We start from the raw sequence: 72089 nt of genomic DNA, 5'->3' as shown, positions 1-72089 counted from the left end.
CGACCCAGTAGATAAGGCACCAAGCTAGCAGGGGGACCCCTATCTTTGGCCATTTCCTCCCCTACCTTATTAGGAAAGTGCCAACTCTCTGCTCCAAAATTGAAGTGGCATATTTAAAGGCAAGATGCTTTGCATCCCTTACCCCAAACTACCTTTGAAATAAATTCACGGTTTTTTTTGTTTTTTGTACCAGATCTTGCTCTTGTTAATTGGACTCTGCCTGCAGTGAGCAACTAACGTCCTTTTTTTTTTTTTCGTTTGAGACGGAGTCTCGTTCTGTCACCAGGCTGGAGTGCAGTGACTGATCTCAGCTCACGGCAACTTCCACCTCCTGGCTTCACACCATTCTCCCGCCTCAGCCTCCCAAGTAGCTGGGACTACAGGTGCCCATCACCATGCCTGGCTAATTTTTTGTACTTTTAGTAGAGACAGGGTTTCACCTTGTTAGCCAGGATTGGTTAGCCAATCTCCTAACCTCATGATCCGTCTGCCTTGGCCTCCCAAAGTGCTAGGAATACAGACATGAACCACCACATCCGGCCTAATGTGCTTTCTAGTTACAATGATACTTAACAAATCAATGTGCTTTTTAGTTACAATGATATTTAACAATCACCAGTTGACAGGTATTGTAATAGAAGACTCTTCCCTGACTACCACGCAGTCTTGTGGATCATATTTAAAACAGCCCTTTGAGGTAAACACATTTTTTTCTTACAACCTTTTTCACAGGTAAGGCAGTTAAAATTCAGAGCGTTTAAGTGACATGTATGAGATTTCCCTGCCTTTACATCATGGAGTGGCTTTTTGAAACAACCTCTGACATCAGAACATGAATTCTGAACTCTTCCTCTACTATGTATCACAAAATTTAAGCAAGCTTCATAAAATTAAATAAGAAAGAATAAATGTATACTAATAGTTGGTATGTATTATTTATGGATATCTGCTAAAAATAATCTCATCTTACCTAAATTGATTTTTTAACACAATCAAAAAGTTACATTAAGTGGGAAAGTCAGTTGACTCATAGTCTAAATGCCAATAGATTAAAACCCAAGTTTTAGCAATGCCGTAATGTGTACATGCTAGTTCAAATGCATTCTGTTATAATTACAGGATCTTATAAAAGCATAGTGAGATTGTGAGTAATTAAGTCATTGGAGAGAGATATTGAATTAAAATTGGAGAATATTGTAACCATTGATTTTCTTAGAAGACATAACAGACATATGATATTAAATATTGTATAAAGGAAATAAATGGAAAACGTATCTGCTACACAGTGATGTAGGTGATTTCTTTCTCTCTCTCTCTTTCCTTCTTTCTTTCTTTCTTTCTTTTTTTTTTTTTTCTTTTAATTTTTCCGGGATCTTTCTCTGTTGCCCAGGCTGGCATACAGTGGCATGATCACAGCTCACTGTAGCCTCAACCTCCCTGGCTCTAGTGATCCTCCCACCTCAGCCTTCTGAGTAGCTGGGACTACAGGCTTGCACCACCATGCTTGGCTAAGTTTTTTGTTTGTTTGTTTGTTTGTTTGTTTGTTTGAGATATGGTCTCACTATGTTGCCCAGGCTGGTCTTAAACTTCTGGACTCAAACTATCCTACTCCCTCAGCCTTCCAATGTGCTGGGATTACAGGTGTGAGCCACTGCACCAGGCCAAATTTATATTTCTGATGTTTCATTCATATAAAACTAAAATGCTGTCAACAACAAAGCAATAAGGCAAAATGCAACATACTGTAAGCTTTGAGGTAAATACTGTTTTATTTTATTCTCACTTTCCTGATTGACAATATGTGATTAATCTATCAGAAGTCCAGGCTGAATTTAAAACATCTCATGGTCTGTTTCATTCTGCCATTCAATCATATTAGGTAAGAAAGTTATAAATGTAATCAGATTACATATCAGTTCTGTGCACTTTACTCTTTTACCTGTCTAAATAGGATGTAATGATGCCTTGAGACGGTTTGTATCCAACAAGCTAATTTTATTTTTTTATTTTTATTTATTTTTATTTTTATTTTGAGACGGAGCCTCATTCTGTCACCCAGGCTGGAGTGCAGTGGTGCAATCTCGGCTCACTGCAAGCTCCACCTCCTCTTGCTTCCTGGGTTCAGGTCCTTCTCCTGCCTCAGCCTCCCTAGTAGCTGGGACTACAGTTGCCCGCCACCACGCCTGGCTCATTTTTTGTATTTCTCTAGTAGAGACGGAGTTTCACCATGTTAGCCTGGATGGTCTCCATCTCCTGACCTCGTGATCCGCCCGCCTCTGCCTCCCGAAGTGCTGGGATTACAGGCATGAGCCACCGCGCCCGGCCCCAACAAGTTAATTTTAAACTCAAACCATGATGTTGCTTTCCCCATCTGCCAAGATGACGAATACTGAATGGCTTATAAATGATTAAAGAAGATCTAGTAATGTTTTGAAAGACAATAGCAAAAAATCTATGTTTCCTTTCAATCTTATTCATAAGCAGCACGAGGCATTAATTTGAAAAACTCAGACCTTGAACTCCAGAACATGGTAGGTGGTGAAAAAGTACATAATTGAGCTTACACAGAAACAATTTTGCCTTAAAATAATTTTATATCCTTTCCAGGATTTTTCCATTTTGACTTATCTATAGTGATTTTTATGAAAGTCTTATACTGCACACCATGGTTTTGAAATTCCTCAGATATTAAAACTTGACAGCTGTGACCCTTACTATCAACTCAATTAGCAAGAACCATGGAGAGATGGCATCAGAACCACTTCACCACACTATATTATGTACAGCGTGTTCTCCAACATATCATGTTTAAATGATCCCTTTTTATCTACTGTAGACTGTAAATGTATTCTTTGTTAACAGTCTATTAATTGCAAAGTCACTGAAGCCAAAAAGAACCATAGGAGAACTGCTTTGGGAGTGACAGCGCAGGTTGCTGGAATCAGAAATTTAAATATCTAGGGCACTGAGTAGATAGGTTTCTTCTTATGTTAATAGTATCCATCTCCCAGTCTTCCCTTGGGAACAAGAGCTTTGCACATGACTCCACAGCATCAATCGCACCTTCTCCAGGTAAGTTTTTGGTAGGTAAGAGGAATTCCTATTCCCACTCAAATTGTGTCCCTTATGATGAATAGGTTATATGTTTTCTTATATACATTTGTATTGCCCAGTTTCTGTAAACAAGATCAAAATATATATCGTGCATAAAAATAAACATACGAATTCAGTGGTGAGGTAGAAAATCTTTAGAAGGAAATGGAAAAATGGAAGGATCATTTAACGCTAGACCAGAGAAGCAAGGGGATGTGAAAAAAGGGAATGGTGAGAGCAAGAAGTAAGGAAAAAAGGAAGAGTAAATTAAATCAGAAAAGAGTCTATCAGACTTATGTTATCTGGCCATTGGGTCAAAGAAAAGGAGAATAATCAGTTTATCATATCTAAAAATTGGCAAGTGAGCCTTTCCGACATCAATGTAGGAGCTATTCCCACATAAACCAGTTGAAAACATTTGGTGTTTTAGAAGAAAAGGGGTTTATGGGCAGTTCTATTTTAGCTAAGAAAAATGTCTCGCTTAATTTTTAAATGAAAATGTTCTGTTAATTTGGACAGAGAAGACCTGAGTTTGCAATGCTGCTATGTGTAATGTGCTAACCTCTGGGCAGTCTGCATCCCCAGATTTTCAGCACTTCGAAAAGAAAAATAAACGTAATTAGTTTCAATAGCTGTTAGGGTAAATACCGTACTGAAATTGTGATTCTAAAAGGTATTATCTATTGGGGAAACCAGTCCCACACCACCTGGCGGGTACCCCGAGTCCAGCGGAGACAAAGGAGTTAGAAAGAGACAGCATAAGCATTTAAAAGGCAGGTCTGGAGCATCAGAGGCTTGCTCGCAGGAGCTCTCAGCCTGACCTCAGCCCAATTTATTGGTTTACAAGCTCTTTGTTCTTAGGGCAGATGGGAGGGGGTGGAAGGGATGAGGAAAAGGATTAATTAGTGAAGAACTTGTGAGCCATTCAATAAGATGTATAGCAGTGGCAGTTTCTGTGAATTTCCTCCAGCAAAGGCGTGTGTCTAAACTACTTAAGATCTTTAACTTACTGGGACTGAAATGGATGGGAGTGGGTTTCAGGAGGAGCCAAGATGTTTGATTATACTCCACTGCTTCAAGGGAGTGTTATTCCCCTGAGCCACCTGTGGAATGCCTCTGAGCGGTTATGCTCTCGGGGCATAAAGACATGAAGGCAACAAGGAGACTTTCTTCCTCAGAGACCACCCATGGCTCCCCATGGGTGTCTCACATAGGGGAGACCAACTCAAGTGGCACCCAGAAGCTCTCTTTCCCACATTATCCATACAAATCGCTTGGGGAGCTTGATAATACTTCAGATTCCCAACCTTTATCTTCCGAGTTCTGATCAGTGGGTCTAGAGTTTTGTCTCAGGTAACTTTTATGAACCAGTTAACATATCTTCTTAATTCCATGTTAAGGAAATATGAAGGGTTTAACATTTTACGTTACTTGCAAGCTAACAAATTAGCTTGCCACAGCTTCATAGATACTGGCAAAAGATACAGGATTCCTGGGTGTAATTACACTGCCCTCTGAAAGGCCACTTAAGTGATCATTCTATTTGTAGCAGTTCTCTTTGCCCCCAAGTCCCATAGGTCCATCCAAATAGACCCAGATAAATGCCTGCATACACACTGGGCTGTGTCATAAAAGAGACGCTGGGCTTAGAGGATCCAGATTTTTGTTTTTATTTGTTTGTTTGCTTGTTTGTTTTAGATGGAGTCTCCCTCTGTCGCCAGACTGGAGTGCAGTGGTATAATCTTAGATCAATGCAACCTCTGCCTCCCCGGTTCAAGTGATTCTCCTGCCTCAGCCTCCCAAGTAGCTGGGACTACAGGCGCCCCCCCACCCCCACCACACCCAGCTAATTTTTGTATTTTCAGTAGAGACCGAGTTTCACCATGTTGGCCAGGATGTTATCGATCCCCTGATCCAACCTGCATTGGCCTCCCAAAATGCTAGCATTACAGACATGAGCCACCACGCCTGGCCCAGATAATTTTATAATCCAAACTCTGGGTACAGTTTTTCTAAAAATTTCTATAATATCTGTCACATATTTACACCATAATCTTTAGAAAGTGTAGAATACATGCATACATTTCTTTAAAATTTTAAGTTGTATTTTACTGTTATGAATGCATATAGTTTTACATATTTATGGGATACATATAATGTTTTGATACAGCCATAGGGTCTGTAATGTCAGATCAGGGTAATTGGGGTATACATCACCTCAAGCATTCATCATTTCCATGTGTTGGGGACATTCCAATTCCATCCTTTTAGTTGTTCTAAAATATACAATGAATTATTGTTAACTATAGTCACCTAATTGTGCTACTGAACACTAGATCTTATTCATTCTATATAACTGTATGTTTGTACATTATGTACCTTTGTACAAACTGTATGCTTGTATATTAATCATTTCCACTTTACCCCTACTCTCTGCTACCCTTCCCAGCCTCTGTTAACCATCATTTAATTCTTGATTTTTATAAGATCATATTTAAAAACAATTAGCTTCCACATATAAGCGAAAATATGTGAAATTTGTCCTTCTGTGACTGGCTTGTTACATTTAATATAATGCCCTACAGTCCATCTATGTTATTACAAATGACAGGATTTCATTCTTTTTTACAGTTGAATAATATTCCATTTATTTTAAATTAGAGGTGAGTAAAAATGATTTTGAGCATTATTCACTTAACCCTAATATTTGCTATCAGAGAAATTACAGGTACTTGTCTTTTACTGACAGTTATGTTATTTCTGTAACAGTCTTATGACAAAAATATCCCCTTAATTATACTTCTGTTTTCTTCAATTGTGATATATTTTTCCAGCATAGCCACCCTTTCTGGGTAGTGGAAACAGCAGCAAGGAAAAGTGCATGACTAGAGAATATATTTTTGTAAATATACAGACTACATGAAACACTTCATTTTTGTTTCTGTCACATTTTATTTTGACCAAAGAAGTTCCATCAAATTAGAATTGACTCTAGTTTAATATTGGCCATTTCCAAAATATAAAATCAATATTCAATAGTACAGACTTGCTATTATTAATGAAATCCTACATTTTATTTTCTTTTATTCATATTTATATTCACATGGCATTTCAGGATTTTGGTAAAATCCACTTACTGAGTTCATCCACTTATTTTCCAGTATACTACACTAATGTCATGTTCTCCACAGAACTTCTCAATTTTCAAGATGAAAATCATTTCACCCTGTGTCTCCTTCTGAGGCCTTTTTTTTTTTTTTTTTTTTTTAACTTTTAATAGCACTTATTGTATCTATCTTGTATGACTGGACATGTGTCTGTCTTTTCTCAGACACAGTGAAAACTTCAGGGCAATGGAACATGTATTAGTAATTGTTTCATTCTTCCTAGTGCTGAGTATGGTTTACCCTCATGTCATTCAGTTCTTTTCTGAAAGGCCACTTAAGCAGTCAATCTCCACTCAATTAACATAATTAATTTCTTTAGATAATCCCTAATTACCTGTGTATATATTCTGCATCTGTATTTTCTGCCTCATCTATTTGTGTCCATGAGAGCAAGTGCATTTTTTATTTTGCTTACTCTCATATTTCCAACACTCATGCCTGGGAACAGCGTAAGTGCTCAAAAAAAAAAAGAACAAATATATGCACACACACACACATATATATATTTCAAAAATACTCACCTAATGTGGAAAATATCTCTGTGTACAATGAATGTGTTCATTGTAAATTATTTATATCACTATACTATGTAATTCTTAGAAGGAATGTTACTTGTAGAATCAATTGCAGAAATTATCTGTCCTATTCTTCTGAGTTCAGTTAGATAATATGTCATTCTTTGCCCTTTATAGATAACTAAGAATCACATACCCAGTAATTAAAAATAGGTAGGCTTATATGGGAGGGTAAATACTATTTAGTGAGTAAAAATAGGTAGGCTTATATGGAAGGGTAACTAGTACCTGAGTTGCTTAACTCTAGTGGACAGTGCATAATCCCATTATTTTTATTTCAACATAATAAACTACATATACTAGAAAAGTTAAAAATCATTTCTAGCATATGTCTCTCTTCAGTAGCTCACACTCTTTTATTTAAGAAATACTTTTAGTAGATTACTTGAAAATTGTCTGTGTACCATCAGAAAGTTATTCACCAATGTTGAACTTCCCATAATAAGTGCTACATTAGGGGAACATAAATCAGATTTAGTAATAACCTTCTTGCGTTTGGCTTGTCTGGTAAACATTACAGAATTTTTCTGTGTTCTATTAACATTTTTTCTACAGTAAATATACACCAAAAGTACTTTTTGTGTTTTTTATATTTTCTTAGTTTTGTATCTGTGTTTGCATTTTGTATTCTTACAGTGGCAGAAAATTACAGACCAAAATAAGATATTTTTAATTCATTTTTTTTCAAAAAGCAATCATTTTCTTGGAAATAATTCATGGAACTAGAATGTTAATGCTTGTCTCTTCAATTCTGTGTATAAACAAAGTCAAACATTTCCACAGCTGAAGATCTGGGGAAAGTTTTATTCTGAAAGGTAAAATTTGAAGTCTAACATTTTATCAGGATTAGAACCCTCATTGGTAAAAAGCAGTGGTGCAGAAATAAATATAAAGCAAAAACAAGAAATAAGAATGTGATTATTTCCCAACTCGAACAATCTTTTTTTCTCAAGGAAGAGCCCTGGGTGATTTCTGCCTGTCTTGGAAAGTAAACATTTATGTGACAGAGGAACTGGCAAATACTGTTAATTTACATAGTCAAAAATTAAAATTATAGCATGTCAATGATTCCTGCTATGGATAGATGTTGATTTCAATATATGGAAAAAGTTAAAACTACAACTACATGTGGCAGAAAACAGGAAGATACAACTTTACATTTGGAGATTTGTCCTGTAGACCTCTATTTCTAGAGTTTGTTGTTTATCAAGGGTCCAGAGAACAAAATCAAACACAGTTCAGTGTGTAATAATATGATCTATACATTTTATATTCTAAAGAGAGACATCAGGAAATGTATGTAATGAATTATCAGTTACCAATGTCTTTTGAGTTTGATGTTAGCTGCCTGCTTCCCTAAGTGTGAATGAAATTCAATTTCTCTAAAATAACTCAATGTGCATCAGATAGTATCGATTAAAATAAGCGTTCAGAAGAATTAAATTTCTTAATGCTCATGGACAGAGTAAGAAAAATATACTATGGAAGCTGAAGCTGATGGCTATGAATTTACATATTTTTTTCTATAACAATTGTAGACAATTGTAAGTTAAATGCCTCCTATAGGCAGTGGTTTAGAGAATATACAGAAATGACTATTTAAAAATAATATACACTTTAGGTAATTAATGGGTGAATTCAGTTTCATTTTTGAAAAACATCTTCGGTTTTTGAAATCACTGTAAATACAATCAAAATATGCTTTCATACATAGTAACTTCCTCTTTTATCACTTTTCGAGTCATAGATCTCATGCCTTCTATCTACAAAAGGAACAGATTCATATATTAAAATCTACACCTTTACTACAACTTTTCTCTATATGCGTCTTTGACCTTCCATGTATTGCAAGCGTAATTTCACTTTAAAGCATCCTAACACTTTCCTACTCACATAACTAATGCCTTTTCCTTCTCTCATTATTTTCCATTGGTATTTAATTTTACTGCTGTATTATTTTTATATTCCTCTGAAATGAAATTTAGAATGAAACACTTCTCAGGATTACAGTACTGTGATAACTAAGCAGATACTCTCTGTCATGTGTATTATTATTGTAGTATTTATGCATGATATAGTTGGTAAAAAGCTGTTAGTGAATTTTATGCTCATTTTCCCTGTAATATGATGTTGATTTCTAATCATTTTTTGAAGCTTCTTTGCGGTTTTTAAAAATTCCATTGCTGTTGAATAATACAAACTTGGAAATGTTAAAAAATCATAATTTCATAAAACTAGATATGGTGCATATTTTTCAGATGTAAAACTAAATAATACTGATGCTTTACAGTATGTGCCACTTGAATTGTAAATATCTTACATAAATATATAACTGCCCATTTAGGTGAAAATCTAGCTTTGACTGAGGAACCCAGAGAAGTTTCTCTTCCTTCTTCCATACCAAATCCATCAAGGTGACCCATTCGAAATAATTGCTGACACTAGGAATGACCCTCCCTATTCTCAGATTTTGCTTTTCCTTTTCTTTTCCTGATACAACGGTGGCCACTGCTGCTTGCTGAAGCCAGTAGTTAGTCAGGAAGTCTGCTGCTCCTCATTCTTCCACCTTTGCCACCCAAAAATAAGTTCTGGACACTTTAATTACTATGCCATTAAAGCATTGGATAATGCTGATGTTTCTGAATAAAGACATGGAGTTGATACCACCCCTTTTTAAAACATCAAATTTAAATTGTGGTCCCAATAGACAGGTATGTGTCATATAAAAGGATCATGAAGTTTAACAGTAATATTTAAATAACAAAAGTTTATAGTGTTTTCATTTTGAAATATGTACAAATGTGAGGGACTCAAGATCATTTCTAATTTAGTACCTCACTCATTTGTTTTCCAATATGCTTTTTGAGTGGGTGGAGTTACAGTGAGTATGCTATGAATAGAATATAACTCTTCAGTAATCTAATTTTTGTGCAATGAGCATGAATATTTCTAATGGTAATAACTGTGCTGTTTTGTCTTGAAGCATTCTTTCTTTCGGAAAGCACCTACCTCCTCTCACCACTCTTATCACATGATAATCTCGGATCTTGTGGTTTTGTTGAAGCTGATTCCATATACCTATCATTGAAATAACACACCCCTGGTGCTGTGACTAACCACATAGCAGATGACCTAAGCCTTATTTGTCAGGATGCCCCACTCCTTGCCACAGTGATAATTTCAAGGGCAAGTAGGGAAACCTAGTTGAATTTATAAGTCTTTCAGAAACCTTTTACACAGCCAAAAAAGTCCTTTTTAAGAGGTCAGCCGGAAAATGTGCTTTACAGAAAAGAAGGTGTAACTCAGAAATAGAAAGGTCGAGTGACCTTAAGTCCTAAGTTCTTTTTTAGCTCGTGTTTTCTTTTTGTTCCTCTTGCCTGGGCATGGAAGTAGCGGCTTACTGCAGTTGCTATTTTTGGGTTGTTTCCCTGAAAACTGTTTGTTTTCTCAGGCTCTTCCATCATCTGAGTAACCTGTTCTCTGTTTTAAATACCCAAATGTTTGTCTTTTTTTTCTCCTGTTTTTCTATTTTTATATTGATGGATAAATTTTCAGGTACTACTTTGTTTGTTTTGTTTTAGCAAAAGTGCTTTATTTTCTTCAAAGGCTTACAAAGAAGCTTAATAAAACAGATAGAAGTAGAACTACCAGCAGAGCTCTTTGGTGACGAAATGGTATACAACCTAACTGACTTAAGTTGGCTAGCTAGCTAGTTTCTCAAACCCCGAGAGCACTACTTAATAACATTTAAAATTTACTCCTATATTCTTTTCAGTTGAGAATATCTACATATACTATTAATAGATAGGTGTCCTAGAATTAAAAATAGGGAAAAAATGAGAAATATAATGTGATTTTAAACATTTTTAAATTTTTTATTATTATGGGTACAAACCAGGTGTATATATTCATGGGGTACCTATGATCTTTTGATACATACATATAATGTATAATGATAACAGGGTAATTCGGGTACCCATCACCTCAAGTGTGTATGATTTCTTTTTGTTAAGTACATTCCAATCCCACTCTTACAATTATTTTTAAATATAAAATAGATTATTCTCAACAATAGTCACCCTATTGTGCTATCAAATATTATATCTCATTTGTGAAATATAATATTCTCAATGTATTTCATCATACAGGGAATGATGAGGTCCCCGTTTCATTCTGATATATATAGTTGAAAATACTTCTACCTTCTTTTATAACTGCTAATAACTTAGTTTTGTTTAACCTTAACTTTATAATTGGATTACAGATCTTTTCTAGATACTATCATTTACTGGGCACTTTACCTTTTCTGTGTCCTACTGCAATGATAAGACTTCTCAATATTTAAGATGATGGAAAATTCTATTACTTCATTCTTACAACCATATGTGTTACGATTACCTTCCAAAATCTGATCTTGCTTTACTTCTGCTGTATACTTCTCTCTCTCTCTCTCTTTTTCTCTCTCACACACACAAACATACTCACACAAAGTTCAGCACTGTGTTTGAATAAGCCATAAAATTTTTAGACAAGACGTGGTGGCTCACGTCTGTAATCCCACCACTCTGGGAGGCTGAGGTGGGCAGATCACAAGGTCAGGAGTTCAAGACCAGCCTGGCCAATATGGTGAAACCCCATCTCTACTAAAAATACAAAAATTAGTCGAGCATGGTGGTGGGCGCCTGTGGTCCCAGTTACCCAGGAGGCCGAGACAGGAGAATCACTTGAACCTGGAAGGCAGATGTTACAGTGAGCTGAGATCATGCCACTGCACTCGAGCCTGGGCAACAGAGCAAGATTCCGTCTCAAAAAAATAAATAAATAAAATAAAATAAAATAAATAAAATCTTTAGACAATTCAATTTCATCCTTCTTCTCCTGAACTCTGATCAACTAATTTTGACCATCATAGACATTGATCTCCAAGGATCAAATCCTCATCTCTATTATAATCCTTACCAAATTATAAATATGGTATTTTAAAGGAGAATTACACCAGAGAAAGTAAATTGTGATACGGCTAGATTGAATGAAGTCATGTATGTATAAGGAAATATTGATTGAGCATGAAATGCTGAAACAATTGCACAGAATTAAGAGATAACCCCAAGCAACTATTTGACAACTCTGCAAAGTCAGCTGTTGTTTCTAGACCAGACTTGCCAGTGGGTAGCCCCTGTCTTTTCACAGGAAATCTTCTTCCTTGAGGAGACACAGTAATTCGTTCAACAATTATCTATTTAATGCCTATTTGTTCCTGGTCAGTGTATTAAGACCTGGGAGCAGAAGGATGAAAAGCATGGATTATATCTTTAAGTACCTTGCATTCTAGCCTAATGAGAGGAATATAAGTGATTACAATGCAAAGTTGTATAATGAAAGCATGCATAAATTTGGATGTAAGCTACAGGGGAGGATTTGCAGAGTAGTATTCAAGTTCAGACTTTCATCACTATGTGTAACTGATGCATAGAAGGAGGTGTAGGGTGGGGGCTAAGGTCCTGACATGGGTATTAAGCCAGCTTCCTAAGTCTAGATGATTTACTTTTATAAGAAAGGGGCACATACGTTGCATTAAAAAAACACTATATATGATTTGTATAAACGGATGGAGAGTGTAGCCTAGTGAAGTGGCAGAGACCCTGGGGACAAAAAAGTGACGGTGAACCACCTCCATACCCCTTCATTTTGTACATATTTGCAATTCTCAGTGACACTGAAAAGTACAATAGAGACAACATGTGTTAAACACTTACCACACTCTCTATCCCATTAGAGACACTCCAAAATTGGAAGTTGTTTAAAATGGTATGAATATTAGTGAAAGTGGGAATGGTGGCTCTTTTGGTGGTAATATTAGGTAGTCCCTTGGAATTACTTCATTATCCAAACCACGTTCTCATTCCTTGCCTGCCTGATACTTGAAAAAAGAAACTCATGATATTCAAGATACATATTTTCTTGTGCTTATCATATTAAAAAATATTGAATATTTACCTACAATAGGGATTATGTTTAATTTAGCTTTAAAAGGCATATAAGGAGCTCTAGTACTCTGTATTTTGTACACCCAGGTCCTGATTTTAAAGTCGATAGTGACTCACTGCTGCTGCAGGTACAAACCTGCTCTTTCATTCCCACCCATATGTAAATGATGCATGTCTTCCAGTGAATAAAATAAAGGTCAATAATGTCCTCTATGTAAGAAGTCCAGACCTATTGTTTTAAAACAACAACATAGTGGCTGAGCTCTCTGGGCATGGAGTGCTGGCTTAAGTGAAATGGGACTATCCTTGAGACTAGAAAATGGCTTACTAAAGGTGTAGGCAATCCCTATCAGTGGAAAAGCAGTTTTTATTTTTGTGTTTGTTTTCCCAAAAATTTCAGTAATTTTAAAAGTGAATAAGCAAAACAAACAAACAAAAACCCTGTAAACACGAATGTCCTGACACAGCAAAACACAAATTCTGCCTTGGCCCTTTGTGAGGTGTAAGTTTATTAGTGGTCAGAGACTCCTGAGAAACATCTCTTTTATTCATTTACATAGAAATAAAATTTATATTATGGGTCTACTCTTAAATTGTCTTTATATAAAGAGCTAACAGAAGTAGCTAAAAATCATAGCCTATAACCTTCATTGTCACTCTTTAACAGTGAAATATCCTCTGCCAATTTTATCAGTAATTTAATCAGTACTTTAAAAATTGTAGTTCCCTGGTATTGTAATGTACGTTAATTTTACTTTGAAGTACCTTAGTATAAAGTACTTTGATATTTGAAGTATCATCTTTGATAACTGAAATACTTTTATTTTTTCTTAAGAGATTTTAAAATTGTATTTTTAAATCTTATATGTGGTTACATATGATCTGTACAAATAAACTGATTTTAATCATAGTACGTATATTTTGAAAAGTTTCAATTATTGAAACCAATCTTAGGTTTGAATACTTAGGACTGTTTATTGTGTCAATTTGTTTTGAAAAATTGTTATTTCATCTCAGTACTTCTTAAATTCTACAATTTAGTGTTCCAAATTTTTTTCCATAGGAATTACCTGTGTTGTTGATTACACAACACATTTCTTATGATATTTTTCACTAGTTTGAGTTTAAGAAAGCAGTGGTGGTAGTTAATGGGAGGATGCTGAACTATGTAGTAGAGTTGGTAATCGTAGAGAAACCCAGCAAATACAATGAGGAGAAACAATTTAAAAATAATGCATTAGACCCTGCGTGGTGGCTCATGCCTGTAATCCCAGCACTTTGGGAGGCCGAGGCCGGCGGATCACAAGGTCAGGAGATTGAGACCATGCTGGCTAACACGGTGAAACTCCGTCTCTACTGAAAATACAAAAAACCAACCAACCAACCAACCAAACAAACAAAAAACTAGCCGGGCATGTTGGTGGGCGCCTGTAGTCCCAGCTACTCAGGAGGCTGAGGCAGGAGAATGGTGTGAACCTGGGAAGCGGAGCTTGCAGTGAGCCCAGATCACCACTGCACTCCAGCCTGGGCAACAGAATGAGACTCCGTCTCAAAAAATAAAATAAAATAAAAAACAAAAATAATGCTTTAGAAACCTTTTGTAAAATGATCATTGCTGCTTATGTTACTAGGCCTTATGTGTTAAAATGAAACTTTAAATACATGACTCAGAAATAGTATGTTAATAAAAAGAAATTATCTATTGCAATGGAATTTCAGGATATTGCAAATGCCACTACAAAAGCTACACAGTTTGGCAGAAAGAAGTGATAAACATCATGGAACTGTGTCACTGCAGGGGTTGTGGAGCAAAGATTTTAGAGAAATTTTCAGTTCCAATACTAAATTTTTCACTAAACTGCAAACAAAATTGGCTTAGTTAAATGCATTATGGTGTGCATATACAATGGAATAGGGTGTAACCCTTAGACAAGAGGACATTTAATGATGTGGAGAAATGTCCACAGGTGTTTTGTTCGAAATAAAATGTTGAAAATAAAATTTTAAAAAATTGAAACGTTTCTAAAATGTGAGTCAATATTTTTTCTTAAACTTTGGATGTATTCATAAGGAAAAAGTCTATAGAAATAACTCAAAATATTAGTATTTGCTAATAGGTTGTTTTATTGACCAGTAAAATAATTGATGGTTGTGCTTTTTGCTTCGGAAACATAATGAATCAATGTTACTCATAAATGTTTGTATTATTTAAAATACTCCTCTCACATCTCAAATATATGCATGTGAGCTGGGAACATGGTATTCTTTATCTGTGCATACTTACACAATGCTTATCAGGTGGGAGTGTGTCTGATATTTGTTAAATAAATGAAATGTTTTTGGAAAAGTAATTATACAATTTTGCTTTTCTGTCAAGGTGAAAGAATTGGAGAATGTGACAAACAACGTCACTTAATGGTGCCTGGAACACTTCCTTATTTGGGTATATTTGTCAAGGCTTTACTTTTATTTAACTGGAGATACTGAATTTGTATCCTGACTTTGGTAAGATTAATTTCAGTTATTAATTAATGTTACTGAGTGTATTCTGCTATGCACTTGCTCTCTACTTTCAGTTCAGTATTTTATCTACAAATTAGACAAGGATCTCACACTAGAGTTCAACTTGGCATTCCAACATGACCTGACACAAATATTGAAAAACCTTAAACATTGAAGAATTTGGTTGTCTTGTCTATTTTGGCCACGGGAACTGCTGGAAGATATCCATTCTACAAGCATATGCAAAAATGCTCAACATTACTAATCATTAGAGAAATAAAAATAAAAACCACATGTGATACCATCTCAAAATAGTCACGATGGGTTTATTAGAGTCAAAAAATAACAGATGCTGGTGAGGCTGGGTTGCGAAGAAAAGGGAACACTTGCTTATACACTGCTGGTGGAAATGTAAATGATTTCAGCCATTGTGAAAAGCAACTCAGCGATTTCTCAAAGAACTTAAAACTGAGCCACCATTTGATCCAGTAATCCCATTATTGTGTATATACCAAAGGGAATATACATTATTCTACCATAAAAGACACATGCATGTTTATGTTGATCGCAGCACTATTCACAACAACAGACATGGAATCAACCTAAATCCCCATCAGTGGTAGAGTGGATAAAGAAAGTGTAGTACAGATACACCATGAAATACTATACAGCCATAAAAAAGAATGAGATCGTGTCCTTTACAGCAACATGGATGGAGCTGGAGGCCATAATGCTGAGCGAATGAATGCAAACTCAGAAAACCAAGTATCAAGTGTTCTAACTTATAATTGGGAGCTAAACATAGAGTACACATGAACACAAAGGAAGGAACAATAGAGCATGGGACCAACTCAAGGGTAGAGGGTGGAAGAAGGGTGAAGATCATAAAACTACCTATTGGGTTCCATGCTTATTACCTGAATGACAAACCTGTATGACCTGTACACCAAACCCCTGCGACACAGGATTTACCTATAAAACTAATTTGTACATTTACCTCTGAACCTACAATAAAGTTAAAGAAAGATACCTGTTTTGTATACATTTTTGGATAGCTAATTAAAATACTCTTCTAATTTTGTGGTTTCTTCTTAATTTCACATCTTTATTGCCCTTTCAGAGACACCTCACATTCTTCTTGTTATCACAATTCTCTGCATTGTTTTTGCACATCCTCCAGCATCTCTTTTACTGTGATTCTTTCTTTGCGTCTTAGTATTTTTCAGCCCTTCTCAGGCAGTTGGTGCAGCAACGTCATGAATATCAATGGCCCATATTCATTAATTTGGGACATCATTTCTTTTGTTTTTAAGATCTTTCTATTGTGTTTTGTTGTTATTATGGTATCTTTATGTAATCACTATGTTACTGAAAGTAAGAGTTTAATTTGTTAAATGCTAGTTGGCTTTCTTGTATATGAATGAATAGATTGAAAATATCATGTGTCTGGCTTCTTTCTTCCTTCACTTGTTCTTTCTTTCTTTTTCAATCCACAAACATCAAACCATGCAGTTGTTAAAAAAACAGATGCCAAAGCTAAACTGATAGTGTTTAAATCCAAACTGTGCTGCTAGTAACTGTGATCTTGGACAAATTCCTTCATTTCTCTGAGTCTCAATTTTCTCATGTATGAAATAAGACTAGTTACAGCAGTTGTGGCAATAGAATAATGACTCCCTAAAGATGTTCACGTCCTAATCATCAGAACCTGTATGCTACTTTACATGGCAGAAGGGATTTTGCAGATGTGACTAAGCATCATTAGAAAGGGAGATAATCCTTAAAAGAGAAATAGAGAAGAAGGAGAGTCAGAGCAAAAGATGTAACAGAGGCAGATAACCAGAGTGATATAGCATGATAAATACGTGACCGGCCATGGATGACTTTGAAGATGGAGAAATGGAGCCTGAGCCAAAAATGTGGGCGGCTTCCGGAAGCTGGAAAAGGCAAGAAAATAGATGCTCCTCTCTCGCCTCCAGAAAAAAACACAGGCATGCTGACACCTTGATTTTATCTCAGTGAGAGCCATTTTGGAATCCTGACCTCTGGAAGTGTAGGATCATAAATCTATGTTAAGCCATCAAATGCGTAGTAATTTCTTATAGCAGTAATAAATGACTGTTCTAGTAGGATTTCTAGAAAATATGAGAGTTAATATTAGTAAAGCAATTTAAAGAGTATCTTGCTTATAACAAGCTATACATACACATGTTTTGTAAAATACATAAGTAACATAACTAAAGAAATAAGTATTGAGAAGTATTGAGTGTCACCTACAAGTACTTCACTCACAGGTAGACAGAAAATATGTGTAAAGAATTGGCCCTACACATATTGTGTGTGTGTGTGTGTGTGTGTGTGTAATAGAAAGCTCCTGAGGCACCGAGGGCTTTGGCACATCCGTATACAAAATGAAAGGCACATGCAGTAGGCGCTCCCTGTAGTTGCTTTAATGATGCTCTTCTAGTACTTTTAGATATAATTCTGTGAACAAAATGCTCACCTCTGAATGGTTAAATACTGAGAGAGAAAAAAGCTTTCAGATCTTTCTACAAAACAGTACTTTCAGTTCAGAGAGCTGGTTTCAGTTCAAAAACCCCCAATTTAGTTTTAGAGAAAATCCCCAAAGTATCAGTGTACACGGAGGTGCTTGAATAGAAAAAAAGCATTGACTTCTGAGAGGAAGTAAAAACTGCACTTGGATAATCACCAGTCCTCTCAGAACAGTCTGCAGAGAAAACCTGATGCAGCTGGCCCACTTAGGATCGACTTTTCAGGTGTTCTTCTTCAGTGAAGAGGTTGCAGATGTCAGGATAATCACAGCAGATGGCTATCCCTCCTGATTCTCAGAGAGCGGTGCTCTGAAACTCCCTCTCTGCCACTTGGGCTGACTCAGTACTTTTGTGACTGCAATTGCTATAGCCGTGCAATGTCAAACCACATACCTGACTCTTGGGAGAGGAGCTGTTGTTCTCTTCCCTGACCTGCCTAGAATGACAACCTAGAAACACAGACATGAAACGTGCCTCAAGAGATATGAAAAAATTACTTCAAACACCCCCAGCCCAGAAACAGATTAAGAACATTGCAGTTCTGGGGGGTTCCCTTTGGAGAGATGATCAAGATTGTCTCCATTCTCAGAATACATAGTATTTTTCAGGACACCAATAATTTAGGGAAACTGAAAACCTGCTAGATCATCATTATATATTTTGCAGAAACATCTATATATATATGTTTTATTATTTGTACAGTTTGACTTCCAGAAAATAGAAAAAAATATATATATCTTCAGTTTTTCAGTATTAAACTAAAAAAAAAAACTCAAAAAGTATTTTATTTGCATTTTAGAGGAAACCTGTGTGTATCACTAATTTATTATTAAGTATGTAATTTTTACTAAGTACTGTTCTACATGCATCATTTTAATCCTCATAACTCGCTCAAATACGTTGATTCAATGGTGCGTACCTCATAGATAAGAATTTCAAGATATATGTAATAACTGTTTGAGGATAAACACAAGTCCAGATTTGTCTAACTCCAAAGCCTTTGCTAGTAGCAATTTAACAATTCTGTCTTTAAGAGCCTTTTCTGGGGACAGTATGATTACCCGAAAAACCACAGGGCAAAATGTCAAATATGAAGGAAAAATTCACAAAAACATATACACCTATGTGTCTATTCCTAAGAGTCTGGTATTTCAGATTTTCTCTGTGACCTTATCTGTTACATCTCTGGATATTGAACTTGACTGTGCACAGCTGCTTTACTAAATATTAAAAACCCACAGGAAGCACAGAGAAGCTTGCACCACAGAGGACCCAACAGTGCCTTTATCAGAAGGCCATAGTACTAAATCAATGTAACCGAAATGTACTTTCATCTCAAAGTGCTCCAATCAGAGAAGTTACTTGAAAAATGCAACACATTTATCTTCCAGACAACAGATTCCTGGTGGGTTACTCCTCCATTCTCCTAATCTGTGTGATTTCACTCCACCAGGGGGTGCCAGAGCAACAAGGAGAGCAGTGCAATTTCAAGGAAGGGGACATAGATTTTCTTCTAAATATGACTGATCCATGGAGAAAAGTGGCTCCTATTGGCAAATTCCTGATAAGCTGATACTTTACAAAAGTCTATCGTTTTTATTTTAGTTAAGGAAAAATAAATCTATTGTATGTATTTATGTGTTATTTATGTATATAGATAGTCCTACAACTTTTAATCCTCATAACTCACTCAAATACGTTGATTCAATGGTGCGTACCTCATAGATAAGAATTTCCTGCCAAATTTGTCAGACTTATTATCAAGAGGTAATTTATTTTGCTGTCTACTTTTTTTTGTTTGTTTGTTTTTGCCATTTAACATGGCTCCTAACAGAAAGTTAGAAAAGGTCTGCTAAAATGATGGGAGGCATATAGTAAAATTGGCTACATAACAATAGAGATAGTGGTGTTTGGGTAAAAAAAAAAAAAAAAAAAAAAAAGCATTTTTAAAAACATGTAAACTTCTTAGAACTCCACAAGGTAGATACTACCTATAATACTGTTGCTAAGAAATTTTATAAAGTGAAAGTTCTCATTTCATGTATCTCATTGCACCACTGATTTTTTTTAAATACGGTTTCTGTTTTTATCCTTGTTTGTGTATATTTGCGGAAGTGTATGTGTGTGTGTCACATATCTGTCGTATATATTATATGATATATGTAGCATATATATTTTATAATAATAGATTTATACTATGTGTCTGTATGCAATTTGTACAGCTTCTTTTCTTTTTATTCACTTCATGAACATCTTTCTACATTAGGACATAAATGACATTTTTTCCATAGCTTTATTAAGGCATAATTGACAAATAAAAACTTGTCAGACTGTACTACCCCACTTTAGGTTAACTATAACCACTTTAGGTGAATTCTTTTATTTTACCTGAATTTAGAGGAGTGGTCCCCAAACTTTAATCTGCATGTGGATCACCTGGGTATCTTGTTGAATTGCAGAATCTTGAGTCAGTTGTGGAGTGGAGTCTGAGATTCTGTATTTTTTTAATATATAAAATTATACATTTCCAAGGAATAGCAGTGCTTATAACTGTGTTTGATATTTAAATCCTAGTCCAGTAAATGTAATGTGTATAATTGCTAAGAATTATAAAATTAATAAACTAGAGCTGTCTAATTTTACAGGTAAAGCTACGCCAAGAATTCACTGTTTTTATTAGACTGAATTTGATTTTAGCACACTGGTGACAAATAGCTCAAAAAAGAAATAAAATTTATTGTAAAGAAACACACACAGCAAGCCTCAGGAAATGTATGATCCAGGGCAACTGTGAGGGGTTCAGCCCAAGAAATTCTTAGACCTTCACTGTGGTATTTTGTCACTAGTCAGAACTTATTTACAATTTACCAAATCAGTATGCTTGTACTATCTAGCTCAACATCCCAAATGAAGTAGCTATATTGTTTGTTGACTGGCAATTAAATAATTTTCCATGGGCCAGATGGTCACATTTGAAACAATAAGCTATGATTACGGAAAGGAGGTTCATGAGTTATGACATTAATCTCAGACCCATTATTTTAATCAGGCACACATAAGTTTCAATTCTCAAATGATAAATTATGGACAGAAGCAGCAAAACAAAATGCATTTCATATAAATTTTCTTCTTGTTGTTTTGTTTTCTAGTAGCTTCTTTGTTTAGCATTCCCTAGGTTGCTACAGTAAAAATGAGCATGGTGCAGATTGCTATGTCAGGAAGCTACTATAAAGAAGACTAACTTGGCAGTATGGTTTTGGGCACATGGTCTCAGCTAAAACTACGGCACTAAGAGTCAATATGGAGCTGAAGTTAATTGAGGAGACTAGAATCCTTTTGGAGAAAATAGAGGAATCTCAAGATTCCTACAAGGTTTCCAGGTAGCTTCGTGGGAATCTGATGATAAGATAAAAGAATAAATTATAGCACATTAAAACTTCCCCCCACTTTTAGAATTAACTAATCCATTTCATTGAGCTCTACATTTATTACACACTATTCTTTTTGAAATTCAACTTTCATGTTAGATATAAGGGTCACTTGTGTAGGTTTGTTACATAGGAATATTGCACCCAGGTAGTGAGCATAGTACCCAATAGGTAGCTTTTCAGCCCACACGCCACATCATCCCTCCTGCCACTGGTAGTCCACGGTGTCTATTGTTTCCAGGTTTATGTCCATATGTGCTCAATGTTTAGCTCCCACTTATAAGTGAGGACATGCAATATTTAGTTTTATGTTCCTGTGTTAGTTTGCTTAAGATTATGGCCTTCAGCTCCATCCATGTTGCTGCAAAGGACATGATTTCATTCTTTTTTATGACTGAATAGTATTCCATGGTGTATAAATACCACATTTTCTTTATCCAACAGACCATTGGTAGGCATCTAGGTTGATTCCATGTCTTTGCTATTGTGAATAGCACAGTAACAAGCATATGAGTTCATTTGCCTTTTGGGTATAACGATCTATGTGTCTTTGGGAATGTACCCCATAATGAGATTGCTGGGTCAAATTGGTGGCTCTGTTTTAAGTTTTTTGAGAAACCTCCTAACTGCTTTCCACAGTGGCTAAACTAATTTAAACTCCCACAAACCATGTGTAAGTTTCCCTTTCTTCTGCAGCTTCACCAGCATTTATTATTTTTATAACTGTTTAATAAAAGCCACTTTGATGGGTGTGAGATAGTATCTCATTGTGCTTTTGATTTGCATTTCTCTGCTGATTATTGATGATGAGCAATTTTTTCATGTTTCCTGACCACTTGTATGTCTTCTTTTGAGAAATGTCTGTTCGTTTCCTTTGCCCATTATTTAAATGAGGTTTTTTGTTTTTTGCTTGTTCACTTAAGTTGCTTACAGATTCTGCCTATTAGATCTTTGTCAGATGCTTTTGTGGTGAGTATTTTCTCCCATTCTGTAAGTTGTCTGTTCACTCTCAGCGGTTTCTTTTGCTGTGCAGAAGCCCTTTAGTTAGGTCTCAATTGTCAATTTTTGATTTTGTTGCAATTGTTTCTGGGGACTTAGCCAAAAATTCTTTCCCAAGGTTAATGTCCAGAATGGTATTTCCTAGGTAGGATTTTTGCATACGGTGAATGGTATGGGTCCAGTTTCATTCTTCTGCATATGGCTAGGCCATTATCCCAACACCCCTGGGAAAGAGAGTCCTTTTCCCATTGCTTGTTTTCGTCAGCCTTGTAGTTGTTCAGATGGTTTTAAATGTGCGGCTTTATTTTTGAGTTTTTTATTCTGTTCTATTGGTCTGTGTGTCTGTTTTTATACCAGTACCATGCTGTTTTGGTTAACATAGCCTTATATTAAAGCTATATTAATTTGAACATACAGTTTGAAATTGGGTAGTTTGATGCCTCTGGCTTTGTTCTTTTTGTTTAGGGTTGCTTTAGCTATTTGAGTTAATTTTTTGTCCCATATTAATTTCAGAGTAGCTTTGTCTAATTCTGTGAAGAATGATTTTGGTAGTTTGAAGGAATAATGTTCAATTTGTTTGTGGCAATTTTAATGAGATTGCATTCTTTATTTAACTTTCAGCCTCGACATTGTTGTTGTATAAAAATGTTACTGATTTTTGTACATTGATTTTGTATCCTGATACCTCCTTAAATACATTTTTATGGTTCCAGTAGCCTTTTGGTGGAGTCTTTAGAGTTTTCTAGGTACAGATTCATATCATCAGTGAAGAGAGATGGTTTGACTTCTTATTTTCCTATTTGTATGATTTTTATTTATTTCTCTTGATTGATTGCTCTGGCTGGGACTTCTGGTACTATGTTGAATAGGAATGGTGGAATGGTGAGGGTGGGCATCCTTGTCTTTTTCTAGTTCTCAAGGGCAATGGTTTAGCTTTTGCCTATTAAGTGTGACATTAGCTTTTGATTTGTCTAAGATTGTTCTTATTATTTTCAGGTATTTTTCCTCAATGTCTAGTCTATTGAGGGGTGTTGATATTTTTGTGTATTTTTTTTAAAAAAGAAGATATATTGGATTTTATAGAAGACTTTTTCTATATCTATTTAGATGAACATATAGTTTTTGGTTTTGATTCTGTTTATGTAGTGAGTCATATTTAATGGTGTGTGCTTGTCGAACCAGCCTTCCATTCTGGAAATAAAGCCTGCTTGATGGTGTTGGATCAGCTTTTTGATGTGCTATTAGATTAGATTAGATTTGTGCTATTAGATTTGGTTTGCTAGTATCTGGTTGAGAAGCTGTAGGACAGCTTCACTGTGTTGCAGGTGGATGAAAGCAATCAGTCTCTTTGTTCCCTGCCTTGCCTGGGGTGAGCAAGGGTGGGTACCACAGTGGCGACAATGTCAGAGGGACTGTAGATTGTCTCTGGGAGCTCCATCCCAGAGAAATGCAGAGCTCTCACCCATTGAAGTGATCAGGTGGGGGTGGGTCGGTCACACTGGAGACCCAAGATGGCAGGCCCTGCCCTGTGAGGCACAGCAGGGGAAGGGATCCAGGTGGAAAACAGTCTGGCCACCTTTCATACTACAGCTCAGGGATCCAAGGCCCATGGGACTCCACGTGGGCTTGAGCAACGGTTCTGCCTAGACTCTCCAGACTGCTCTCCATGTCAGTCTGGAGGGTGGGGTGGATGATGGGAGTAAGCGTGTCAGAAGGGATCTGGTTGCTAAGGTCCATGGCAGAGGTGTGGGTTCCGGGGGCTCTTGTTCACTCACTCTCTCCCCATGGTAGGGAACCACCCCTTGCTCTATGTCAATCTCTCATGAGCAGCGATCCTGCCCTCGCCATCTCTGCTCTACTCTCAGTGGGTCACCCTTGCTTCTCGGATGGTTCACTTGAGCTAGTATTTACTCACCCCTCAGTCTCCTCTCCATGAGAGGGTGTGCACTATTTGCTTCTAGTCAGCCATCTTGGCTCTTCTCCCCGACGTTCTGTATTTCTCGTTACATCCCAAGTTACACTAGCCTGTCTGTGAATAGATTTGAATAGTATAACCTTAAATTAAAGAACAGGATGTAATTCACGTACAGCAGAGTTGTTTCTATCACAGAAAAGCTAGGAAGCAGAAATTAGAACAAAATTTTAAATTTATAAAAGGAAAGATTTCCTCTTTTTTCATGTGATTCATTTGCTGGTGCTTTAAATTGGAGTGAATTTTTAATACTACATTTGAACATGGCATAGGAGAGGCCTCTAAGGGGAAGAAGAATGGTTAATATTTCACATGAGATATTATTTTAACTGCAGTATATTAACCACATTTATGAGTAAGTAAGAGAAATGAACCAAGAAGCAAGTGTTTTTTATCCCCCATGCCAGGTTCCACTATCCCTGCTTGATAAGTGTGGAGTTGCATGGCAGCTTTTTTGCAAGAGGGTAAGCTGTCCGACATACATAACAGATGGGGTCATAACTTCCCAGTTCCATAAACATGGTCTCCACTCCTGGAGGCAATAATGTACTAAGATGCTTTTTCAATGTGTTTATAGTAGGTGCATTGCTGGCATTTTACAAGTTATTGAGGCTCAGCGCGGCAATAACTTGTAATGTAGTTTTCAACATAGCTTCAATGTGTTTTTGGGGATGAGGTAAAATAGGTGAAAAATAGCTTACTAAATTATTATTTTATCCTGTCGGCTAGTCCAAGAGTGTTATGCTCTTTCATTTCGGAGTGCATGTGCAATTGTTTTAGTATCATTATTAATATATTTTGTCCTTTGTAGGATCATCTTGTCAATGAGGTTTTCAGTTATTTCTGGTAAGTATTATCCCACTATAACATGCTCATCATACTTCATCCAAGATGGAGGGCAACCTGCTGCTCTCTAAAATCCAGTTAGCCTCATTGGAAACGGAGTATCCCCAGAAGACAAGAAAAATATGATTCTAGTGCAGCATATCAAAAATATTTCCAGAGAAAAAGTTTTATTTTAAGCTCTTTCTATGAGCGTTATATTCATCCAATGAACAAGACTCAATGTAAAATATCTAGCAAGTGTATTACACCGTTAATACATGTCAATTTGGGTGTTTTCATCATTCTAGTTTCTAGAAGGTGATTTCAGGAAACAATGATGATTTATTGATAAAATGAGATTGAATTACTGTGGGTCTATTGATGAGGGAGGTAAATAGTAGGGAAGCAGATTGTTGTTATTTTATCTAAAGATTTAGTTTCAAAAATTCTTTACACAATCTCCACTTTTTCCCATCTCTCGTATAAATTCTATTCTACATTCCATAGCCATGAAATTTTATTTTTCTTTGTTCTCCGTATAATTATACTTATTGCATTTTGCCATTTATTATAGTATTATACACGATTAATCTTATGTACTAGATTTAAGCCCATTGACAAGAAAGACTAGAGTTTGCTTATTTGCCTTTACATCCTTATCTCCATTTTTTCTCTCTTCCACTTTCAACCTCGAATAGATATTAATGGGTATGACAAATACTCACTGTTAAGAACGGTATTATGTGAGGTTTACATATTGTGGTAAAGCACATAAAGAAATGGTGGTAGAAAATAGACCTTTGATTTTGTACATCAGCTTCCTGTTTGTAAGTTTTAATGAAATGTTAATGAAGATTATCCTTCTTTCCATTGCACATTATAGGGACTTACAAGATTAGTGGATAAAGATTAAATATATTTTAATTAGCTCACAGGACTTTTAAAGATTCCAACAATCCTCTAGGTAGAAATTCTGATTACAATGACCTGAGTCTATATTTGAACACAAAATTTTTTTGCATGGTTCTAGTGCATACTGATTTTTCTAGCTATACAGCTACTGTGTAAGTAACAAATGATTATTCCTTGTTTTGTTTACAGTGTTACCAAGAAAGAGAGTATTTATTAATTTAGTATTTAGTTGCATTAAGTAATCATTGAAATTCGACCTCATGCATCTAATATGGCTTTCAGTCCTTGAGATACAAGTGTGATTGAAGCACACAAAAATCTCTAGGGCAAAGAATAAACATAATAAATTTAAAAAATATATGATTTGATACAAAATGTTCTAAATGAGATATAAATTTAAAATCAAATCAAATCAATAAAATCTTATGATAAACATATGAATATAATTATACCATAGAAAAGTAATGTATGGCAGAGTAAGGAGATTAGGGGGTGCCAAGAGGTAAATATTGCCATTTTACATAGGGTAGTTAGATTATACCTTATTTAGAAGATGATACTTGTGCAAAGATATAAAACAGATGAAGGACTTAGCCCTGAAGAATATCCTGGTGTAGATCATCCTAGCCTGAGAGACAGAGGTGCAATGCACCTAAGTGACAGCTCAGCTGACATGTTCAAGGAAGAGCAAGGGGGCTGGCAGTCAGTGGGGAAGAGTCAATAAAGGCAACACTAGTAGGAGAAGATATCAGAGACATAACAGGTTGCCAGTGTATGCAGGGTTGTGGAAGCTACTGAGAAAAAAAAAAAAAAAAAAAAAAATTGTCTCTTGAGTAAAATACAAAGCCTTGATTAGGTTTCCAGCAGAAAAGTAAAAATATTTAACTTACACATATACAAAGACTCTGTGAGTGTTGTGTTGATAAAAAGTGCAATCAAGATCCAAGAGCTGAAAAGCAAGAAGACTTTTATGCTATTGCAATAATCTAAGCATGAAACAGTGGTTTATTTCAGCCAGTGTTGTAGCAACAGATGTGTGAAGAAATGGTTATATGGGGTTTTGTGTACCTCCTGAATTGGTGTCAATAGTGATGGCGATCTTGTGGACTGTGTTCACTGTAACTACGTAAGTGGCTAATTTTTCTAGTAGTATGATGGATTTGAGATAAACAGAAAATCTAAAGATTATACAGTACCCTAAGCCTGAGCAACTGGAAGGTATGAAATGGTAAATATGTTGGTTAAATTTATGTGTCACTTTTGCCAGGCCATGAAGTGCCCAGATATTTAGTTATACATTATTCTAGGTGTGACTGGGATACTGTTTCTGGATGACAGTAACATTTAAATCAGCAGATGGAGCAAAGTGGATTGTCCTTCCCGGTATACTTAGAACTCATCCAAGCCACGGAAAGCATACTAACACAACAAGGTGTAGATGAGAATTCACTCTTTCTGGCTGGCTCTTTTTGATCTGGGACATTAATCTTCACCTGTCTTTGGACCAAGACTTGGACTAGAATCTACACAATTGGCTTTCCTGGTTCTCAGGCCTTTTATCTTGGAATAGAACCTTACCATAGGCTCTCCTGGATTTCTACCTTGCTGACTACAGATCTTGGAACATCTCAGCCTCCATAACCAAACCAATTCCTTATAATAAATATCTCTTTCTGTCACATGTATATATTTTATTTTATGTAATATAAAACTATTACATTAATAACAATATATATTTTTATTTTTCCTATTGACTTTGTTTCTCTAAAGAACACAGACTAATACAATACATACTTGTAAAACCCTGTAATTCAATGGGTAACACTCTAGGTAAGCAGGTTTGGGAGTAATATGAGGAGTTCAGTGTTTTGTACATGTTGAATTTGAGATGTCTATTAAACAGATAAGTGAAAATATAAGAGGCAGGGTTTTTGTTTTTTGTTTTAGTAGATTCTACCCTAGAGGTAGAAATAAAATGGGAGGTTATTTGCATGTTTATGTAAGGAAGAGGACCAAGGATTAAGATACTTTCACGTTAAAAAATAGAGGTGAGGAGAAAGAATCAGAAAAGGTTGACTGGAAAAAAAAAAAACAAAAAACATCAGTAGCATAAAAGAGATGTAAGAGAAAGTAAAATCCTGGAAGCTAGGTCAAAAAGTTTATCAATGAGGTAGTAATCATCATCTATGTCAAATAGTGACTAGTGGAGGTAAGTGGAGATGGTTAATGAGTACGTTCATGCACATAATCTAGAAAAAAATGATCTGTTTTTATAGTTTGAATGAGTGAATGAAGCCTAGTATTTGATAGCACGACAGAGTGACCACAGTAAATAATATTTTAATTTTACATTTAAACATAGCTAGAAGAGTACAACTGGATTGTTTGTAACACAAGGTTAAATGCTTGAAGGGATGGATACTCGATCTTCCATGATTTGATCCTTATGCATTGCATGTCTGCATCAAAACATCTCACGTACCCCATAAATACATACTTCTGTGAACCCACAAAATTTTAAAATTTTAAATTAAAAAAGAGTTTTACATAGTGATTAAGATTTGTAAAATTTGGAATGAGAGAAATAAACACTGAATTTTGCAATGTAGAATTTATTGACAGCATTAACAAGAACAACCTTAGTCTTATAATGAGGATAGAAACCTAATTAAGTCTGTCTTAAAGATAATGTAAAGAGAGATAAGGCTGATGGAGAAAAAAATTGTATTAGTATCCTTGGGTTGTCGTAACAAAGTACCATAAAGTGGATAGATTAAATAGCAGAAACATATTTCCTCCAGTTCTGGAAGCTCGAAGTCCAAGATCAAGGTATCAACAGGGTTGGTTGATCATTCTGAGATCTCTCCCTGGCTTGTAGATGGTCATCTTCTCTCTGTGTCTTCACATGGCCATCTTCTTTTTGTCTTCACATTGGCTTTCCTCTGTGTATCTTCGGTGTCTTAACTTTCTCTTTTTTTTTACGATTCAGATAATAATTTTTTTTAAAAAAATTATTTTTATTTTAGGTTCCAGGGTATGTGCCCAGGACGTGCAGTTTTGTTATGTAGGTAAACATATGCCATGATGGTTTTCTGCACCCATCAACCCTTCACCTAGTTATTAAGCCCAGTATGCATTAGCTATTTTTCCTAATTTTCTTCCACCCCTCACACTTTCTTTTCTTATAAGAGCATGTATCAGACTGGAATAGGGAGGGTCTGCTCTAATTTTCTTATTTTAACTTAATTAGTTATTTAAAGACCCTATCTCCACATGCGGTCACATTTTAAGATATTAGGAACTAGGATCCCAACATATACATTTTGGAGAAAATAATTTAGCCTGTTACATTTCATCCTCTAGCTGCCCCCCATCCCAAGCTTCATGTCCTTCTCGCATACAAAATACATTCACCCAATCCCAATAATCCCCAAAGCCTCAACCCATTCCAGCTTTAACTCTATGTCCAAAATCTCATTTAAATATACAATTTTTAGCTGGGCACGGTGGCTCACACCTGTAGTCCCAGCACTTTGGGAGGCCAAGGTGGGCAGATCATGAGGTCAGGAGATCAAGACCATCCTAGCCACCATGGTGAAACCTCTACTATAAATACAAAAATTAGCCAGACGTGGTGGTGGATGCCTGTAGTCCTGGCTACTCTGGAGGCTGAGACAAGAGAATCACTTGAACCTGGGAGGCGGAGGTTGCAGTGAGCCAAGATCGTGCCACTGCACTCCAACCTGGGCAACAGAGCAAGACTCCATCTCAACATAAATAAATAAATAAACAAACAATTTTTAAGTTAGCTACGGGTAAGACTAGAAATATGATATTTCCAGAGGCAAAACTTATCTAGAACTGTGAACTTGTAGAATATGACAAGTTATCTGTTTCCAAAATATGATGGTAGGACAGACATAGGATAGACATTCTCATTCCAAAAGGGAGAAATTATAAAAAAGGAAGAGATCATGAGTCCCAGACAAGTCTGAAACTAGCAGGGATAACTCCATTAGATTTTAAGTTTCAAAAAGAATCCTCTCTCACTCAATGCTCTATACCTCTGAGCCAGGCCTTCTAGACCCCTGCGTAGTTAGTGACCCCACCCCTGCATTCTTAATTGCTTATTTAAAGACCCTATCTTCAAATACAGTCACATTGTGAGATACTGTGAATTAGAACCCAGGAAAAACACAACTCAGCCCATAGCAGAGAGTATAGACAATTACTCTGAAGAATATTGAATTTGAAAGATTAGCAAGGCTATCAAAAGAGAAAGATCGATGTAATAATATTTCTGTAATATAGTGAATGATCCAGTAATAAAGCTGAGTTTTATCAAAGGCCTTTTCTATGTCTATTGAGGTGACTAAATGATGTTTGTTTTTAGCTCTGTTTATGTCATGAAGCACATGTATTGATCTGCATATGTTGAACCAGTCTTGCATCTTAGTAATAAATCCTACTTGATCATGGAAAATTAACTTTTTGATGTGCTGCTGAATGCAGTTTTCTAGTATTTTGTTGAAGATTTTTGCATTTACATTCATCAGGGATATTGGCTAAGTTTTTTCTCATTTTATCTCTGCCAGGTTTTGATAGCAGAATGATGCTGGCCTCATAGAATGTGTTAGGGAGGAGACTCTACTCTTAAGTGTTTTGGAATAATTTTAGTGTGATTGGCATCAGCTCTTCTTTGTATGTCTGGTATAATTTAGCTGTGAATCCATATTGTCTGTGGCTTTTTCTCATTCATAGGTTTTTTTATTACTGATGAAAATTTGGAACTTGTTACTGGTTTGTTCAGGCTTTTCATTTCTTCTTGGTACAATCTTGGGAGGTTATATGTTTCCAGAAATTTACCTATTTCTTCAAGGTTTTCTAGATTGTGTGAATGGAAGTATTTGTAATAGTATTTTTTGTATTTCTGCGGGCTCAGCAGTAAGGTCCAATTTGTTATTTCTGATTGTTAGGATCTTCTCTCTTTTTTCATTAGTTTAGCTAATGGTCCATCAATCTTATTTATTCTTTCATAAAATGAACTTTCAGTTTTGTTGATCTTTTGTATGGTTTTCTACATCTCCCTTTTGTTCAGTTTTCTACATCTCCATTTTGTTCATTTCAGCCTGGCCTTTGGTTATTTCTTTTTTTCTGCCACCTTTGGGGATGGCTTGCACTTGTGTTTCTAGTTCCTCTAAGGTGGAATGTTCGATTGCTGATTTGAGATCTTTCTACCTTTTTGATGTGGGCATTTAACACTGTAAACATTTCCCTTGACACTGTTTTAATTGTATACTGGAGATTCTGGTGTGTTTTATTTTAGTTTTCTTTAGTTTCAAATGATTTATGGATTTTTGACCTAATTTCTTGATTTTTGCCTTAACTTGTTTACTAGAAGACCATTCAGGAGCATGTTGTTCAAATTTCAGGTAGTGGTATGGTTTTGAGAGAGCTTCCAGGTATTCATTTCTGTTTTTATTGCACTGTAGTCCAAGAGTGTGATTGGTATGATTTTGTTTTTTCTGAATTTGTTTAGAGTTGCTTTATGGCCTTGTCTGTGGTCAATTTTAGAGTATGTGCCATCTGAAGTTGAGAAAAATGTATATTCTACTCTTACTGGGTGGAGTGTTCTGCAGATGTCTATTAGATATCAGTTTTCTGTCTCAATAATCTGTCTAATACTTTCAGTGGAGTGCTGACATCTCTCACTAGCATAGTGTGGTTATCTTCTCAAATCTCTAAGAACTTTATGAATCTAGGTGCTCCAATGTTGCATGCATATATTTGGATAGTTAAGTCTTCTTGTTTATTTGAACCCTTTAACCTTCTTTGCTTTTTGTGATCATTGTTGGTTTAAAGTCTGTTTTGTGTGAAAGAAACTGCTCTTTCTTTGTTTTCCATATGCTTGGTAAATCTTTCTTCATCTCTTTACTTTCAGCTTGTAGGTGTAATTGCATGTCAAATGGATCTGTTGAAGACACTGTATAGTTTAGTCTAGCTTCTTTATCCAGCTTGCCAATTTGTGTCTTTTAAGTGGGGAGATTAGCTCATTTACATTCAAGGTTAATATTTGATATGTGCAAATTTGACCCTACCGTTGTGTTGTCAGCTGTTTGTTATGTAGACTTGATTGTGTAGTTGCTTTATTTTAAATGGTGTATGGACTTAAGTGTGTTTCAGTGGTGGCCAGTAAAGGTCTTTCATTTCTACATTGAGCTCTCCCTTTGGAATCTTTGGTAGAGCAGGTCTGGTGGTAGTGAATTCTCTTAGCATTTGCTTTTCTGAGAAAGGTTTTAGATATCCTCCACTTATGAAGCTTAGTTTGGCTGGATATAAAATTACTGTTAGAATTTCTTCTTTTAATGATACTGTAAATAGGCCCCCAATCTCTCTGACTTGTAGCTGTTCTGCTGAAAGGTCACTATTAGCCTGATGGGGTTCCCTTTGTAAGTGACCTGCTCCTTCTCTAGCTGCCTTTAATATATATTTTTTTCTTTTTTATTGCCTCTGGTTAATCTGATGACAGTATGTTGGGGATGGTCACCTTATCTAGTTTCTTGCAGGAATTCTCTGAATTTCCTAAATTCGAATGTCAACATCTCTAGAAAGGATGGAGAACTTTTTGTGGAGAATATCCTTAAATATATTTCCCAAGATGTATGTTCTCTCTTTCAAGGATGCCAATGAGTCATAGGTTTGGTGTCTTTACAAAATGTCTTTTGAATTTTTAACATGATTTTGTAATAATGGCATCTATGTTTACTTTTTCAAATTCTTTTGTGCACAGAAATCACATACAGATCTAGCTATGTAGACGTATATGCACATATATACATATATTGATATATTCAATGTATGTATATATTCAATGTGTGCATATATAATATATACTCAATTTATGTATCTAGAATGTATATATTTACATTGAAGATTTTTAGTTCATGGTTTCATGAATGTATATATTTATATTCATTCAGACTTTTTACATTTTCAAATGATTATGACAGTGTATTAAATATGCTTTAAGTTTTTATTAATAATTCTAGACATTTAAACACATATCAGATATACAAATGAACAAAAACTTGCTCTAAGTTGTAACTTAAAAGCACCATTTGTAATAACACATATTAAATGCTTGTTATATTTGACTTACTTGAACAAACAAGTTATGTTATTGCTTATTCTCAAATGCATGCAATGTTAAGCACCCAGAAAAAAAATCAATTTTTGGAAGCTTAATGCTATCATGTAGCAGAGACATGGGTAAGCTAACCATTGAATAATCTTTAATAATTTGTTCTAATAGAGCTTTCAAGTTATCTAGGAATAAGATGTTGGTACAAAAATATGCATATACTGGCTGGCTGCAGTGGCTCATGCCTGTAATCCCTGCATTTTGAGAGGTCAACGTGGGAGGATCAATTGAGCTCAGGAGTTCAAGACTACCCTGGCCACATGGCGTAATCCCATGGCGTAATCTCCACAAAAGATGCAAAAACATAGCTAGGTGTGGTGGTGCATGCCTATAGTCCCAGCTACTCAGGAGTCTGAGGTGGGAGAATCACCTGAGCCCAGGAGACTGAGGCTGCAGTGAGTCGTGATCATGCCAGTGCAGTCTGGACCACAGAGTAACACTCTGTCAGAAAAAAAAAAAAAAAAGACAAACAAAAAAATGCATATATAAATTTTGATTGTATGTTTCTTTGGCAGCCTTGTATAACTTTTATAAAATTTGTTCATACAAAAAATACATTTTGATAATTTTGAAAGTCAAATATGCAAAAATTATGCTTGATTCACATATGTTAATATGTTTATAATACAATTATTGCCTGTAATGTGTTCATTTAGTACATTAAGTATGTGGAATATATATGTGTACACAAACACATATAAATATATACTTAACAAAGGCAAATTATACTTTACTCTTGTAATTAAGTTTTTTTAACCTTTAGCAATACATTGCAAATATATTTTCATAATAATAAACACAAATAGCAAAATATATTAATCTACAACTTTATTTATTTATTTATTTATTTATTTATTTATTTTGAGGTGCAGTCTTGCTCTGTCACCCAGGCTGGAGTGTAGTAGCACAATCTCGGCTCACTGGAACCTCCACCTCCCTGGTTCAAGCAATTCTCGTGCCTCAGTCTCCCAAATAGCTGGGGTTACAGACACCTACCACCATCTCGGCTAATTTTTGCATTTTTAGTAGAGATGGGTTTTCACCACATTGGCCAGGCTGGTCTCAAACTCCTAACCTCAGGTGATCCACCCATCTTGGCCTCCCAAAATGCAGGGATTACAGGCATGAGCCATTGCACTCAGCCTACACATTTTTTGATTAAATAAGATTCTATTTTGTGAGATAGCCTAATCCAGTTACTTGGATTCATATAATACAAAGTAATGGAAAAGCCTCATTCTCTTTTTCCACCCTCTACAATGAACACTTGGCCACATGTAAATACAAACAGTCAGTAGTTTCCCATAGCCTACTGAAAAAAATCAGACTTGAAATCTTGCTATTATTAAATACAAAAATTGCTATTATGAATAACAAAAAAAGGGCAGTCAATATTACCTTTACATTGTTAAATTTATTACCTTTAAATTATTGTATTATTCTTAGTGTAAGCTATAGGAAGTGATTTTGTGTATTTAATGTATTTTAATTTTCAAATAAAGTATGAAATGTGCACTCTAACAAATAACTGTAGTTAAACCTTAAAGTATAATTCAATTTTAATTTTAGTACGTGAGCAGATCAAAAATACTTGTGGCAGACCTTTAGAGCCATATTCTGAAATACCAATTTCACATCCACATACATACTAAATATTGTACAAATGATATGCTGTAAGTTCTGTTCTCCATATCTAGTTCCTCATAAAAGAATGTCTGGTAGTGTTTTCATCAGTGGGATTAATAAATTATTCTCTATTCTTCTGAAACCCCTTATTTATTATCCATAAAATCTGTGTTCGGATGCCCACTTTCATTACAGGACTGTCAGATTCATATGCCCCTCGCACAGCAACAAACTAATACACTGGCAATGGGGTTTACATCATAAGAAGTTTAATAATTGGGAGACCACTGAATGAGGACATTTTAGAGGAATTCTGAAGCCTAAATTCTGTTTCCATGAGGGGTTCTGGACAAGGGCATTTAAGTAGATTTGTAAAGGGTGAGGGGCTGAAAAATTGGGGTCACCAATTGTTTGGAGGAAGTGGATTAAAATTTTCATGATGTGGAAACTGCATTTTTTCACGAGTCAGCTTCTTACTGGGCCCTTCACACCAGCTGGCATTTGTAGTTTTGTCAGTATGCAGAACCTAATGGAGACATTCTTACATTTTATTCTTAGAACAAATAGTTCTGTGACAAGGGCTATGTTTTCCTATAGTATTAAGCAATGACGAGCTGCAAAGAAATGGACCAAAGAGTAAGGTGGCTCGGCAATTACTGCTGATCATGTTGCAAGCCTAGTTGAATTGCATTTTTTCCCTTAATTGATTTTATAAAGTTTTCTTGGTGACAGTTTCAGTCTCCCCTCTGCTAGATCCGTTCTTCATTCCTGAGGTAAGAGAACTAATATGGTGGGAATCGGGTGGACGTCACTCTGGCTTTTTCCTGCTGCCAAGGGATATAGTCAGGAGGTCAGTCAGAATAAGAGGAATGAAACTGTCTTTCCGCAACCTGAAAGTATTCATGGGTGCCCAGTAGGAGTGCAGCCTGCACACATTAGTATCTCTGTCCATCAATTTTGTGTAACATTTAATTGACCAGTGAACTATGAGGCAAGTCGTAAGCCACATTAACAAAATTGCAAATGTGAACTTTAAGAGCCCTTGTAAAATGGACAGAAAACTTTGAGATATCCATGAACAAAGCTGAGAAAACCATTCAGACATACGGTCTGTGCTAGAGACATGTAGTCCCTTGGCATGCTAAAAGATCTTTTTAGCCAGGTTCCCACTTCACCTGAGGCATTGCTATAAGTACAACAGGTGGTACTGATCACTGCACAGACTCCTCCCTGTTTGGCCAAGAAAAAAATCAAGTGCAGCCTGGTTGTCAAAGATTATCTGGGCAAGGAAATGTAAGGCTTTGTGCTGAACCTTAACACTCTCAGAAACTTCTTCTGCAATTATTCCTATGGTTGTCTGTAAGTTTTAGATCATATCCCTGTCCATGAAGACCAGAAACTATGATGCCCACAATGTTCTTCCACCAGGTATCCTGATATCCACCAGAGAGTCTTCTTTTTGGTCTATGGAGAAATAGGCAGAATCTTTCATCATGAGGATGGACTGAGAAGAGAGTTAAACAGGAGCCCTTGATATGCAGGCTAAGGACACTGGTGGAGCCATCCTAGCAGAATAAGGACTTACTCTATGCCATAAGCAAACATATATCCAGACAGTGAAGAGGCGATGCCTCTATGCATGCATTTATTGATGGACTTATTCATGGGAAGCACAGACAAAATAAAGTGAGCTATAGATCTTTCTTTTTACAGACTTCTCAGAATCCATTTATGTGATATTTCAGCTGTAGATATTGTTGGCATTGTAGGGAGATATTTTGGTTAGAGGTTGTTAGCTAGGGTGAAAAAATAGTGGAAAGACAAATTGAGATAAACCAAAAGGAGCAAATTTAAATATATCATTCCGTGTCTTCTTTAGCTAGTTTTTAAGTTCTGCAGACAGATAAGTTCAGTTAAACATCTATGTCCCATTCCAGAAGATAACACTGCAGATGAGCCAGAATTCTCTATAAGATGCAGCCAAATAGATCTTTAATGAGAGGTATTTCTATAGAAACAGAAAAAATATATTAGTTCTGGAACAGTCCATCTATAGACTAGTTTTCTCTAAAGCCTCTGTGGCACCTTCGGATTGTGGTGGCAATCTGACAGATTTTTCTGGACTGTAGTTTGAACCAGGTGTTTAAGTGATGTTCTGAAAAATTCATACATCAGCAGGCAGGCATGAAGGTTGTTTAAAAGTTGCTGTTATTTCTGCTGAAGTTTATTGCCTAGCTTCAGTTTGCAGTGCATTAAGAAAATACAGTCTCTATCTCCACTGATTTCAAGTCAGGAAAATGGGAGAACAAATTTGAAAATGTTAGTTTGGAGATTTCTAGCCAGGAAAGAATTCAGGATCAGGCCTAAGTAAAGAGTTTACAAAAAATAAAATCTCAAAAATAATGGACAAGGCTAGAATCTAATAGCAGGTGTACTATAGTTTATTTTGAAATATAATTTCTTCTCTTCTGTCCCCCGTTTCTGCCAATGACAAATCATAATAGCACAGGTCAGAATCTTTGGAAAGTAATCACATAGACAATGTACTAGGCTGGTCATTCCAAGTGGCTTTTATGGACTCTATAAGTCAACTTCCATTCCTCAAAGCAGTCTGATCATATCTGATAATATGCCATTCCAGCCAGAAGCTTGGCAAAAAAAAAATAAAATAAAATAAAAATAAAACAAACAAACAAACAGTGGCTCTAATTTTATCATTATAAAAGGAACAGATTCTTACTGAACTTACGCAATAAGCATTTTGTCCTAAATTAAGAATACTCACAAATAGTTTCCAAGTTCTGAAGAAATAAGGCAGGAGAGAAAGAAATATATCAAGTTTTGCTCAACAGTTTCTTAATCAAGCTTGTTCAAAAGTTTCTTAATCAAGTTTCTTAATCAAGTTTTGCTCAAAATTTCTTAATTGTTAAAACCTGTAAATAGCTCACAAGAAAGTTTCCTTGACTCCAGAAAAAACAAAACATAATGAATCAGCAATGTTTTAAACAAAAAAGTCATCAAAATTATTTCTGTCACGTTTTAGTTCAGTCCATGAAATTAACTCTTGTTTTGCTTGGTATCAAGTCAGCAATCATCATGAACACATCAGCTCTTTAACGAGAGTCTGGAAGTTTTGGCTTCTTTTTCTAGTCCAATGGTATAATCTTCATAGTTATTGGAAACCTGTATTTAAGAGTATTTGTCAGGTAAGCCTACTCTCTAATATCAAGTTATATTTCATATGTACATATACATATCCCATCCACATATATTTGATTTACGTTTTTGAAAATGACACACATGTTCAAATTAATGAGACTAATAGAAGAAATTTTCCAAACTTTACACACTAGGTACATCACATTTTTCTAATAATCACTTTCATAGAGCAGCTTAGAATCTATGCTTTCAACAAAGTAAGAGGCTGATGTAAGGGCAAACCACAAAAAATACGAGATTTTCAATGCGATTGTCATTGCTACTGTTAACCAGAAATTCCCCAGTGAATGCATTGTGAACTGCAAAAAAAAAAAAAAAAAAAAAAGGATTTGTCAAAGTTTTTACCACGATTTTTTTTTTTTTTTTTTTGGGACGGAGTCTCGCTCTGTCGCCCAGACTGGAGTGTAGTGGCCGGATCTCAGCTCACTGCAAGCTCCACCTCCCGGGTTCACGCCATTCTCCTGCCTCAGCCTCCCAAGTAGGTGGGACTACAGGCACCTGCCACCTCGCCTGGCTAGTTTTTTGTACTTTTTAGTAGAGACAGGGTTTCACCGTGCTAGCCAGGATGGTCTCGATCTCCTGACCTCGTGATCCACCCGTCTCAGCCTCCCAAAGTGCTGGGATTGCAGGCTTGAGCCACCACACCCGGCCTACGATTTTTTTAAAGAAGCAAATTTTTGACTGTAGCTGATTATAAATTGCTTTTTTGAGAGAATTAAAGTAAAACAATAATTGTAGATGACAAAAGTCTTCCAATAGTCATGACTAAATACACAATTTGCAATGAAATGTAGTTATTTCTGTAATGCACAACACTTTAACAAATAATCATTATTGCTGATATCATATACTAAGATATAATAGAATTAAATGAAAATCACAATTTTAGAACATATATTAATAACATATTTATGCAAATGTAACCCAAAGAAAGTTAAACACCACTGCACATTTGACAATGCCTCTCATATGATTTTAAGATACCAAATAAACTGAATATGTCCTCTTGGACTTCAGGGATCCTACTATCAAAAAAGTTAGTTTAAGGTCATAAAAACTGAACTTATTACTTGAAATTTAGATTTTGGAAAGTTTGTCAAATATCAAAGCTTTAAAACACTTGGTATCACAAAATAGCATCACAGGTCTCTGTAAAGTCAGTATTTCTTTAGCCAAAGTGGCAACTCAAAAATTTCCAAAAAGGAAAATCTTTGCTTTTTGATAGAGAGGAGACTCAGTCTCTCAAAGGACTATAAGACCTAATGAAGACAGCATCTGGTCAAATGAATCTGTCTCTCTCTCTCTCCCCTCTTTCCTCTTCTTCCTTCTTTTTTTTTTTCTTTTTTGGCAATTTACTCCAAAAGTAGACAAAAGTCATTTATTATATCCTATTAATGCTACAGGGAAATCTTGTTCTAAAAGAAAACCGCTTCTATGTCTGTATTAGCATATTATTAATGCTAAAGCTAATTTTAATGAAGCCTTATAAACAAATCCATCCAATCTTAGTTTAATGACAAGGTAAGATTTTCATAAACCTTTTATAATCTTTTATAATTTTCTATTAAAGAATAGATTAAAGCTCCAAGAAATCCTTTTTATTCCAACACAAGGTCCCAGACTCTGACCCTGCATCCGTATGCTTTTAATATTAGGTTGGTGCAAAAGTAACAGCAGTTTTTGCCATTACTTTTGCACCAACTTAATATTAATGTTTAATTTATAGAAAACCAAATAATCTCCTTTAACTTTTAGCCAACTTGAGCACACTCAACATTTCTTTCACAAGATGAATCTTCCACAAAACTTCTAATACATGCTTAAATTTTCACTTTTGCCTCATCATTTTATCTTAACACAAGAATGTTTTTTCTTTTCTGACATTTTATATCCATTCAGTTTTATTCAATTTCTTCCTTTAATTTAAAACAATCCTCAAAATCTCTACATTAGGTAAAATTATTTTACCTTTAACAAAAACCACATCCCCATGTCTTTTTATAACATATTCTTCTTTCCTTATACATTTTGCATATAGGCATGTTTCTCTTATATCCAGTAGTTTTAATTACATGTATTACCATGTTATCTCTTAGTAACTCTTGGCAAAAAGCATAGGAGATAAGCAATTTTAATTATGTATCAGATGCAGAATCTAGAACAAAGGACAGAACAGTAGAAATAATGCCAGAGCCTTCCCAGCATAGGCTTCCCAGTAGACACAGCTGGGCCAGAGAGAAAGCCAAATGTCCCCCGTCCTTATCATAGCCATTTGTTTAGAGTCTAGAATCTAATGGCTACATGATGTAAGCTCACAGACAAATCAAATTATTATTAAAAAAAATCACAGGCGTAGCTTGTGATAAAACATCTAGCAGATAGTATCCGACCTACCCGATCATTAAATCCTGAAGGCATTTTTATTTTATTTTACCAGCAATGTTAAAACTCTTTATTTACCAAAGATAAACTTTACTAAAAGTTAAACTAAAAGGCATTTTAGTTAAGGTTTTTATTTTTCTGATAAAATATTGGACTTAAATATTTTTAAAGCAAATTAGATCAGTTTCAAATATTTTAGTAGTAAAAAATTACATATACATGATACACATAAACAAATAGACATAAAAACACAAAGAAGCAGCTCTTTCAGACTTACAGTATTTTTTTCTTTTCTTTCCTTTTCTTGTTTTTTTGTTTTTTGTTTGTTTGTTTTGTTTTGTTGTTTTTGTTTTTGTTTGGTTTGGTTTGGTTTGGTTTTGAGATGGAGTCCCGCTCTGTCACCCTAATCTTCTAAAGGCATGACTCAGGTAAACGTGGTAAAACGTGTATCAAAGGCACAGAAATTAGATCTAAAAACAGACAAGACTTGATATGTAAACCTTAAGCTAATGTCTTCCATATTCCACAGATTTATTTTCAAAAAGTTGTATTTTGGCTGTTTAATTTAGCTTATTTCTTAAATTGTGGACTTCAGGGTGTGGAAAAAGTAAATAGGAGAATAATTTTTAAGAAAGAAAGTGAATGGAGGTATCAAACACATTTTTTAAATGTTTTACTTCATTACAAATATTTAAAACAGGATCTAAAGGGAAAAATCAGAAAAGGCCTTCAAATACATACATACATACGTACATGTATATATCATAGATGTCAGCTTTTAATTAAGCTGACTTTTACTATAGAGTTCTTTTTAGAAATCATTTTAAATATTAGGACATGAACTCAAGTTGTGGTAGACATTTTAACTACCAGACTATAAAACAGGCGAGCCTCCACTGCTACTCTTGTTTGGACTCCAAAGTGAATAGTTTGAGTGTAACTGTTGTAGGTCAGCTATTTGCTCTTTACTTTACTCAAGACATTTTTAAAGCTAGCAAGACACTATTATGTGACCTTTTAATTTGATCTTCCCACCAATTGTTTGGAATAAGAGATCCCTACAAACTTTTTTTTTTCATCAAAACCTTGAAGAGAAGACACACAATGATTTTTGCCATCTCTTAACCAGATTGCACAGAGAGAGAGAGACCAGGAGCTTGGCTGATAAGAAATTCTTGCCCTTCTTCCAACTTGTCAGGTTCCTACATTCCCCTCTCTTCAGCTTCGAAAAGAGCTGAAAAACAGTGGTGAACTTGCTTACTGTGTCTTAACTGTGGGGCCAAGCCATGATACAAAAGAAGATTATCCTTTTTTGTTTCATGGAATCACAAGCAAAACCTTCCCAGTTTTGTAAGATGCAACTCAATGGGCTACATGGGGGAACCAAATTAACATTTCTGCTTCAGCAAAAAATACTAGACACTCTGCTCAGCACCTAAGTATTGATCTGGCAATGCTCAAATTGTTCCCATTTACCCCTGCCATCTTTGATCCACTCAATGCGGGGAGGGATAACTTCTTACCAGAAGTTCAATGGGTGGTCTCCAGACAAGATGGAATAGCAGACAATCACCCTGAGTTAGGTCTGTTGAGCTTTTCTTAGCAACTCCTTTAGGGATCCCCTTCACAATCCAAATACACATAACAAGACAAAGGCAAACTAAAGGACTTCCAATATAAAGTCTCGGATTTAAAAAATCAAGAGTATTTCTCCGACACAATGTCCCTTATTCACCTTCCAGTTGAGAAGAGATTACCTCAAAGACCTACCTTCTACTTTGGGAGGGTCAACGAGCCCTCAAAAGAGGCCACAAGACCTCTGAAGAGACCAACAAATCAGAAGAAAAGGGGGTACCGGTTGTCCTGAGAAGACTCCTCAGAGACATGTAAGAGTTTAATAATTGCAAGGTCACTGAATGAGAAAATGGGAGGAATTCTCAAACCTCAAATCTATTTCCATAAGGGGTATTGGGCAAGGGTATTTAAGGAGATTATGGAGGGTGAGGAGCTGGAAAATTGGGATAATCAACTGGTCAAGGTAAGGGGATGAAATTATCAGGATGTAAAAACTGCATCCTTCTATGAGTCAACTTCCTACTAGGCCCTTTACACCTGAGTGCTAAAGCTGGCATCCATAGTTTTGTTGGTACGCGGAACCTAAAAGAGAAGTTCTTAGATTTGTATCTATAGGACAAAGAATCTTCTGACAAGGCCCACATTATTCTCATGTGGTAAGCAGAGACCAGCTATAAGGTGTGGGGCAAAGGGTAAGCTGGCTTAATGATGACTGCTGATTGTACTACAAGCTTAGTTGAATTTTACTTTTTTCCTTAGTTGATTTCATAATATTTTCTTGGGGAGAGTTTCGCTTTTTGCTTACTCTTAATTACCAAATTCTTAATCTTTACATGTGTATACGGTTGAAATGATCTTAACATACACATCTTAGATAGGATCTAGCTCCATTAAATATACTCTGTGCTATGGTTTGAATGTTTGTACCCTCCAAAGCTCATGTTGAAATTTAATTGCTATAGTAACAACATAAAGAGGTGAGATATTTGAGAGGGTAATTAAGATGAGGCCTCTGCCCTCATGAATAGATTAACACACTTACACAAGTGTTAATTTGTTACGAAAAGAGGCAAATTTGACCTCCTTTTCTCTCTCTGTCACTCTCTCTCTCTCTGTCTTGCTCTCTCTGTCTTGAAAGGCTTTTATTAGATGCTGGCACATTGATATCAAACTTTCCAACCTCCAGAACTATGCACTAATAAATTTCTGTTCATTATATATTACTCAGTCTCAGGTATTCTATTATAGCAGCACAAAACAGACTAAGATACTCTGGAATATTTTATGTAATATTGCCATGGTACATGTGGAAAAAATTGGGTTGGTCTTAATCTAAGACACAGGCAAAATTGAAATCCCCTAAACATTTTCTGTGATTTTTACATGATAAGGAAATACTGATAAAGTTAAGGAGACTTTACACTTCTAGTAGTAAGATTTACTTATTCACATTGTGGATTGGCTGCTCTCCTTCTAACCTAAATATTTCCTGTCCTTATGACAATATATTTGTTTTTTTCTGCAATTCTATTGTATTCTACGTTGCAATAAGAGTTCTGTGTGCTAGAGCAATGATTGTTGCTTCAGCCCCCACCTCCCCTCCCCCGGCCTTGATGTGAGGAATCATTTCTTGTTTGGAATGAGAATTGAAAATAGATTGCCAATTTTGTGGTTTTATCTCATTTCTTAACATTAAATTTCCTTTTGGGAGCAACACCTCTAGGGTTAAGTTTTAACCCCTCTCTGTTCAAATTAATGAATGGTAGAGTCATTATAATCTTCAACTTACACAGGAATAAATTGATATTTTCAAGAAAAAAATGTTTTTCTAAGGCAAAACAACAAGAGTATGATAGATTTTCAACCCAACAGTCCTATTCTGAGTCTGGTTCTTTTTAGACTATAAAAAATATGATGCTGTCTAGCTTCCACATGTTATTATTGAACACTGGGAACAAAACAGATCCTCCTCCTTAAAGACTTAAAGTCAACTGAGTTCCTGGGATTAATGTTTCTCCTATTCAGAGGAAATTAAAGAATCCCTTACTTAGCTTCAGGCCCAGTGATTTCTTCTGATTTGCTTTTGAATATGATACTCACTTTAGTGGTCTGACTAAGGACTTGTTTCTTGAGACCAAACCTTTGAGTCTTATCCTAGTTTTAGATAAAACTAGAACACTTAAATTTATTAATCACCTTAGCATTCAATATACTGTGTTGAGGTAAATATTGTGCAGCTAATTATAATACATAACAAGATATAAAGCAAGGAAGAAGTATAAAAGTATTGTTAACTTCAAATTTATAAGCTGTCTCAATATTCACTAGTTCTTAAAATTCCTTAATTCCTTCTAAACTGCTTTGGTACTATGCTCCTGCCACTTACACAGTCACTCAATGAACATTAGAGTAATTAGAATTCTGGCCTTGAAAGCCAGAACCCACTATATAGGAAATGAAAGAGGATTCACCACTCATACTCTTTAAACACCCGTTTTCTATCTCCACATCAAAACTGCTGGCCCTTTTAGTACAGCTTTCTCTTTCATACCTCCCTGCCTGATACCTGCTGCAACATAATGATTGTCTAGTTTTGCTTCTCTGGAGTGAAATATCTTTCAATTCTGAAACTTTGTCCCAGTTCTAAGCTTGTGTCCTGCTGGTATGTCCACTAGGTGATACTTGTTTCCTCATTTGTTTGTTCTTGTATCCAGATTAATCCATGTAGGTCTAACTTACACAATTTTTTCACATGTGTTCAATTACATAATGATATTACCAATTTATTAATATATCCTAGTCCAGTTCAAATGACACAGATCAAGCATTTGCCATTCATTTAATATCAATCAGTCATTTTCCTTTGTATTCAAAGTAAAATGTCCAAAATTATGCTAAAGTGTTTGCAGAAATATCATGATTAAAATCATCAACTGCTATGACAATATTTTTAAAAAATTTAAGACTGATAAAATCATAAAGGAAATAAATTCTTAAAATTAGCATATGACACAAGTCGATTATCTGTACAGTCACATCTATTTTATGAAATTCTTTAAAAGATATCTTAGAGTTTCTCTATTCATGATATAAAGAAAACAAAGAGAAAAATCCATATTCACACTTAAAATATATGCAGTGACCTCATTTTTATTTCTGGGTTTTCTGCTGGTTCTCTGTGTCACGTCTCTTAACTCCTTATGCCTCTTGTGGTATTTGTAAAATAAGAAATATGACCACCTTCTACATCATAGTATAAGAGGGTTAATGAAATGCGTAAGACAAATTTTAGGTTTCTAGAAAACATACCAAAGAAAGGCACATTTTATAAGAGAATTTTTTGACAAGTGCCATTTCCTGTGGAATTACAGAGAGACTCTATTATTGAAAATGTAGCATGTTTAAGAAAATGTGTAAGATAAAGCTACTTTTTAAAAGGTATTTTAATGTGTTTTGGTTTTATATGAATTGTTAATATTTGCAAGCTGGAAGTTTTAAAACAACTCTGTTTTTGCTTTATCAGTTTTACTCAAAATCATTCAAAAGGAGACAGTGCTATCTGAAGGACTGAATAAATGAGTGAATTAATACAAAATGATGAAATTGATTGAGCAATAGAGTCTGAGAGCTGATGGAAGAATGGTGGTTGCCGCTGAACTTTTCTCCGATGACCCACCATGTTGAAGGTGTGCTTTAGAAAAAAAAAGGCTATAGTAACACTGAAAATTAGAGTCTATGAGAATCAAACTGTAAGCACCTCTATTACGGGATATTGTGAGGAGAATGAAGCCACCAAACACTTCAAAGATGATTGCCAACAATTTATTAAACTGTGAAAATTGAGAAATTAAACTTTAGCAGAGACAAAAGCCACCAAGTGCCCCAAGGAAGACAGTGAAACCTCAACATCGGTGGTGGAGTCTCTAAGACATTTGAAGTGATGGAAAAAGAACTAAATTATCTTCAGTCTAAAAAGCTAAATGAATTTTCATTTTGCTGTTTAATTTATAGTCACACACTGGTAAGTTCCTGGGACATTTATGGTGCATTTGTAATTTTTTTAACTGTAAAAATATGAGTGGAAAATTACCATAGAATTGTGGAGTTATACCATCAATATAAGAAACCATAGTCTATACTTGACACATTGAAAAAAATGCAGAAACAAAACCTATAGATTGAATATTTAATGACAGAACTATGGATTTAGTATTTATTTATTCAGGAACCTTGAATGTGCCTCTTACCATGTGTCAGGAAAAAAACTAGGTCTGTGGGATTCTTCAATGAGTTACAGTTTTAGAAGAAAAGGCCAGTGGAAGGCAAATAACTATAAGACTGTGGTATTTACCATAATAGATATATGTTATTAGTGTTATGAAAAAGATAATAGTTTGCCATGAAACTTTAAGAAGTACTCAAAGGTTAAAAACACCTGCAAACTTTGATATTTTTTGATGGTAGAATGCAAGTAACCATAGGGATAAGATTAGAGAAGCAGAATGGACTCTTGATGTACCTTGTACGTTAACCCTGCTAGGGTTAAATGGGGGTTGTTATATGCTCAGATTTGCATTTTATAATGATCATAGTGACTAACCAGTAGGGTGGACCGAAGATAATAGGCTTGGTAAGAAACCTGCATTATTTTTCTATTGTTGCTGTAATATATATATGTGTATATATACATACATACACACACACATACATACATACATATATGTAAATTGATCACCAAATTTGGAGGTTTAAAACAACATAAATGTATTATCTTACAGTTTTGGAGATCAGAAGATTAATACCAGTTCCGATGAGTCAAAGTCAAGGTGTTGGCACCTTCTTGGCATCTCTTAAAGGAGACTCCATTTCCTTGCCTTTCTTAGCTTCTAGTGACTAAATTTCCAGGGCATACATTTCTTATGGATTTTTATAGTACACTCAGATATTCAAGGATAATTTTCCCATATCAAATAAATATTGCCTGGATAAATGAATACAAAATTCATAATTCTGACCATTAAGTACTCAATATATAGGTTTTGTTTCTTTTAACAGGAGAGGACGTGGAGAAATAGGAATGCTTTTACATTGTGGGTAAGAGTGTAAATTAGTTCAATAATTGTGGAAGACAGTGTGGCAATTCCTCAAGGATCTAGAACCAGCAATACCATTTGACCCAGCAATCCCATTACTGGGTATATACCCAAAGGATTATAAATCATTCTACTATAAAGACACATGCACACGTATGTTTATTGCAGCATTGTTCACAATAACAAAGACTTGGAACCAACCCAAGTGCCCATCAATGATAGACTGGATAAAGAAAATCTGGCACATATACACCATGGAATACTATGCAGCCATAGAAAGGATGAGTTCATGGCCTTTGCAGGGACGTGGATAAAGCTGGAAAGCATCATTCTCAGCAAACTAACACAGGAATAGAAAACCTAACACCACATGTTCTCACTCATAAGTGGGAGTGGAACAATGAAAACACATGGACACAGGGAGGGGAACATAACACATTGGGGCCTATTGGGGTTTGGGGGGCTAGGGGAGGGGTAGCATTAGGAGAAATACCTAATGTAGATGACGGGTTGATGGGTGCAGCAAACTACCATGGCATACGTATACCTATGTAACAAACCTGCACGTTCTGCACATGTATTCCAGAACTTAAAGTAGAATAATAATAATAATAAAACAGATGGAATCTGTATTTTCTTGCTTGTTGTTCCCTTCATTTATCCTCAAAGCGCATCACTCCCATGTCTGCTCATATCACATTCTTCTGTTCTTTGTTAATTCTCCCTCTGCATTTCTTTTATCAGGATATTTGTGATTATATTTACAGTATACCCAGAAAGTCCAGCATAATTTCCCCTTTCAAAATTTTTAAATTAACTTGTCTGCAAAATCCATTTTGCCATGAAGTAACAAACATGGGTTCCAGGGATAAGAACTTAAATATATTTTGAGAACATTATTTAGCCTGCCAAAGAGAATATGTTCAATTATACAGAACTCTTTCACAGATCTCACTACAACCACACGTACAAACAACCCTCTCCTCCCCAAGAAACATGTAAAAACAAACAAAAAACCCACCAGGAAAAATGCTTGCACTAAATGCATGGCAGTGATGGATTTGGTGAGTAATTGGTTTTGTAAAGCATAGAAAATGTAAAGTTAGAGATGAAATCCAGATTTATGCCTGATGTAGTAAAATGCATGGTGGTGCAACTAGCCAAAATGGGGAACTGTACTCATAAATGGAATTAGAATGTCTATAAACAAGTCTATAGTACAGCTAAGAATTTAGTAAAATTCTCTGTATGCTGATACATGATTGTTTCTTTTAAAAACTTCTTCTGCAATAAATGTATATTGAATGATCAATGCCACTTTGAAAGTTATATTCCATACCAATATAATGATGGAGAAAATATTTCTTCCTGCTCTGTCTCTATGGAATAGAATTATTATGTTCTAGAGAGAATAGGGATTAAATTCAGATCAATGTGTTTCAATTATGCAAATGTTCTCATTGCCAGTACACTTTTGAAACGTTAAATATGTAGGTTGTAGATTTTTAGTAACTATTATATGTAATTTATGATCATTATTTAAAATTCAAATGTGCTGCTTCTTCAATTTTATAAAAAGTCAAAGCCCAAAAATGAAAGTGATAGCATATCAAATAAAATCTAATCATTCTACTACAGAAAACCAATGGTCTCAAATTTAATGTAAATTATAATGAACTCAGTCAATCCCCCACAAACTTTTTGTTTCATATTTTAGTCTGATACAAATATCAAAGATGTATACCTTAAATTTATAGGCAATTGGATGCTAGAGCTTTGCATCTTAAAAAGTGATCACTTTAAAGCAAAAGCACTAGACAAAACTACTAGTTATTTTTCATTCTGAATATAGAAACCAAATATTGTGTGTGTGTGTGTGTGTGTGTGTGTGAGAATCACTTAATAGGAGCCATTTACAGATATGTGTTTTTGTCTTTTTATAGTATTTTAATCTACAGAGAGATTCATTTGAGTTTTCTTATATTCTTGTCTTATCATTTTTGTAGACATTTATTGTTTAGGAAAGAAAATAATCTTCATAATTTCAAAAACACTGGAAAATCCAAATGAAGAATGCAGGAATAAAAAAACTCCATTTTTCTTTGCCTATCAGAATCTCCCTATTTCTTACCTGCTTTCATAATACTGAACTAAATCTGTGTTGAGTTACATGGATCCAATAATTCGAAATAGCTTAACTTTAGCCCCATTTTATAGATTGAATTAAGACATGTAGTTTATTCCAGTTGACAATAGAGAAGGATATTTGAAACCAGTGACTACTGAAATGAAATGACAAACATTCAACTACTTTTTTAAAAGAAATATTTTAAGCTGTAATTTGGCACTCCTAATAGATTTGTCTGTCCTATTATCATATTGAGTTCACTAGTCTCATGCCTTTTGATTATTATTTTTATTTGTGATATATCAAAATACAAAAGGTATAAAATATAAATAATCCAGCTACTCACATCTGTTATTTAAGAAATTTCAAATACTTGTCACAAAAGAAAAGACAGAAAAAATCTTACCAACATAGAAATAAACACTATGCTGAAATTGTATATTTCTAGGCATGATTTCTTACCAAATCACATAAAACATAAATATATATTTATAGAAATATATATTTATTCATAAATATATATTTATAGAAAACTGCTTTTCTCCCTCAATATGTTTAACTTTGCTTATTTCTCTTTGAAAATTAGGAAATTAATATTTCAACTTATTATTTGTTCTCCCTTAATTTTGTCAAGAGTGCACCTTTTACTCAAATTAATAAGATATTTGGTTTATCTATATAGATATGTAGCCAACTTTTGATCTGAAATGATTTCAAAACAGTTCTGCAAAGAGATAAGTTACATGTAACAGTGACTATACCTACCCTTTGTCTAGGCCATAGTGAATTCTCAACAGTGCAATCATGCAGGTATAGCTTCACTTTTGTCAGACTGTGAGGTTCTCTATTTTATACTTGTCTCAATAATACCAACATTAAACTTGTCCAAGAAATCAATTATTCTCACAATCAAAAAATAAAATGTTTAGTAGAAACCTTAGCATCAGATAAACTCAGACGCAGAAGCTGGCTTTGCCACAGGTGATCTGTTTGAGTTTTGGTGCATTACCTAATTTCTCCAGTTCTTACCTTTATCATTTGTAAAAATGTCCTTCTTTATTCATTCATTACACACAAATTGAGCAAATCATATGTTCCATGTCTGTACCTGAGACTAAAGATACAGTAGCGAAAAAGACTTATAGCCTTTCAAGAGAATAGACATTAACATGTAATTATACAAATAAGGATTTAAATTTAATAGAAACAAATACTATGAAAGACAATGTAATGAATAAGAATCGAGTGTGGATGACATGGCAATTGATCTAAGTGGAGAGAGGACTGTGGGGGAGGATAGAGAATTCTTTCTAGAGGAAGTGACTTTCAAGGTGAGATTTGAAGACCAGGAAAAGAAGAGGAAAAGGAAAGAGATTCTTAGCAGAAGCAAAGAATTTGAAATTGGAAGGAACTTAATAGCATACAAAAAACACTGAAAGAAGATGACTGTTTTCGAGAAAGAGTAGAGTTTCAGATGAGGCTCAAGACATCAGCAGGGACCACACGTTTCTGTTACAGAGCTTAATCTTCATTCTAACGTCAATGAGAAGTCTTTGGTGGGTTTGAGGCAGGAGCAAGAAAAAAATTAAACTTAAAAATCTCATATGCCTCAATGAGAATGCATGTAAAGCATTTTCCCATAAATAAAAATTCCAAAGTCTTTATTAGCATGCTCATTTATGGCTGAAAAATTGATTTCTTCTTCAACTCCACAGACGCAGTTTCTTTTGATCTGAAAGAAAAAAAAAGAAAGAAAGAAAGAAAGAAAGAAAAAGAAATACGACTTAAGGCAAGCAAGGCCAATATTTTTGTTCCAAATTTCATAGATAAAATAAATAAGAGGTGACTGAGATCTTAAAATGTGCTGTATGACACAAAACTAGTATGTGGCAGCTCTGGGTCTAGAACGCAAGCAAAATTTAAGAGATTCTATAGTAGGGAGAGGACAAAGCAAATAAAACTCTATTCTTAACAACGTTGAGCAACAATTCTGTGCAGAGTGCTTTAAATATGTTTTTTTATTCAATTTTCATAATAGTTTTGAAAAGTAAGTACAAACATGTCCATTTTCTGTATGAGAAAAAGGAGTGAAGAGATTAAATTTTATTCTCATGAGAGTATTTGAACCCGATCTTCTGGTTTCTGTTTTATTGAACCTGTCATTGCAGTCTTCTTTTCTAAGGGTGATGAAAAAAGCCTGTGGTCAAGACACAAACTACAAAAACTGCTTTCTTCATCCTGGATTTCAGGAGAAGGGGAGAGAGGTAATAAAAACTTGCTTTAAACCAGAGAATAAATTCCTTTTCCTTAAGGTTTCTTTAGGAGAATGCAAGATAGATTATAGAAAGAGAGGTAAACCTTTGTCTACTTTCTTTATTCTTACTATTCCTAGCCTATTTAATCAGGGAATCTTCTTCCTTAAATCAGACTAAAAACAATCAATGAATGGATAAATAAATTTAGAATCCTGCTGAAAACGTTACCTCACTCTCCTTTTATAATTGTTTACCTTTTCATTTTTTTTATCTTATTTTGGAATTTTGGCCTACAATTAAGGGCATAACTTAGTTACAGTGTGTGTAGTAATGTATGAAATAGTTTAAATCTGTCTCTCAGAAGTCAGACTACCTGAGTTCAAATTGCCTCCTTCACCAGTTTGGGCATTGTGCCTAACTTTTTAAATCTGTAAAATAGACAGAACCCCTAGTTCACAGGGGGATTGAAATAATTAAATATTGTGTTCTTAGCATGGAATAAGCATGGTTATTACAATGTTAGAAATATCAAAATTTTTAGATATGATTGACAAGTGAAAAGCTCTACATATTTGATGAATATTTCTTGATGAATTTGGGGATAAATAGAACCATGAAATCATTATCACCATCATGGTCATATACATGTCTGTCACCTCCCAAAGTTTCCTCCTGCCTCCTTTACTATTATTGTTTTGTTTTATTTTATGTTTTTTTATTCTCTTCCTTTTTTTTTTTTTTTTTCAGTAAAATCACTTAGCATAGGGTCTATCCTCTAAGCAATTTCTCTTTCTCTCTTTCTTTCTTTCTTTCTTTCTTTCTTTCTTTCTTTCTTTCTTTCTTTCTTTCTTTCTTTCTTTCTTTCTTTCTTTCTTTCCTTCCTTCCTTCCTTCCTTCCTTCCTTCCTTCCTTCCTTCCTTCCTTCCTTCTTTCTTTTTTTGAGGCGGAGTCTCACTCTGTTGCTCAGAGGGAGTATATTGGCGCGATCTCGACTAACTGCAAGCTCCGCCTCCCAAGTTCTAGCCATTCTCCTGCCTCAGCCTCCAGAGTAACTGGGACTACAGGTGCCCACCCCCACACCCGACTAATTTTGTGTATTTTTTTTTTTTTTTTTTTTTAGTAGAGACGGGGTTTCACCATGTTAGCCAGAATGGTCTCAATCTCCTGACCTCGTGATCTGCCCGCCTCGACCTCTCAAAGTACTGGGATTGCAGGCGTGAGCCACTGCACCTGACCAGCAATTTCAAGTATACATTAGAGTACTGTTAGCTACAGGTACTGTGCTATATAGTGGATATCAGAATTTATTCATCTTGCATAGCTTGAAGTTTGTATCTTTTAATAATCACTTCTCTATTCTGTCTCTCACCAATCCTTGGCAACTAGCATTCTATAATTTCTATTAGTTAAATATTTTCGATTCTACATAAAAATGAAATCATACAATAGTTGTCTTTCTGTGTCTGGTTTATTTCTCTTAACATGATACCCTTCATCTCTATCCATGTTGTCACAAATGTTTTTGTTATTTTTATTTTTTTATTTTTAAGGCTGAATAATGTTCCATTGTATGCATATGCCACAATTTCTTTATTCATTCAACCACTGAAAGAAATTTAGGTACTTTACATAACTTGATTATTGGGAATAATGCTGAATTCTACATCGGAATACAGATATCTCTTTGAGATCCTAATTTCAACTTCCTTGAAAATAGATCCAGAGGTGTGATTGCTATTTTTAATTTTTAAAGGTAACCTGTACACTGATTTTCGTAATGACAGTAGCAACTTACATTCCCACCAATAGTGCACTAGGATCCTCTTTTATCTTTAGTCTCAAAAACACTTGTTATCTTTTTGTTTTGTTTTATATAATAGCCATCCAACAAAGTATGTTTTCGTATCAAATTGTGGATTTGCATTTTCCTGATGATTAGATACGCTGGGTACCTTTGTGTCTACCTATTGATCATTTGTATATTATGTTTGGAGAAATATTTAAATAAGTCCTATCCCCATATTCTAATGAAGTTATTTTTAAGTGAAATTTTCTTTAAGTGATATTGCATTGCAGGCATGTTTTGAATATCAATGCCTTATCAGATACTGATTTGCAAATATTTTCTTTTTCACAGAGTGTCTTTTTGCCCTAATTGCTTTTTTTTTTTTTTTTGCTTCGCAAAAGTTTTTCAGTTTCATGTGGTCCCGCCTGTCAATTTTTCAGCTTTTGTTGCCTATGCTTTTAGTCATATTCAAAAAATCATTGCAGGTACAAATGTCAAAGCTTTTTCCTCTAAGTCTCCTTCTATGAGTTTTATGGTTTCAGGTCTTATATTTAAGTCTAATCATTGGAGTTGGGTTTTATATGGTATAATATGATGATACAATTCCCTATATTGATATGAATGTATAGTTTTCCCCACACCACTTATACAATAGACCACCCTTTCCTCATTGTGTAATCAATGAGTTGACCCTATTTGCACAGGTTAATTTCTGAGCTGTCCATTCCGTTCCTTTGCTCTACATGTCTGCTTTTATGCCAGTATCATACTGTTTTGATTATGATAGCTTTGTAATATGATTTTAAATCAGGAAGGGTAATGACTCTAGCATTGTTCATTTTAACAAAATTAATTCTTCCAAGCTATGAACATGGTATGTGTTTGCTTTTATTATGTCTTTTACATTTTTGTCATCAATGTTTTGTAGTTTTAGTGTACAAGTCTTTCACTTTCTTGGTTAACTTATTCCTAATTTTTTTATGGTATAAATAAGATTTTTTAAAATTTTATTTTTAGATAGTTCATTAATAGTGTATAATAATAAAAGTGATTTTGTTTGTTGCTTTTACATCCTGCAACTTTACTCAATTTGTTTTTTACTTCCAACAACAGTGTGTGTGTAGGGGCTTATGTTGGGTTTTCTTGATATACAAAATGTATGCAAAGATGAGACAATTTTATTCCTTTCTTTCTGATTTGGATGTCTTCTATTTTTCTTTCTTGACTAATTGCTCCGTCTAGGGCTTTGAGTACCATCTTTAATATAAGTGATGATAATGGGCATCTTTGCCTTATTTTGGATAATAGAGAAAAACCTTTCAGTTTTTCACTAATTAGTATAATGTTAGTTGTGGACTTTTCATTTATGGCCTTTATTTTGTTGAGTTAATGTCCTTTTATACCTAGTTTGCTGACAGTTTTTATTATGAAAAAGTGTTAAGTTTTGTCAAATGCCTTTTCTCTACCTATTGAGATGGTCGTGATTATCCTTTCATAAATACGATCATTTAAAAACTCATGATCATTTTATTCATAATCCTATTAATATGATAAATCATATTATTTGATTTTTGTGATGAACTAACCTTGCATGAAGCCATTTAGTTCTAAAGTTTTCTTTGTTGGGAGGTTTGGATGATTGATTAAATCCCCTTATTAGTTATAGGTCATTTCTGATTTTCTACTTTTTTATGATTCAGTCTTGGTAGGTCTTATGATGCTAGGAATTTACCCATATCTTCTAAGTATCCATAATTAATTATAGTAATCTCTTTTGATCTGTTTCCTTTCTGTGTCATCACACTTGTATCACTTCCTCTTTCATTTCTGAATTTATTTATTGAAGTCTTCTCTCTGTTTTCTTCATCACTTCAGCTAAAAGTTTGTTGGCTTTATCTTTTCAAAAAGTCAACTCTTAGTTCCATTTTTTTAGATTTGTTTTCTATTTTCTGTTTTATTTATTTCTGCTCAATCTGTTATGTCCTTCCTTTTGCTAACTTTGGGCTTATCTTGTTCTTTTCTATCTTCTTGAGGTATGAAGTTATGTACTTGTGATCTTTCCTTTTTTTTAACGGTGGTGTTGTCATAGTAAACTTGTCTCTTAGTACTGCTTTGCTTTATCTTAAGTACAGTATGTAATGTGTTTTTATTTTTGTTTATCTCAGTGTAATTTCTAATTACCTTATGAATTTCTTCTTTGACATAGTGGTTGTTGTTTGTGTTTTCCACATATTTGTAAATTTTCCCACTCTGCTTCTGACATTGATTTCTAGTTTTAACATCTTGTGATCAATAATAATACTTTGACTGGTTTTAATTTTTTTAATGTGTTAAGACTTCTTTTATGACCTACAAATTAAGAAAAGTTTATGTGCACTTCAGAAGAATATGTTGTTGCATGGAATGTTTGTAGAAATTTTTTTAAGTTCACTTGGTTGATAATATTGTTTAAATCCAGTTTTCTCATGGATATTATGACTGAATATTCTATCCATTAATGTAAGTGGAATGTTGAAGTCTCCTACTATTATTATATTGCTGTCTAACTCTCCCTCAAGTTTTGCAGATGATGGCTTTATATGTTTTGGTGCTCTGATGTTTAGTCCATATATGCTTATAATTGTTTTATGTTCCTGTTGAACTGAAACTTTCATCGTATCTTTCATCATTTTAATCAAAGAATGACTTTCTTTGTCTTTTGTTATAATTTTTGAGTTAATTCCTAATTTGAGAAATAAAAGTATATCTCTTCCTGCTCTGTTTTGGTTATTATTTTCATGGAATATCTAACTCCATTCCTTAACTTTCTCCCTATCTGTGTCCTTAAAGCTAAAGTGAATCTCTTCTAGAAAGCCTATAGTTTGATTTGATTTTCTACGCTTTGAGCTGCATTAAGTCTTTTAAGTGCTGAGTTTTATTCATTTACATTTAAAGCAATTTTTGATAGGTGGAATCTCATTATTGCAATTTTGATAATTATTTTCTGTCTTGTAGTTATTGTGGTCCTCTCTTTCTCACTTGCTGTCGTCTTTCCTGATTTTTTGATTTTTTTAATGGTCATAAAGTTTTATTCTTTTTTCTTTGTCTTTTTTAAACTCTAGGAATTTTTTGTAGTTACCATAATGTTAGCCTAAAATGTTTTTAATAGTCTATTTTAAGCTGATAATAACCCCAATCACATATCATTAACCTATACTTTTATTATGTTATTACTTTTGAAGTGACTAAATAAAACATTGGTTTTCTGTGACGATTTAGAACTTTTCAAATTTTGTGTCTGTTTACGTACTTTAAATAGTTATAGTTTTAAAATTAAAAGTTATTTAAACCCCTACCATCATGTGTTATAACATACTGCACTTATCTATATGTTTCTCTTTACTAGTGAATTTTATAATTTTATATGCTTTTGTATTGCTACTTAGCATCATTTCAAATTGAACTCCCACAGCTTTTGTTTGTCTTCAAAAGTATGTACCTCTCCTTGACTTTTGGAGAGTTTTGTTTGTTTGTTTGTTTTGTTTTGGTGTAGCATTCTTAGTTGAAAGGTGTTTATTTGCTTGCTTGCTTGTTTTTAATTTCAGGACTTTGAATATCTCATCTCACTCCCTCTGACCTGTAAATTCTGCTGAGAAATCCACTAATAGTATTATGAATTTTGCTTTGTAAGTGCCAAGTTGCTTTTCTCAGCTGTTTTCAAAATTGTCTTTTACTTTGACTTCTGATAACTTGATTAAAATACGGCTTAGTATAAATTTTAGGGAGTTCATCTTATTTGGGATCCATCGAGTTCCCTGTATTTTGATATCCAACTTTTTTTCTGTGTTGGGTAGTTATCAGACATTATTTCTTGAATAATCTTAATACCCCCTTTTATCTCCTCCTTCTCGCATGTTCATAGTAAATATGTTGTTCTACTTCATCGTGTCTGATAAGTTAAGTTTTCTTCACACTTTTTAATTTTTTTCTTGTTTTCTCCTTTAACTGGATAATTTCTAATGATTTGAATTCAAGCCCACTAATCCATTTTCTGCTTGATCTAATCTGCTGTTGAACTCCTGTATAATCTTTTTAGTCCAGCTATTATGTTTTTCAGGTCAAGTTTTCCATTTTGTACTTTTTGATAGATTTAAGCTCCATATTGAAATTTTAACTTTGTTAACATATTGTTCTCTTGACCTCACCTGATTGAGAATCTTTATGATGTGTTAAAAAAAAAAAATTCAGCTGAATTAAATTTAAATAAGTTTAGTTGAGCAATGCACAATTTGCAAATCAGGCAGCCCCCAGAATCACAGCAATTTCAGAGAGACTCCAGCACAGCCACGTGGTAGAAGATTTATGGACAGCAAAAGGAAAGTGACATACAGGAAACACAAGTGAGGTATAGAAACAACTGGATTCTTTTCAGCTCAGCATTTGCCTTATTTGAGCATGTTTTGAAGCGTTGGCTACATTTGATTGGCCAAAACTCAATGACTGGCACAGTTGTGGACTAGGGTTGGTTTACACCTCTACTTGTTACAGTTTATAATGTACAGTAAAACCTTTAGGCTGAACTTAATTACATAAGAAGCCAGCTTTAGGCTAAACTAGATTTAACAATTCCCCACGTTTGCCCATTTTCTCAATTTTGAGAGATTTACCAAAACATAAAACATCCATGTCGTTACTGTAATCTTAAATGTGCTTACTTTATCTTGAAACCCACTGGGAAACAGTAGAACAATGGGTTTTGCACGGAGGGAACAAAGACTAACTAGAGGGTATCTCTATGCTGAAATGTCCTGATTACAGAAGAAAAAGAGAACCTAGTCTCTTCTAGGATCTATGTATTTCCTTAAAGTCTTAGTTTGATTGTGTCACATTTAGCATGAGCAACTTCATTTGAGTGTGGTTTGGTCTGTTGGAGCTTAGTGTGTGAGCTCAGTCCAAACAATGGCCTCTCATAATTTTGTTCTAACAATTCCCCCTTTTTGGTCATGTTCTCACTTAGATGAGAGCATGACCAAAATTTAGGGCCTTAGCGCCACTCTCAGTTACCATCATTTTGGGTTTCCAGTCTCAGCACCTCATTAATAGGTTATAGTGTCCTCATGTCACACATTTCTTTCAGTTCTTGTCATTCCAGTTGAAGAAAGACCGTTTAACATTCTACAGATATCTGCATTCAAACATTTAAAACCTTTGAGAGAATCAGCACACCAGGGAGACTATTATTATGACTATCAGAAGGATAATACCAAGAGGTTAGAGTATGCTACTTACCCAAGGTCTCCATAAACCAAACCGTCTCAAATAAATACATCAAAGAACAAACTGGATAAAGAGTTGACTTGCTTAACGAAGTGGTCTTTTTGTTAATCCCCTACAACTGTATCTCTATAACAGCCAATGTTTTCTCTGGAGGACATAAGTGCCAGCAGCTACACAGATATTTTTGTTTAGCCAGTAAGTAATCTAGAGCAATTCTACTATTTAGCAAAATATTTACAAGAGAGTTTAAAGTCTGTTGTTTAAGTATAGCTTTTACAGTAAAATCTGCTATAGAGCCTATCATGAGGGATACATTTCCAATCATTGCTTCTTTTACTCCGAACTATGGAAAAAGGACCTAGCAAATGATGGCCTTCTAGAAAAGTGAAGGCCTTCTAGCAATGTACTCTTTAATCCATGATGTAGGTTAAGAGGCGTGAACCAGTGTTGTGTTTCTGACTGATTATGAGGCAACATATGAACCGTTAATATTCTTACCTACATTAGGCTTTCATCTTTATCTATCAAAGTTTAAAGTTCTCCACGTTTAAGGCTGGCTGCAAAATTCTTTATGAAAAAATGTATACCCCTTTAGTGCACACAACAGACCACTTTTTCATTTCTATTGTTCAGAGAGGCATACATGAGGGACAAATACTGAAAGATAAGAGTCTTATGATAGTAGAGAAGTCTTGATCTGTGATCTTGAGAAAAGCTGTTTACATCTAGAATGCCATTTTCTTCTGGGGAGAAATTTTCCTGCTTAACTTTACCTTAAGGGTTTCAGTTGGTGTACAGTTCCAAGAGTGTGGAGGGAGTCTTTTCATTTGTGAGATTATGAACCTAAGGTTCAAGATCACAAAGTTTTGTTGCAGTGTGGATAGCAAGGTCCATCTTTCTCGGATGTTCTCAGAAGATCCAATCTTTAGGTTCTAGATTCTTTCTCTGATGTTCTTAGAAGATCCAATCTTTGGGTTCTAGATTGTGAAGGGGTTGATTATCCTCAGTAAATCATAAAAAGTTTTCTTTACCTGGTGAACATACACTGTGGCATAATAATTTAGTGTTATAACATCAGCCCTCTTGCATGGGAAAGCTTTTATATGACTGAAAAAATAATGCAGTGAAAATGAAAATTGAATGAAATCCCTCTACAAATATTTAAATGGCCCATTAGGTAGACAAATGTACTTGAAGTTTTTATTGTTTTCCCAGAATTACAGGTTTGTCGTTTGTCAAAATACGCATTTTGGCAATGTTTAGTGACAACTGAACATTGGTCATAAACTATTTTAGCAATACATGTTGCCACACCAATATATTTAATTTACATCATTTTATCGGTACCAAGATGAGTTTTGCAATGTGGAACTTTCAACAAAAGCTTTAAGGACTCAGGAGGGACAAGGTGGCCGTCCTGGTTCTCCATGAGTCCATGCTTAACATTGGACTTATGCCCTATTGAATACCAGCTGTTTTTCCAATTTAGGGGAATAGCACTGTAAATTGATGGGTTATCATAGGTAATTTGACTTAGGCTGTGGAGTTCATTCAGATTGTATATCTAAACAATTTCAGTATTGGCTGATTTGGCATGGAAATCTGGCAAAGTATTTTCTTGGTATTCAATTAATTTTTGTTCTACTTCAGTTAGCAATTTTATAACCCAGTCAGTCTTTTTTATTAAAGTTCCAGGAATTCTTACCTAGCCCTAATAATATGATTCTCAAGTTACCAGAAACCTGTATTCAAGAGTGCTTTTCAGGATCATTTCCATACTTTCATGAAGCTACTGAATTAAACCATATTCTAGGACTTTTCCACCTGTGTGAAGTTGTCAGAAAGTGAATTAGCTTTATAACTGTGGAAATGATTTTAAATAGCCATAGTTAAGAACACAATTGACAAGAAAATTTAATTTTTTCTCTGGTTTACAGTAACTTAATAACCATCATAATGATTGAGAGCATATACTTCAACATATTAGAATTTTAGAAATCCCATACAATTTTGGAACATATTGATGACATACACTAAAATATAACCTAAAGAATGTTAAACATAATTTCTTTTTCTTTTCTTTTCTTTTCTTTTTTTTTTTTTTTTTTTTTTTTTTTTTTTTGAGACAGTGTCTTGCTCTGTCACCCATGCTGGAGTGCAGTGGTGCGATCTCGGCTCACTGCAAGCTCCGCTTCCCATGTTCACGCCATTCTCCTGCCTCAGCCTCCTTAGTAGCTGGGGCTACAGGCGCCCGCCACCACGCCCGGCTAATATTTTTTTTGTATTTTTCATAGAGAAGGGGTTTCACAGTGTTAGTCAGGATGGTCTCGATCTCCTCACCTCGTGATCTTAACGCCTTGGCCTCCCAAAGTGCTGGGATTACAGGCATGAGCCACCATGCCCAGCCTATTTCTTTTTTATTTTGACAGTGCTTCCCATGTAACTTCATATGTCAGATGATGCTGTTTACCTCTCTTTTGGATGCTTCCTGGGCCCCCTGTAGCATCTAAAAGGTAAAGATCAGAAAATGTAATTTTGAAGCTGAAATTTAACTTTGGGAAGTTTATCAAATATGTTAAAATTTTATAACACTTGATATTATGAAGTAGAATTCCAGGTTCTATTTGCATAAGTCATTCATTTAGCCAAAATGCCAACTCAAAAATTGTAAAAATGCAAAAACCTTTATTTGTTGATAGAGGAAGGACTTAGCTTTGTAAACAATTTATCTCTTGTCTTTCCCTCATTTTTCCCTGCATTTTATTCAAAAGGCAAACAAAAATCTTTCATTATCTTTTAATATTACATGAAAATCTTGTTCAAGAGAGAAAGCCAAATTTCACCCTTGCATTAGTCTACTATTAATGTAAACTGCAAGTTTTAATAAAACCTCATAGAAAAACTGATTCAATCTTAATCAGTTTGACCCTAAGGTGAGATTCTCATAAACCTTTTATACCCTTTACAAATTTTATTAAAGAGCCAATCAGTTCTTTAACAAAACCTTATTGTGCTTTCTTTCCAACGTTCAATTTATGGAAAAACAGAAAAATACCCTTTTAAATTTAGACATTATGTTCACACAATTTTTTACAAACATTTCACAACTTGTTTAAACTTTTAGCTTTATCTTATCTAGTTTAAAACAATTCTTAAAAAACAATTTTTTATGCCCATGGCTTCCTTTTGAATTTTTTTTTTTTTTTTTTTTTTAGTTTTCATAGGTTTTTGGAGAACAGGTGGTATTTGATTACATGAGTAAGTTCTCTAGTGGTGATTTATCAAATTTTGGTGCACTCCTCACCCAAACAATCTATACTGAAGCCAATTTGTAGTCTTTTATTCCTCACCTGCATTCCACCTTTCCCCCCTATTCCCCAAGGTCAATTGTATCATTCTTCTGCCTTTGTATCCTCATAGTTTAGCTCCTACTTATAAGTGAGAGCATACAATGTTTGGATTTCCATTCCTAAGCTACTTCACTTAAATAATAGTCTCCAGTTCCATCCAGGTTGCTGCAAATGCTATTAATTATTTCCTTTTTATGGCTGAGTAGTATTCTGTCTTAGATATACACCACAATTTCTTTATCCACTCGTGGATTGATGGACATGTAGGCTGGTTCCATATTTTTGCAAATGAAAACTGTGCTGCTATAGACATGCATGTACAAGTATCTTTTTCATAGAATGAATTCTTTTTCTCTGGGTAAATATGCAGTAGTGGAATTTCTAAAACTGGTTGTTCTACTTTTAGTTCGTTCTTTCTTTCTCTGTCTCTATTTCTCTCTTTCTCTCTTTCTTTCTTTCTCTCTTTTCTTTCTCTTTCTTTCTTTCTTTTCTTTCTTTCTTTATTTCTCGCCCTGTTGCCTGGGCTGGAGTGCAGTGGTGCAATATCAGCTCACTGCAATCTCTGCCTCCCGGCTTAAAACAATTATCCTGCCTCAGCTTCCTGAGTAGCTGAAATTACAGGTGCCCACCACCACGCCCAGGTAATTTTTGTATTTTTTAGTAGAGATGGGTTTTCACCTTGTTGGCAAGTCTGGTCTCGAACTCCTGACCTCATGATCTGCCTGCCTCGGCCTCCCAAAGTGCTGGAATTACGGGCATGAGCCACCACACCCAGCCTGGTTTTCATAATGATTGTACTAGCTTACATTCACACTAGCAGTGTAGAAGTGTTCCCTTTTCAGTGCATACATGCCAATATCTATTATTTTTTGATTTTTTGATTATGGCCATTCTTGCAGGAGTAAGGTGGTATTGCATCACGCTTTTGATTTACATTTCCTTCATCATTAGTGATGTTGAGCATTTCTTTCACATGTTTTTTGGTCATTTGCATACCTTCTGATATGGTTTTGCTATGTCCCCACCGAAATCGCATCTTGAATTGTAACTCCCACAATTCCCATGTGTTGTGGTAGGAACCCACTAGGAGGTAATTGAATTATGGGACTGGGTGTTTCCTGTGCTGTTTTCATTATAGTGAATATGCCTCACAAGATCTGATAGGTTTTTTTTATTTTTATTTTTATTTTATTTTTATTTTTTGAGAAGGAGTCTTGCTCTGTCACCCAGGCTGGAGTGCAGTGGTGCAATCTCGGCTCACTGCAAGTTCTGCCTCCTGGGTTCACACCATTCTCCTGCCTCAGCCTCCTGAATAACTGAGACTACAGGTGCCCGCCACCATGCCCGGCTAATTTTTTTTTTGTATTTTTAGTAGAGAAGGGGTTTCACCATATTAGCAAGGATGGTCTCGATCTCCTGAGCTCGTGATGCGTCCGCCTCTTCCTCCCAAAGCGCTTGGATTAGAGATGTGAGCCACCGCACCCAACCAATCTGATGGTTTTAAACTGCGTGTTCCCCTGGCTAACATGGTGAAATCCCGTCTCTAATAAAAACACAAAAAACTCGCCTGGCATGGTGGCGGGCACGTGTAGTTCCAGGTACTCGGGAGGCTGAGGCAGGAGAATGGCATGAACCTGGGAGGCGGAGCTTCCAGTGAGCCGAGATGGCACCACTGCATTTCAGCCTGGGTGACAGAGCAAGACTCTGTCTCATAAAAAATAATAATAATAAAATATAAAAAACTGAGAGTTCCCTGCACAAGCTCTCTCTTTGCCTGCCATTATCCATGTAAGATGTGACTTATTCCTCCTTGCCTTTCACCTTCCACCATGATTGTGAGGCCTCCCTAAGACGTCAAATTATAAATTTGATAAATTTTTTATTTTGGAAATTGTGGGGTCTTGAGTATGTCTTTATCAGCAGGGCAAAAACAGACTTATATAATAAATCGGTACTGGGAGTGGAGTGTTGCTGAAAAGATATCTGAAAATGTGGAAGTGACTTTGGAACTAGGTAACAGTCAGAGGTTGGAACAGTCTGGAGGGCTCAGAAGAAGACAGGAAAATGTGGGAAAATTTGGAACTTCCTGGAGACTTAAAGTCAAAGTGTGGATAGTGAGATGAACAATAAGGTCCAGACTGAGGTTGTCTCAGATGGAGATGAGGAACTTGTTGGGAACTGGAACAAAGTGACTCTTGTTATGTTTTAGCAAAGAGACTGGTGGCATTTTGACCCTGCCCTAGAGATTTGTGTAACTTTGAACTTCCGGGAAATAATTTAGGGTAACTGGTGGAAGAAATTTCTAAGCAGCAAAGCATTCAAGAGGTGACTTGGGTACTGTTAAAGGCATTCAGTTTCATAAGAGAAGTAGAGCACAAGAGTTTAAAAAGTGTTCAGCCTGACGATACAGTAGGAAAGAAAATCCCATTTTCTGAGGGGAAATTCAAGCTGGCTGCAGAAACTTGCATAAGTAATGAAGAGCCAAATGTTAATCCTCAAGACAATGTGGAAAATGTCTCCAGGGCATGTCAGAGATCTTCATGGCAGTTCTTTCCATCACAGGCCTGAAGGCCTAGAAAGAAAACATATTTTCGTGGGTCAGGTCAAGGGACCCTACGCTGTGTGCAGACTAGGGACTTGGTGCCCTGTGTCCCAGCTGTCAGCTGTGGCTGAAAAGAATCATCGTGCAGCTTGGGCATGTCTTCAGATTGTGGAAGTCCCAAGCCTTGGCAGCTTCCACATGATGTTGAGATTACAAGTGCACAGAAGTTAAGAAAAGGGGTTTGGAAACCTCCACCTGGATTTCAGAAGATGTATGGAAATGCCTGGATGCCCAGGCAGAAGTTTACTGCAGAGCTGGGGCCTTCATGGAGAACCTCTGCTAGAGCAATACAGAAGGGAAATGTGGGGTTGGAGCTCCCACACAGAGTCCCTACTGGAGTACCACCCGTCGAGTTGTGAGAAGGGGTCCACCATCCTCCAGACCCCAGAATGGTAGATCCACCTACAGCTTGCACTATGTGCCTGAAAAAGCCACAGACTCTCCACACTAGCCTGTGAAAGCATCCAGGAGGGGGACTGTACCCTGCAGAGCTGTAGGGGCAGAGCTGCCCAAGACAATGGGAACCCACCACTTGCATCAGCCTGACCCCTATGTGAGACTTGGAGTCAAAGGAGATCATTTTGGAGCTTTAAGATTTGAATGACCTGCTGGATTTTGGAGTGGCATGGTCTGTGTAGCCCCTTTGTTTTGGCCAATTTCTTCCATTTGGAATGGCTATATTGACCCAATGCCTGTATCCCCATTGTATCTAGGAAGTAACTAACTTGCTTTTGATTTTACAGGCTCATAGGTGGAAAGTACTTGCCTTGTCTCTGGTAAGACATTGGACTGTGGACTTCAGAGTTACTGCTGAAATGAGCTAAGACTTTGGGGGACTGTTGGGAAGGCATGATGATTTTGAAATGTGAGGACATGAGATTTGGGAGGGGCCAAGGGCAGAATGTTATGGTTTGGCTGTGTTCCACCCAAATCTCATTCTGAATTGTAACTCCCATAATTCCCACATGTTGTGGGAGGAACCCAGTGGGAGGTGATTGAATTATGGAGGTGGGTCTTTCCTGTGCTGTTCTCATGATAGTGAATATGTCTCACAAGATCTAATGGTTTTAAAAATGGGAGTTCCCTTCACAAGTTCTCCCTTTGCCTGCTGCTATCCATGTAAGCTATGACTTGCTCCTCCTTGCCTTTCACCTTCTCTCATGATCGTGAGGCCTCCTCAGCCACATGGAACTGTAAGCCCAATAAATCTTTATCTTTTGTAAATTGCCCAGTCTCAAGTATGTCTTTATCAGCATATTCTTTTGAGAATTATCTATTCATGTCCTTAGCCCACTTTTGGATGGGATTGTTTATTTTTTTTCTTGCTAATTTGTTTGACGTCCTTGTAGATTCTGCATATAAGTCCTTTGTTGAATGTATAGATTGTGAAGACTTTCTCCCACTCTAGCAGTTGTCTGTTTACTCTGCTGACCATTCCTTTCACTTTTCAGAAGCTTATTAGTTTAATTAAGTCCCACCTATTTATCTTTTTGTTTTATTTGTTTTTGATTTCTTGGTCATGAAGTCTTTGCCTAAGCCAATGTCTAGAAGCCAATGTTTATTCAATGTTATCTTCTAGAATTTTTATAGTGTCAAATCTTATATTTAAATCTTTAATCCATCTTGAATTCATTTTTGTATAAGGTGAGAGATGAAGATCTAGTTTCATTCTCCTACATGTGGCTTACCAATTATCCCAGCACTATTTGTTGAATACAGTGTCCTTTCCCCACTTTATGTTTTTGCTTGCTTTGTCAAAGATCATTTGGCTATAAGTATTTGGGTTTATTTCTGGGTTTTCTGTTCTCTTCCATTTGTCTATGTGCCAGGGATGCAGGGATGGTTTAACATACACAAGTTAATAAATGTCATACACCACATAAACAGAATTAAAAACAAAAATCACATGATCATCTCAATAGACACAGAAAATGCATTTGACAAAATGCAACATCCCCTTATGATTAAAACTCTCAGCAAAATTGGCACAAAAGGGACCTACCTCCATCTAATAAATACATTTATGACAAACCCCCAGCCAATGTAGTACCAAACAGGGAAAAGTTAAAAGCATTCCCTCTGAAAACTGAAACAAGATAGGAATGCCCACTCTCAGCACTTCTATATATCACAATATAGTAGCTGAAGTCTTAGCCAGAGCAATCAGACAAGAGAAAAAAATAAAGGGCATCCAAATCCATAAAAAGGAAGTCAAATGATTGCTGTTTGCTGATGATATTATTGTATACATAGAAAACCCTAAAGACTCATCCAAAAAAGCTGCTATAACTAATAAATGAATTCAGAAAAGTTTCAGGATACAAAATGTACAAAAATCAGTAGCTTTGTTATACACCACAGTGACCAAGCTGAGAATAAAATAAAAAACCTTCACCCCTTTTACAATAGCTGCAAACAACAATGACAATAACAAAAACCTTAGGAATATACCTAACCAAAAAGGTGAAAGACCTCTACAAGGAAGACTACAAAACACTGCCGAAAGAAAACATAGATGACACAAACAAATGGAAACACATCTCATGCTCATGGATGGTAGAATCAATATTGTAAAAACGACCATACTGCCAAAAGCATCCTATAAATTCAATGCAATTTCCATCGAAACACCGCCATCATTTTCTACAGAACTAGATACAACAATTCTAAAATGTATATGAAACCAAAAAAGAGCCTGCATAGCCAAAGCAAAACTAAGCAAAAAGAACAAATCTTGAAGCATTACATTACTAGACTTCAAACTATACTATAAGGCCATAGTCAACAAAACAGCATGGTACTGGTGTAAACATAGGTGCATGCCTTCTTATAATCTTTTACTAAAAATACGTTTTACTTTTCTTACAAACCTTCGAAGTAAAACTGTTTTTTTTGTTTTTGTTTTTGTTTTTGTTTTTTTTCAATTGTCTGAATTACAAGTGAGAATAGTAACTCTTAGCAGTTTTTAATTTTGGTAACTCATTTTAATTATGTACTAAGTGTGAACCCCAGGGTACCAGAGAGAAGCAGAGCGATAAGGTCTCTTTTCAGCATAGCTAGGGGCACAGGTAAATCTACATGTCCTCAGGACTTACATATCTGTAAAGTAGTCAAGTTGAAAATTTTTCAAAAGCCAACATGGCCTTAAAGCATTTAGCAAACCTAATATCTGACCTAACTATGACCAAATGTTTTTATTTTTCCAAATAATCTTTAAAACTTTTTATTTCCTAAAGATTACTAAAGTCATGTGAACTAAAAACCAATAGTTTTCATGTTTCTTTCAAAGTATTCTAAGTGTTTATTTTTCCCCAAGACAACGAATTAGAGCTCTTTTATATAATCATCACACACACAACACATGTATAACTGCATAGACAGACAGAAGAAGATCCAGTAGTTGTAGAATTTTTTATTTGCCAGTTTTTAAGTTTCTTAATTGGATTACTGACTTTAGGGTGGAGTCCTTGGAGAAACAGGGATAGAAAAACATGCAGTTTCTAGGGCTTAATAAACAGGCACACCTAGAAAGCAATAACAGATCTCCAAAACTAAGGGTTCATTTTTATGTCAGATCTTAGATCCCAAAAAAAGAGGTGAATGCTATGGGAGAAGACAGTGCAATGATTTTACCATGCCTTTTATTGCATGGCAACCCCAAACCAATAGCCCATTGTGCTCCTATCCGCCATGTTAGTCTTATTTCCTAGTGGGGGAGGTGAGGATGTCGCTATACTTTCCAGATAGCTAAGAGCATGCTTCTCTGATCTAACTGTGCAAAGAGCTGAGTACTGCCCCATAACTGCCATTTTCCATCCCTGAAGGTATATTTAGTTTTAGATTTTGAAATGGATCTATCCACTTCTTATTCCTGAAGTTTCAATAGGAAAACAAGAATTTTTTTCTCAAAATGGGGTCTTTGGTGCCTCCTCTGTTTTTCTCAAGGAGTTTCTGACTATTAGAGCTTGAATATCTGCTTTTAATTCAGCTGACTTTTAACCATAGCACTCTCTAAAATACCCTTTTTAAATCTGTTATTACCTGACTTTAGCAACATCAAGTGGCTAATATTTCTGGCTTTTAAACTTTACTAAAATAACCTCACAAGTGAAACCAACAAACCTGAACTAAGATTATGACTTAATCATGAGTGTATAAGGCATTTTCAAAGAGATGATAAGCAGTTTTTTTGCAAAATCTAGAATCTTAAAAGTAAATGAGAAAGGTAGATTTAAGAAGAGAAGCTAGAAGTTGTTCATGGAGGGGGAGAGAATCAGCAAATGGTAAAGGTTACACAGATCTCAACCAGAAAGTACTCATTCCCTAAGCCAGGATTGAACCTGGGCCACCACTGTAAAATGATGGAGACCAAATGAAAGTACTGCCATATGTTTAACATGTCAGGCTTCCAAGGACATAAAACAAGATGAAGACCTCATACAGTTTATTTTATTTTATTTTATTTTATTTTATTTATTTTATTTTATTATTTTATTTTATTTTATTTTATTTATTTTTCTTCACATACCTTCAGCAAAGTTTGTAACTGACCAATCTGTTGGGCTAGCTTAAACAGCAGGGCTTATGGGGTCCTAAACTTGTGTTTTATTCTAAAGTACTCCTCTTTATTATAGAACCATACAAAAAAAAAAAAATCACACCATAAGATTGGCTACAGCTCAAGATTAGCCTCTTAAGCCCTTTTTTTTCCAGTAATCAAAACTTTACAGGGAATATAAATAGTAATTTTTACCACTTATTCAACTGGTTTGCACAGAGAGAGAGAGGCCAGAAGTCTGACTGGTAAGAAATTCTTACCCTTTTGCTAGCATGCCAGCTTTCTGGGTTCTCCTTCCCTGAGCAACACTGCTTGCCACACCATAGCTCCAGGGGCCAAGCTGCATTACAAAGGAAAATCAGAGAACCATAGGCAAAATCCTCTCAATTTTGCAAGTTGCCACCCAACCAGCTGCATGAAAAACCTGAATTATAATATTATCCATTCTGGCCAGAGCAAAGTGTATGTGCTTTAAATGAAAATATTGAAATCTTTTTAGTAGCTTCTGCATATCAATAGACATTTCTAGATGAGACTAATTTGGGAGCCCTCATTGTTTTAAATGAACTTCAGTGTGTTGTTCATTTGGAATGTTTCACTGTAAGTTATCTTTAGTATGGTCTTGCCATTTCTGTAACATTTGTTGCTTCCCAGGCCTAACACTTATGCATGTGTAAGCCAGAAAGAAATAAGTTCTTCAGTAATTAAGAATTCCATTTTTATCTAAAGCCAATGCTTTGCTCTCAGGTTCCCTTGATTAACTTAGCCAATGATTTTTTTTTTTCCTGCCTAAGAACGCAGAAAAAAAATGAAACAAAGAGGTAGAATGCAAAGATCCTTGTGAATTTTTAATAACCACATTTTACAACCCCTGCAATATTACCACTTACTACCAGTTTCTTTCTAACCCAGTCAGATGTAAAAGGCCTCTAACTGGATCTAAGCCAGTGAATTACCAGATCAAATTCAATCCTGGACACAGTCGAACTTCTGTCACAACTTCAAAACCCAGTTTGCTTCAGAAATATGCTCAAAGAAACTTGGAGAGTTTAAAACACAAATTTATGGATCTCCTAAATCTGACAGAGAACTTACCTACAATCTCCAGCTGCTCTTTAGAGATCAGTGGACACAAGTGTGTCATTGCTGGTACCTTGCTTGTTTACTCAGCACTCCTGGGGGGTAGTTAAAGCTCTACCCTGGATCCCACTTATGACACCATCTGTTAAAAGAAAAACTTCAGCTGAATTAAATTTAAAGGACTTTAATTGAGCAATAAACCATTTGTAGATCTGGCTGCTCGCAGAATCACAGCAGATTCAGAAAGACTCCAGCATAGTCATATGGTGGAAGAAGATTTATGGACAGCAAAAGGAAAGTGACATATAGAAAATGCAAGTGAGGTACAGCAACAACTGGATTGGTTACAGCTTGGCATTTGCCATATTTGAACATAATTTGAAGAATTGGCAGCATTTGATTGACCAAAACTCAGGGAGTGGCATAGGTGTGAGCTATGGTTGGCTTACACATCCACTTGTTATAGTTCATAAGGTACAGAAAAGTATTTAAGCTGAACTTAAATATGTAAGGAGACAGGTTTAGGCTAAAGTAGATTTAACGGACAATTAATTTGAATTCACTGTCAGGTGAATCATATGTCTGTTTGATTTGATTCTATTTCTTGAGATTTATTTTATTCCTTTGTTTTGGAAATGTGTCTCTCTTTCTTCACTTTTCTTCACTCTTTGTGTAGGTAACTGTACATGTAAAACAAACAGCCACCTCTCCTTGTCTTTACATACTGGCCTCATACAGAATATCATCATCAATTAGCCCATTGAGAGATTCCCCAAACCGCTCAAACTTTCCCGCTAATCTAAAATACTATATTTGTCCCTAGCGACTACCGGAAGTCTAGAGTATACTGGCTCTCATTATTGATATGAGACAGGCAAGATAAAAGCCAGTCCCTTGGACAGAGACAGGATAGTTGAAATGTTGGATATGTGGTCCAACTAATTCCCTCCCTAGAGAGAAACTGAGAACTGAGATTTATTTCTTCTATCTCTGTGTTGAGTCAAAGGAGGAGCTATGACAACTACATGCATCTATTTCAAACTCCCATCTTTATTCTCAGTGATCCCCAGACATGTAGGGTATGCTGGATCTCATCAGTGCTACAAGATCAGGGACATAGAAGCCAGTCCTTTGGCAAGACTCCAGAAAAGTTTGAACACTGAATGTGTAATTAAAGTCTTTTCCAATACAGACTGAAGCTAGGATCTATGAGATTTCTCTCGACTGTATGATGCTGTTTCAAGGGTACGAATTATGGAAAGGAGGTATTGTGAATTTTTCTGCCAGCTTTGATACAACTTGTTTCATACCCTAACTAGTTTCTGGATTTTTCATGAAATGTATTCGTGCTTTTATTTTTGTTGATCAGTGTGTCCATGAGAGGGAAAACAGTCCAATCCTTCCTATTCTGACATCTTACTGATATCTTTCCTGGCAAACTACAACTTTTGAGCAGACACGTAACAACTGTCAAAAGTCCTAATATCTTGTGTAAATTTGAAGTCAGTTTTTGAATGCATGTAATTTCCCACAAATAACACTTTGATGAGAACAAAATCACATTCTTATATTTTTGATTAGAGATGAGCAAGGAAAGATGTTAGAAGAACCATAATATGAAGAATACAGAGTGCTAAAACGTTATGTATAGGTTGGGAGGATAAAATGCACATATATTAAGCTGCTTGGTTTTGGAAGTTCAGAGATCTTTCTCTGAATTCTCTAGGCTTTCATCAGCTAAACAGAATTATCTAAATATACACTGAGTATTAATAAGATTATTATTAGTCAAAGGGGATAACAAGTATTAAAATATTTTGTATACCTTTGTTCAGTTAGGAGTTCTATATTGTAAGCTCCATAAAGACACAGATTTTCTTTGTATCCAGTGTTCTCAAAGCTGCAACTAACCTTATACATGACGGTGCTCAATAGTTGTTTTAATAAATGAATGAATAAACACAAT

General features: G+C 35.3%; 1 long non-coding RNA gene across 1 annotated transcript; it reads right to left on the bottom strand.

The window, feature by feature from the left end:
• Positions 1-50411: 50411 nt before the first annotated feature.
• LOC103886211 lies at positions 50412-60549 on the bottom strand. Its single transcript, XR_649679.4, has 2 exons — positions 59307-60549; positions 50412-50968 (listed from the first exon to the last, which is right to left on the bottom strand). It is a non-coding gene; the product is annotated as an uncharacterized LOC103886211 (long non-coding RNA).
• Positions 60550-72089: the final 11540 nt, after the last annotated feature.

Source organism: Papio anubis, chromosome 7, assembly GCF_008728515.1.
Source record: "Papio anubis isolate 15944 chromosome 7, Panubis1.0, whole genome shotgun sequence".
Lineage (NCBI taxonomy): Eukaryota > Metazoa > Chordata > Mammalia > Primates > Cercopithecidae > Papio > Papio anubis.
Note: the sequence above shows the minus strand (reverse complement) of the source record. Positions and strands in the feature narration are given on the sequence as shown.